Source organism: Oxyura jamaicensis, chromosome 1, assembly GCF_011077185.1.
Source record: "Oxyura jamaicensis isolate SHBP4307 breed ruddy duck chromosome 1, BPBGC_Ojam_1.0, whole genome shotgun sequence".
NCBI lineage: Eukaryota > Metazoa > Chordata > Aves > Anseriformes > Anatidae > Oxyura > Oxyura jamaicensis.
In genome coordinates, this window is record NC_048893.1 from 187182476 (window position 1) to 187254564 (window position 72089).

At 42.6% G+C, this 72089-nt stretch overlaps 1 protein-coding gene across 6 annotated transcripts; it reads right to left on the reverse strand.

The window, feature by feature from the left end:
- Positions 1–1520: 1520 nt before the first annotated feature.
- Positions 1521–48830, reverse strand: ZC3H12C (zinc finger CCCH-type containing 12C). 6 transcript variants are annotated; one of them, XM_035327002.1, is made up of 9 exons: positions 48264–48403; positions 46972–47118; positions 46136–46273; positions 27012–27778; positions 14125–14264; positions 10810–11044; positions 9683–9789; positions 4509–8502; positions 1521–4450 (listed from the first exon to the last, which is right to left on the reverse strand). In XM_035327002.1, exons 4-8 carry the CDS (start codon positions 27704–27706, stop codon positions 7103–7105), a joined length of 2577 nt encoding a protein of 858 aa, XP_035182893.1. In that variant the 5' UTR covers positions 27707–27778; positions 46136–46273; positions 46972–47118; positions 48264–48403; the 3' UTR covers positions 1521–4450; positions 4509–7102. The 6 variants fall into 6 exon arrangements, with proteins under 6 accessions (XP_035182893.1, XP_035182864.1, XP_035182845.1 ...); XM_035326973.1 differs by lacking the exon at positions 46136–46273 and having other exon boundaries at positions 48264–48404; XM_035326954.1 differs by lacking the exons at positions 46136–46273; positions 46972–47118; positions 48264–48403 and adding an exon at positions 48627–48830.
- Between the last annotated feature and the right edge of the window lie 23259 nt (positions 48831–72089).

Here is a 72089-nt window from a genome sequence, read left to right on the forward strand (position 1 = left end):
CATAGCCTGGTAACAGCTTTTCCCAGGCAGGTTTCCCAAGCCTACCTTTCGGGATGCAGACGGGCAGTGCCTCATGCGAGAGGGCACACAAAGACTTGACTGTGCCAGGGAAGCTCCTTCCGCCGGTGGGCCCAAGGGAGAGCTCGGAGCTCTGCAGGAGAGGCCTGGGGCAGTCACACAAGTGCCAGCAGTTCAGAGGCTTGAACAAAAAACCAAAAAGGCTGGATTTGGCATTCTCGATGGTGACTCGACCACTTCCCTGGGCAGCCTGTTCTAATGCCTCACAACCCTTTCAGTAAAGAAATGTCTCCTAATATCCAACCTAAACCTCCCCTGGCGCAACTTGAGGCCATTTCCCCTTGTTTTATCACTTGGTGCTGGGGAAGAAGAGCCCGACCTCCAGCTCCCCACAACTCCCTTTCAGGCAGTTGTAGAGAGCAATAAGGTCTCCCCTCAGCCTCCTCTTCTCCAGACTAAACAACCCCAGTGCCCTCAGTCACTCCTCATATGACTTGTTCCCTAGACCCTTCACTGGCTTCACTGCCCTTCTTTGGACATAAATGTCCCAGTTTCCTGCAAACATAAGACCTCTGGGTCTATTGTGTGGAGACACAAAGGAATTGATTTAGAGAACGACTTCAAACACATGGCCAAACCACCGGCCAGTGCTGCACTGTTCAAGTACATGGCCAAGGTGACCTGGCCTTGGGTCATCAGCCATCTCCTCCACCCAGTGGAAGCGAAGTCATTCACCTCCACCCAGCCCTCTGCTGACACACAGTGCTCGAGCTACAAGCTCGATTTCCTGGAAAGCATAGTTTATCACCTGGTGCGGAGCAGCTGGTAGTGAGTGCCCTGCTGAAGGAGCTGTGAACGTCCGGGACAGCCTCACCTTATCCCAGTTTCACACAATAATGAAATTAAGGTGTTCGCAGTCTAGCAGTTCAAGAAAAAAAAAAAAAATCTGTACAGGTTAAAGGCAAAACCTTGGGGAGGTTGTGAGGTTGTTCAGGAGCCAGGCAAGCACCCAAAGAGTCACTTCCCCCTGCCTTGTGTAGCATTAAAATAGCAGGGATGGGGGGAGGGGGGGGTTGAATAAATCAGGCTTTTTCATCACAAAATGTGGGTTCTGCCCAGACAGAAACATCAAAGGGACCTTTCCAGTTCCACTCCAGTGCCTGTTTGCCCCAAAAGGAGGCAAAGCCACGCGCTGCGCTCAGCCCGGGTGCAGTAACCCAGCTGATGAGCACAGCTCTGCAGAGCACCCCCATCAAGCACGTTACCAGTAGTCACAACTCACTTCGGGCAACACCACGTCATTTCTCAGGCCAACCACTGGCTCCATCTGCATCCACCGCAGCGCTGCCTGGCTCCCTGCTCCAGGGCTGGCAGGACTCTCTATGTACTCACTGCTAACTTCTATGCTGCTCAAAATTTTTATCTATAAAACAAAAACAGCCCATCAATGAGGAAAACGAATCTTTATTGTTTTCTCTAAATGCAGAATTTGAGGTACATGGTTTTTTTTTCTTTTTTTTCTATGGTTTAGACGGTGGTTTTAAGGTGTGAATTGTCACCTCACAGAAACAACACAGAACAACCAGTGAAGGAACGAAGAGCAAGTTTGACAATTGCTTTATCGTGTAGTCCAAACATGACTTTTAACTAATGTTTTTGCCAGAGCTGGCTTCAGGACAATATTAAAATCTCGCCTACTCAATACAAGTACAGAGATAATGAGGGGAAAAAGAACTACAAAACACAATTATTGCTGCTGTATCTGCATTTCTATTTCCTTGCACGATGTTCTGTAATATGCTGGTAAAACATTTCTTAAATACCAGTATAATTAAAAACATTGTTCATATAAAGTAACCAACCACCCAACCTCACTTGTTAAATGAGACTTCATCAGAGAACAACAACAACAAAAATGCTGTCTTACAAAAATGGAGAGGTTTTTAGAAGGTGTAATTGTTACACCTTTGAAACAGTGAGGACGAATATGCAGAAATGTCTGAACAGACTTGGTTTTGGGTTCAGTGTTGGCAGCAGCAGTGAGACCTCACCTCTGCACGGCAGCAGGCAGTTTCCCAGCTGTTCCTGATGTGCTCCTCAAGGCCCTGACTCCTCCAAGCACTTGCACACATGCCCACCTTTATTCGTGCCATCTCCAATTCCACCAAAACCAGCCAATGCACATACTTGTGCTGAAGTCAGGCATGTGCACAAGCACTCGGGAGACGGGGCCCTCAAATGGAAACTAAAGCTGGGCGAGGGGAGGAGACCTACTGCAGCCGATTACACTTCAGAGGTGAATGGGTAGGCAGAGGAATAAACAATTCAAGCACGCATTATGCCCATCCCTCGAGACCTGAAAATGGAAGATAGAAAATGATTTGCAGCACACTCACAGCTATTAAACAACTCAGTGTATTCGGTAGTGCCTGCATAAACAGCTGCTGTATTGCACACACACCAGCGTACTGCCTGGTAACGCGCTGCACAGAAAACCCAGCGTACAGGAGTAGGATCCACACGCGTGGAGACGGCTGACAGATCACGACATCACCAGCTCCTGGTGAAGCCTTAAGATACCCATGAAATATATGAAATGTATGCTAGAACATCTGAACGTGAAGTCTGAACACATCTTGTGTTATCTACCCAAAAGGTTAGCTGGAACAACCATTTCACACACATGATTTTGGGATTACAGGGTTAGTCTGAACAATGAACACAAACATACTGAATTCCAACAAAATTCTTAGACTGAACTTCTCTGTAAAGTATATAAACTGCATGATTTGACATTTAAAAAACCTCAGCCCTTTTGTAAGAAAAAAACAAGGCCACAGGGTTTTGTTTTGTTTTGAGTTTTAATCTGTTGTTTCAACAGCTTAAGCTCCTACGCTAAATAAAAAGTACAAACGGCACTCCACCATGGCCTTATAATGCAAGGAATAAATTAGCAAGAGTCACACTGTAAATCAAAATAAATAATTTCTAAATTATTTTTATTAAAAAATGGTCTCTTTAATTGCACAGTATTTTAATTTCTCAGTAGCAATGCAAAGTCAGTTGGGTGTTGTATTATTCTAAATGCTTTAGAGAGTACAAAAAGCATCATCTCGCTTTTTTTTTTCAAGCTTCACACGTCAAAAACGTCAAAGTTGGTCAAACCAGCAACTGATAGAACTGACAAGGGTTTTGGTAGTCTCGCGAGGTGCTGAGGCACCTCTCCCCCAGGCTCTGCGTCCTCGCTCTGTCACCCCACGGGGACAAGAGCCGCCGGCTTCCCGCTCCAAGTGAGGTACTCCGGTTTGCACTGACGGGTTTGGTATTTTTGGGAAAGTGTTCACCATTAACGCTACTACTTTCACAGCAGAAGGTCGGCAACAAGTCAGCAACAGTCCACATACTCAAAGGCTGCAAAAGTCCCCTTCAAGGGCATCCCCAGGCTGGCACTCCTCCTTTTTGGGGTGTTCCATGAACACAGCAGACTTGTGGCTCTCCCTGGAGCTGTTCTGCAGCGGAGCACCGAGTTACAGTTCAGACATACCACAGACAACAGGACACCTGAAAGGATGTGACCTTACCTCAGAGCATTAGCGGTAGTTGGCAAGTGAGTTTAAGGTATTAAAAAAACAAAAACAAAATCACAAAACAACAACATGACATTTCAGGATTTTTTTTTTTTTAAAAAGACATCTTAGTGATTAACACGGTCGCAGCCCGGGCACGTAGAGCTCAAAATCAGGTATCCACGGGGCATTTTAAGAACTCTAAATACTGGCAACACACCTAGTATACAAAACTGTTGTGGGCAGAGGCCTAATGTCAACGTGCCCTCAAAACACCGTGTATCTACACACCATTACTGAGGGAGCTATAATGGCTTGGATTTTATTTAAAAATACTGAGTTTTTGGTAAGTATCAAAACAACTCTTGAGTAGTGAAGACAAGGGTAAGGCCCTCTTTTAGTGGTGGGACAGGCCTAACTGTGCTTTATTCTCTGTAACTCCAGCACTTGCAGCAAAGACAATACCAACGAGCCACCTTTTACTGTTTAAGATGCTACGGTTCAGTTATTTGCATCAATGCAACTACAACAGGTGCAGTACTGAGCAGTACCATCGCGTTCGTGCTTAGCACCGGTATCCTCTACAGGGTGTGAAATACACAGACTGATCTCCTCGAGGGGGAGGTCACACACACCTCCTCCTTCCCTCTGCTACTCACCACAACAACTAAGGAAACGCCAAGGCCAACGCTTTGTCCCCTGTGTGTTTACTTTACCCAAGGTAAGAGCCTAAGGGAAACTAGCACATCATTGCACAACATTAAGAACCACCAAATATCTCCCGTTCTTATACTTCTAAAGCATTTTCAGTGCTTCAGTACAAAGCACAGAAGGTACGGTAAGGATTCCCCGCCACCACCACGCTCCTAGGAGCTCAATGCCGCACCACCGCACGCAGCGGCGCCAGTGCCGGCAGCTCCCGACCTGGGCACGGCGGCGCTGCTTGAAGCCTTCTGAGGCTCCTGTGACAGGGAGGAATGGTGAAACACCTCTTTTACATGCACACGCTTCTGTTCGCGCTTAAGGAATTCATCTTTTGGCAGAAGTGAATTCCTACATAAAAATGAATGTAGAAACTCATCAAAACCACAAATCTAATAACTGCAGTACTAAAACAGCTGCATCTACACTACGGTGTAGTACTTCAGTGTAATTCAATTTTAAAAAAATCTTAGAGTACAACTGAGATGAGACCCATTTACCACTCCAAACCTCAGCATTAGCGCTGTATCAACCTCTACGTTCAGACATGCTCTACGGATAGCGACCCACCAAACCAAGGGAAAACTACTGTCAGACAACTCAGGCTAGATTATGTACAGCACCTCCTGTATTGTCACAGGGACAGGCGAACGCAGATCCCACGCCAAATCAGCAGTAAAAGCTGTCTGGAACACTACTTCCTGAATTAGTTTGCTGAACATGGTTCAGATTATTGGATATGTCTATAAGCACAATGCTCTTTAGAAGCATTTACTGTATACCCAAATCCTACTCACCGCAACACATGGTGTTGCGCAAGTAGTGAAAATGTCTTCGTATTCAAAGGTGCTTGGACATCATTTTCAGGCAGCATTTTACCTTTATTTTAGTGAGTTTACACTACAAAGATTTTAGAAGGAAGAAGATGCCAATAGTTTCTTTCTTTCTTTTTCTTTTTAATATGTGAAATTGAGACAGACACCTAAATAAATATCTATTTTTACTCACCTAAGTCTATTCTATGTCTGAAAACTCTAATTTTCCGATAAGCGATAAAATGTTGCCCAAAAGACTATAGTTATACGTTTGTGTTTCTACTAAATCTACAAATCAAAATAGTTCTCAGTTAAAAAGATACAATTTGTATCAACAGTAAAAGGTACTTTCTGGTTCTTCAGGGCCTTTAAATTCCAGCAAGTGTACCACAATTATCAGCAGTGATAGTGTAAACTAGTGGTTTTTTAACACTGAAAAACATTACAATGGGTGGAAACCTAAAACTGTAGGTAACTGACTATGTCATGTTAAGTACAACTGACATCAATTGCAAGATCTATTTCTATTTTATATATATATATATATATAAAAGCTTACGAGGTGCTAGTAAAACCCATGACTTTAACCAGAAATATCCCTTACTAGTACTAAAACAGACTTGTTTTGTCTGTTTCTAAAACTACACTATTTGTGGCAAGAATCAGGCCTCCACGATGCAACAGGCCAAGGACTAACCTCAGGAACACGTACAGTCTCTTCTCTCCCCACAACCCTCCCTCCCCAACCGAAACAGAAAAGACAAAAAGTTTAAGTTATTATTTTGAGCTACAATATCATTACCATAGTGCAGTTAATAAACGTTGCATATCCTCAACACACAAACCCTTTTCAGGCCAGCCTTGATAAATAGCAAGAAAAAATTAAACAGTATCTTAAATACAAAACTTGCATTGAGATAATTAAATTCATTAAAAAACAGGTAAATATTTTATGAAAAGCGTATTTTATCCAGTACACTGGTGCAGCAATACAAAGAAAAACACATAAAACAACTAAACAGAACCCTACGATTTCAGGCCCCTTTCAACTGACCAGGAGGAGTACACAAAGCTGGATAACAGCACATGGGAATTGACACGAAGTGGCCTGTTTTTAGGAGGTACTGCGTGTTTGCAGTTTGTGGTAGGTTCAAAGGGGGCTGCAAATTCTCAACACCTTTGAAAATCAGGCAGTAAGGCTTTCCACCTTATCCATAAATTAGTAAAAAATAAAAATAATAAAAAAATTGTCCTCTGATTGCATTTGATCTTGCTAATCAACTGCATCAACAAAACATGTAACTATTTCAACAAAACAAAGAGCAATGAAAAGTGCCATACTATAAATTACTAATATATTGTTACCCATTTCACCGTTAACTGGTAACTCAATTATTCGTTTAAAAAATAAAGTCAGTGCTGTAGTAAATCTTTGTTTCCTATAAATATGATTATAGCACACACAAAAAAAGCCCACAAAAACAAACAAACAAACAAACAAGGTGTTGTAAAAAGTTCAAAAACTTGGCTTGAAAACTGTCTGCTGGAAGAAGCAAAATCCTCTCTCTGCAGGTCGTTTTGACACCAGGCAGCCCAAGGACAAACATCCAGCAAGTTAAAAAACAAAACCGAAAATCGCAACAACATGTAACAAGGATAGAAAGTGCTGCATATAAACCCCTGATGCACCAAAGATTATAACCAGAGACAACAGATTTTTTTTCATATATATATATATATATATATATTAATTTAAACTGGAACATCCTCCAGCCATGAAAATAGCCATTTAAAAATTTTCAAACTAGGACACAAAACATAGCGGGTACTCCGGATGCATGGGGCTATACATACAGACTCAATGATACAGTATTTCACATAAATGGATTACTATATAACCTCCTTGCTGAGAAGGAGATCCCAAATGCTATTGTAGCAAACCTCCCTCAGCATTAGAGCTGAGCTGAAAAACTACTGGACACCACAAAGATGCATCATCTCTCAATAACCTAGCTGAGATTTCTCTACTAAGATGGCTGCGGCGAGCTGCTGCGCGTCCGTCACGTGAGGGTTTTTTTTCATGACAATCCTCACAAGATCGGGGGGGAAGATGTTGCACAGGTTTATGTAAACCTTCTCCCTGGTGTCTTGGTGCCTCGGGGGGTCTTGAGGGATTCCACAGTAAGGTACGCGCCAGGTCTGGTCCTGCTGTTCGGGCAGGCTTTGGAAGGCAAACTGCTCGTAGCACGGCTGCGTGGGGTTACTGGGCAAGGAGTAGGTCTGACGGTAGCCGTAGGCATCGACCCCGTAACTCTGCCTGTCCCAGCTTCCAAGCCCGTCTTGGCCAGAAAAAGGCTTCCTGTGTCTCAGTGGAGAATTATCGTACAAGCGCGAGTCCGAAATGCTGTCGATTCTGGTGGACAAGAGGGCTCTCCCCAGGTGCATGGTCTTTGAGTGTGGCGAACTCTGAGATGCTGGGTAGTCGTTTGGGCAACTAGAACGAGCACCGACTGCTGGATGCTGCAGATGCACAGCCATGTACGGAATCGGAGGTTTGTGGTGATGCTTTGGTTCTTCGTGACTGTAACTCTGCACTCGTGTTAGAGGCTCGTGGTAGCTCTGTAAGAAGGGCTGAGAGTTAAGGCGGCCGTGGGGGTGCATGTGTTGGCACTTCAAGTTCTCCTCCAGCTGCGGGTCAGGCGAACTCATGTAGGAGCGGTCGCTGTAACCCACGTAGGAATCACTGCTGCCACAACTAACGCTCCCTTCACTGCTGCAGTCAGAAGCCACAGAGCTGATCCTGTAATCTGTGTCCAAGGAGAAGCGCCTTTCGGGACTACGTGGACCAGATATGCTCAGATTTGAATACGCATTCAGCATCGAGTAATACCCTACATCCACCGGAGACTCACATTTTGGATACTGGTCGTAAGGCATTGGCGTTCCGTGATTTTTGGTTGCCATCATCACTGTAGGAGGATATTGTCCCTGTGGTCTTTGATCCTGAGGTGGGAAATGAACTCCGGATGGAAGGCCGTTGGTTAAAGGTGCAGTACTTTGGGGTTTTGCAGCAGAGGAACTTGGTATGCTAACTAAGGAAGGTACAGACCTGGTTTCCAATTTGTTTTTGGTGGGAAGCTTTTCCTCCAAGTCTTGATAGACTTGAGTCCTTATACTAGGATCCGATTGCCTTTTCGGAGTGGCACGCTTAAGCTCAGAAGTGCCATCATTCTTAGTACTACAGGGAACACTATTGCTTTTTACCAGTCCTCCTTCACTTGTAGTTTTGGCAGCTGTGCTTCTAGACATGGCACGAAGCTCATCAGCTACAGATCGCTGAGGCTGATTTCCTCTTTCTGGATGATAGTATTTGCACTTGTGTCCATAGGTACATTTCTTCCCTGTTAACACAAACATGAGATTAAAAACATGCAGTAAAATCTGTTAACTGTTAAACAATGAAAATGCCTCTCATTTAAAGTTTTGCTGACAGTCTGAAAGATTGATCAGAGGGTTGGAGCACCTCTCCTATGAAGACAGACAGAGGGAGTTGGGGTTGTTCAGCCTGGAGAAGAGAAGGCTCCAGGGAGACCTTACAGTGGCCTGCCAGTACCTAAAGGGGGCTACAGGAAAGCTGGGGAGGGACTCTTTGTCAGGGGGTGCAGTGATAGGAGAAGGGCTTTAAACTAAAATAAGTTAGGTTTAGACTAGACATAAGGAAGAAATTCTTCACTCAGAGGGTGGTGAGGCCCTGGCACAGGTTGCCCAGAGAAGCCGTGGATGCCCCATCCCTGGAGGTGTTCAAGGCCAGGCTGGATGGGCACTTGGGCAACCTGGGCTGGTGGGAGGTGTCCCTGCCCATGGCAGGGGGGTTGGAATTAGATGATCTTTAAGGTCCCTTCCAACCCAAACCTTCCTGTAATTCTAAAATGATCTTGCATGTGGTTTTGTGTGACATGGTGAGATCTAGGATCTCCTTTCTTGTATCGTCAGTAAGAGAGGCAGTTGTAATGCACTGCAGCAACTGATCCAGAAACACAGACCAACACCACCAGACACATTTTGAGCTGAACATGATGCCATCTGCGTGTATGCACACACTTGGTCTATTATGCTAAGGAGATATACAAGTGGGAAACTTAACATGAAAAACATAGAGTCATAAGAGCAGCAAACGTTCAGCTCTGTCAAGATGCTGGTGTGTCCGTAAGGAAGGTGAGTAGCTAAACGTCAGGCAGCTCGATCCATTTTCTGGCAGAAAACTTAGATGTGCTATGACAAAGCTCATCATAAAATGGCTTTCTGGAGCCTGAAGAATTTAGGTGATGTTTTGGGTCGCTTGCTACCAACGATTAATAAAATTACTCCTCTAGTTCAGCTGGTATGCAGAAATGTTCTTCAGCTAGCACATGTAAAAAAAACACTATCTCCGGTGCTCAGCTTTTCAAACATTCTCAGGCTATGACAATAATGTAAGAACCTCTGTTTAAAAGTTTTATTTTTGGCAGCGTTAAAATAAAGCAGGAGTTCAGTCCCCAGTCCCAGCAGTACAGAAAGCTCATGAATAGAAAAACGAATTACCATATGGACATGGTTGCTTCTTATGTTCTGGCACAATAGGCTTCTTCCTAAGAAAATTGTCCAGACTTGGGCCATGGCGGCCAAGAGGATCATCAGGAGGCATAAATCTATAAGGCAACAAAACAGTATTACGGAAGCAAATGCCTTTTCGTATTCCTCATGCAATGATCAAGAACCTCACGACTGCATCCCACACCATCAGCTGCCACGCTAACATTTTTAAGCCTGGGTACTTTGAGAGCTGCTTTGAAAATGGCTACAGCTCTTGACGTCCCTGTCCTGCAGCGATGCAAGACCACCTTTCTGCTGCGGGTACTACCTGAGAGACCAGACATACAAACAGACTGTGTGGACACCCCTCGTCAGCTTCAGGCACCTCTAGACTGGCCCAGCTGACTGCAGCAGGGCAGGGGTGCTCACAACCCATTCCTAAACCAGTGCAACAGCAGAAACTTCCTAGAACACCACAGCTAGATTTGCAAAACTGTGCTGATTGTCAAAGGCTTTTCCATCATTATTGAGGCACTCAAATACAAGTGTCTGCTTGGCAGAGTACTGAGACCTTCCCACTACAAGAAGACACCAGTATTGATTGCAGGTGACACCTAGGCCAGGGGTATGAATTTACCAGAGATGGACCTAAGTAGATGGTTCAACTAGAGGCCTCCTGAAGTCCATTCCAACTTGGGTCACTCTATGACTTTATGATTTAGGAAACTAACCATAGGTACCCCAAAATGCTGGCTCAGTACATCAAGAAAATTGAAATTCTATATTGTAGCATACATACAATATAGCATTTGCATTGGCATACACCAGAAGAGGCAATTAATTTTACAATATAAAGATATAAACATATTGCCATAAAAAGGTATGGCAAAAACAAACAAACAAACAAAACAAAACAAAAAGTTCAAGTACTTTTATTCAGAACACCAAATCTATGACAAACTATTCCTTCTATTTTCCTGCAAGTACTTAATGATTTGTGTGGAAGATAAATTCATACAAGTCTTCACACTGTCCTTTCCCTGGTTATTTTACTTAGTTATTTAGTTAGTTTAGTTTAGTTTTAGTTATTTTTACTTTCCCTCAGTTATTTTACTTACAAGGATAGAATGACTTACTTGTCATTAACAAATGAATACATCAGCAAGCGTTCATCTATGAACTTCTTCCATTCAGGCTTCTCATTAGCTAGATCCCTGTAGTTGTCATTAGAAACAATGATGCCATCTGACTCAAAGGCCAGCTTCACTATGAATCGGTCATCGTAGCATACCACCCTTCTCCCTTGCACTCGGCGGGACGGTGTGAACACAAGGATCTTCTCTTTTTCTAATTTACGCAAGATCTCTTGATCTACAAGGAATACGAATCAAAGGTCAAAAAATAAAAAGAAAGTAAAGAAAAAGATGTTTGTTTCACCTCTGGAGACATCAGATTTTAGGAAGAAAACCCAAGCATTTAGGAGTAACCATGTCTTAAAAGGCTACAGCCCTGCAGAAGATGTCTGACATGTGATACTTGAAGTTACAGGCAGCAAACAACCAGCAGTACCTTCAAAACCAAACCAAAGCAAATCAAAACCTTCCGCTACACAGCATTTCTCTAAGAGCAACACAGGAGACCTTGTTCACTTTGCTGTGGTTAAAAGAAACACCAAAACCAAAACTCCTGTGAAAAACCCCTCTGCTTGAGAAAAGGGAAAAAAGTCTTAAATCTTACTCAGTGTCAGTGACTGGGAAGGTTACACCCAGCTACAGCCAAAGGTTTTCTGTAACTGAGCTCTGTGGTAATGATACAACTCTTCCATCCTTCTGTGGTACCCCATCAGCAAGAAACATCTTTTGCAACAACTTCAGTAGCTTAAATTAATGGAACTGCCTCGTTAAAGTCTCTCCCTGTCATGAGCAGGGTACTCCTACTACCCTTAACGACTAGAAAACTTATGTTTTGTATAAACACTCAGGCTCTTCACAAATTTCAATAATATCTGCTAAAAAGACTTCTTATGTCATCTTGTAACCATAAAAAAGCAACAGATTTTTATTTTTATTTTTTTTACTGCCGGTATTGGTTCAGAACTTATCTTTCATTGAAGAATTTTCAATTTTATGAATAAAGTCATACCAAACCCAAAAAGGTTTCTCTTCATCCTGCTAAGTAAGTGTTTAACATTTGATGTAATTCCTTCTTGTCCAACACAGTCCTTCAGTCACCCCTCCAGAAGCATTCGTTTTTTCTCTTTGTTGAACCTGGAGGCCCTGAGGAGCTCAGGCTACCAAGGAGCTGACCTGGACTACGACTCTGGGTGTAGCCCCAGCACACCTAGTGCAGGGGCACCCCTGCCTTCTGCTGTTTCTGCTAGCTATCACTCTCCTCAGAGCAGACAAGCTACTAAAGGAAAATAAGCAGAAAGCTATGCAACACCTATAACTGCAGAAGACACCTGCATGCTGAATATGAGTCATGGCTTTTAATAATGGTTTAAATCTCAAATAACTCAGCTGTTTTGTAGCACAAGAAACTCGACAGGCAACATGTTCCATCCAGAAAAAAAAGACTCCAATACAGCACTAATATTACAAATTAGCAATGTATCTCAGGCAAGCATTTATCTGCTTGCTAGAAAAAAACACAAGATTAGAAATTATGCCTTTTTGTAGGCATTTTTCTCCCTGTGTGGTAGATGATCAGTGAGAGTATGATGGAAAGTGATTTTTCCCCATTAGGGAAGAACAAAAAATCTGTCAAGTCTAGATGAATGGCAGGTAGTAATAAGAAAAATGCAGTTGATACATAGTCCAAGAAGTTTCTTATAAATATGGACAGTCTAGATCCATTAGTTAGTCATTTGAGACTTTTTCAAAATTCCAGATGGCCATGTATTTCAGATACATATCTCCAGAAATGGAGTGTCAGCACACTGTATTTCACAAGACTGTTGGCCAACAGTTTCCCTGCATCCTGATAAAACTTCTGTTTTACAGAAGACACAATAAACTGCTTTGGTTTTCCTCCCATTTTCAGGGTCCATGATGACACGCAGGAAATTATTTTTTCATGGTAGACAAGTGGTCAACTCTAAGACTTCCTATTTGCTTGAAACTCCTTTCAGGGCTTCTAGCGCTAGCCACAGCTCCAGCAGATGTTGTATTTCAATTCCAAATAGTCAACTCGTTATTGCTTAGCCAATGCTCTTCTCATACCTCAAACACTAGTACAGTGAAACAACTTGATCAAGACCAGCTCTTAAGAAAGGCAATACATCTTCTTTCTCGGGGTGTGGTTTTCTGTATCATCTTTGCAGTAGTCTATAGCAAACATTAACCTGGCTACCTTCAAGACAAAGGCTCCAAACTACCTCTGTTGAGGGGATGATAACAGCTTTCCAAGTGCTTTCTTGTGCTAACACTGCATGCTCTTGTAGCAATAGGGCAAACGAAATGAAGAGTTGTAGAGACCTTTCCAGCTCCTCAGAAATGCGTGTGCAAATGAAAGCATGCCTTCATATTCTTTTAGATGTCATAGCTACTATTCTCATAAGCTTCCCTTCCTTTGCACCAGGGAAGGTTCAGGTTGGAAGTGAGGAGACATTTCTTCTCAGAAAGAGCAGTCAGGCATTGGGACGGGTTGCCCAGGGAGGTGGTGGAGTCCCTGGAGGTGTTTAAGGAAAGGTTGGATGTGGTGCTTATGGACATGGGTTAGTGGGTGACATTAGTGGTTGGGGATGGTTGGACCAAATGATCTTGGAGGTCTTTTCCAGCCTTAGTGATTCTATAATTCTATGTTTAAAATTAAACAAACAAACAAACAAAAAAAGCCCTAGTTCTCCTCTGCTTCAACTTTAGAGCAGAAGGGGGACAACTCTCCATACTCCATACAGAACAAAGATGTTGGATAAAGAAGTAAATGCCTCTACTTCTTTTTTTTTTTTTTTTTTTTTAAATAAGCACATTTAAAACAGACATTTTCAAAAGCTTTCTCACTTGTTAACAGTAATGTTCAAAAGGGGAACTGTTCCCTTTCTGCCAGGATCACTCCTCACCCCCGGCGCAGGGCAGAGTGACTCACCGCAGGTGACTGGCAGACAGACCAGGCTGGCAGACTGCTCACCACAAGAACCATCACTTGGTGAATCACTGCTTTCAAACCTTTGCTGCCAATGCTACATGGGCGTAACAGGTTTAAAAAATGGCAGTAATGTTCTTGAAGAAATAAGTAGCAATATTAAGGGAAAAGTTATAAGGCGAGCAGAAAGGGAGGACTTGGTGATAACATTACTTTGCCTTTTTCCTTCCTGAAGATTGCAATCAAGTTGCAACACCAAAGATACTTTCTATTATAGCCTTTCATTTTTTATGATCTATTCATTTGTGCAACAGCATTCATGTTGTACAAAGCATCAAATAAACCAGTGAAGGCACAACAGAGCTTACCTGTGATGAGAGCATCAGGTCTTGACTGTTCTTTCCTCCATGCTGGCACAAACACTGTAACATCCTTATGGCCTCTTTCCAAAAACCAGTCTACTGCCAACTTGATCCCTCGACAAGAAAATACTTCTTTATTCCCGTGGCTGAAACACACATTAAAATTCCTTGTTATATGACTTTGCTTTTCTGTGAGAGCACAAGGAACACAGCGAAACACAGATCTCCCCATCCAAAATCATGTTATCCACTTGCTCCAGGGTTTCTAGAGGCAACTGGGGGTCAGTCTGAGCCTTGCCCAAACACTGCTATCACTTGCAAAATGATATGGCAGAGGGACAACAAATCTGCTGAATATTTTTAATGTCTCTACACAGATTAGACAAACAGGAAAAATACAAGCACAGATGTTAAAAATCCTCACAGCCCAACCAAAAATCTGGAGTATAACAACCCCCATAGAGATTTGGTAATGGAAGGCTGAAATACCCCATGAAAGAATGCAACTTTTTGAGGAAATGCCGGCAATGAACACGGAGCCCCTGTGTGTGCGGCAGCCTGAAGGGCCAGCAGAGCCCCAGCACAGGAGCTCAGCAAACTCCTGTCTGAGCAGAGGAAGAGGAGGACTCCTAACCCCAGGGGGTGGCAGAAGCTCTGCAAGACAGATTAAACAAACTGGAGACTCAAATCAACAAGAGAAAACCAAGAATTTGCTTAGTGCTGCACTTAGGCAGGTGCAATTAATTGTGTGTTTAAAAAAACATGGATAGACACAAGTTCAGCAGAATATGATCAGAGACAAGCAAAACAAAAACGTGCGTCCATTGTGCAATAACTGTCTGAGGTAAGGCAAGGGATGCAATTATTTCATTTTCTAAAGGCAGATGAGTCCTCAGCTGACTTCCACATCCAATTTCAGGCACCGCATATTATGAAAGATAGAGAGAAACTGGACAGAATCCAAAAGAAAGCTAAATGAAACCTATGGGGAAAGGCTGGAAGAACTTCATGTAGTTAATCTGAAAAAAAAATGTCTTAATACTTTGGATGCAACTGAAACATAAGACAGCAACCATCCATTGGGCCTCCATGGAAAAGTTCTAGTCCCAGGGAGGCCACAGGGGTGGCCTCTGTGAGGAGGGGTCAGAGGCTCTCTGTGCTGGATACAGCTGATACCAGCTTGCTGCCCAATAGGCCTGTCAGAGAAGCTGCTGGTACCTCTGTGAAAATACACTTAAGAAAGGGCAAAACCATGGCACAGTCTGAGGAGAAGGTAATGAGGGACCCCCAAAGTCAGAGGAAGAGGAGGTGGGAGAGTAGGTACCTCCCTCAGAGGGACGGCAGCCCACAGATGGGGCACGTTGTAGCAGGTACACCCCCAGAGGGACTGCAGCCCATGGAGGGCCTGTGCTAGAGTGAGGGAAGAAAAGCTTGAAAAGGAAGGAACAGCACACAGAAACAGATGTTTCCATCTGTTGGTGCCCTCCCCTGCGCTGCTCATGGCCTCATGGAAGGGACTGAACGTAACCTGGGGAGGAGAGGTGTCTGCAGTGAGAGTGGGCATAAGGAAGCAGGGAGGAGAGGTGGCTGAAGTGAAGTGAGTGTGGAAAAGGGAAAAGATAGACTTTTTCCCTCATGTATTTTAACGTCCTTTTTGTTTTCCAATATCTGAATCAGTAATTAGATAATTATTAAGTGGTCATAAACTAAAATAAATTCCCCAAGTTGGGACTTTTCTGACTGCAACCATACTTGGTCAGTCATTTCCCTGTCATTATTTTGAGTTTTCTTGCTGCTGTTCCTCCTGTGTTCTCCCCTGTCCTGCTGTGGGGTGGTGGTGAGCAAGCAGCTGGCTGGGTACTTGGCTGCCAGCTGGGGTCAACCCACCCCAGTCCCACTGGGTAGGGACAGAAAAGTCACCATAATGTGTGTATGGAACAGCTAAGCAATGCACTAAAAAAACCTTTCTAATCAATTAACAGGACAATCTGCCTAGGGGTGTTTTGAGATCTCCTCACAGGACGCTTTTAGGGACAAGCCAGATGGCTCCTCTGGGGCTGGTCCAGGCTCTGTCCCCCCACACACAAGGAGGCTGGCAATTTTTCTAAGGTCTCTCTCAACCCCACAGGTCTGCGTAGCAGAAGAAACACACGGGCACAACAGCAAGCCGCTAGCTTTCGCCTGACAGGCTTGTTGCATACACCGCATCACCTGCTTTCCCAGAAAGGCAAGAGACAATTCATTCACCGAGGAGCGGTTTGTGACGGGGACAATATGACGACACACCTAAAAGTTCTTCCTACTTTCAAGTTGCTAAGTAAATAAAAGGTAAATAAAGTTGCTAAGTGAATAAAAACACTAGAAAATTATTTTTAAACTTTTTTGTTGTTGTTGTTAGAACCATTCTAAAGTATCTGCAATTTCTTCCTTTCTAAACCACAGCACCGCCCTATGTTCCTTGATAGTTTGAGGAAACTTGAGTTACTGCGCACTGGATGAAGCGCTACAGGAATAGTGAGGAAAAAAATAGAAACTGTGTTCAGATTCCAGAAGCCTGCACAGGATGTGGCCTACACCTTCATGTGTGTCTAGGGGATGAGAAATGACGAATCGTGGCTAACACCTCTCACAAAGCACCATCAGAGCAGGAGCTGTGTTGAAGGTCACAGGCCCCACAAAAGAAGAACAAAACCAAAAAATCAGAAAAAAAAAAAAAAGGACAACCACATTTCTGTTTTAAGGAAGTAATTGCATTATTTCCTCTCCAATGATGCTGGAAACAGGACCTGGGAACGTAAATCAAGATATTGCGATTGCTGCAGACTGCCACAATCAAAGTTTGCGGGTTTTAGCTGGCACAAGGAACTCTCTAAGGATTGCTTAAGTCCATCTCCTTGCCTACAGGGCTACCCTAGGAAGACTGTAGGGCGCAAGAGATTTATGTACCTTCATATAGCCTGTTTAGCTATATGGGTAGAGACCTCTGCAATAGTACATTCCTTGCTTTGTACATTACTGTAATGTAATACACTATTACATTGTAATAACACAGTAATAATAAACTACTTACAATTTTTTTTTAGGCATCACTTTATATCATACAATTATTCTTGCATTTGTTCAGCTGAAAGAGCAGTATGTGTGTATTTTGTAACTTCCCAGGAATGGGAAAACCAAACCATGCACAGATGCATCACATTTAAAATGCACACATATGCACAGAAAAAAAATGGCCACGAGTATTTCCAGCTATGGTAAATGTAATTACACCCCCCTGTGATAACACTTATGCAGGACTCCTGGGCGTGTACAGTGGGCAGGCCAAGCAACACGTTTTGATTTTTGCTGAGTGGTGCAGGGTTTCTTCCCTGCATGCATCAGTCAGCCTCCCTTGTGGAGCCTGATACAAGAAGTTACTGCTCCTGCTATCAGCAGATCGTGTGCAACCATGCACATATTGCAATCCATTCTAAAACAGTCAGGAAGGGTTTCTTCCAGCTACTAAATTCCAGTGAAATCACCATATTGATATTACTCCAAACAATCTCCGTAGTTTCAAATGGATAAAACCACTTTTCATTCCTTACAGTGAACCAGCGTTTTGTAGGAGTACATTTCAGTAACAGTATGAACAGTATGTTTCTCCCCATAAACCGGATAAATCACTTCTGGAACGAAATCCTGGCCTCTCTGAAACAAATGAAAATTCTTTCCTGCTGCTCTCCGCTGGGTTGGAATTCAAGCCACGCTGCTCAAGGCAAAGCAAGGATCAGGCAGTTCAGCTCCTTAGCTTTCTCTTGCCTAACACAGACCATTGAAATATTCTCACCCAGAACATAAATTTGAAATATACTTACACTCTACATAACAGAAATGGGAAATATATTGCAATACATACAAGCTTTTCAGCATTGCTGAGCAAGTAGATTTACAGCTCATATAAGTCCTCACGTTTTTTCTCCCTCTCTCCTCAAAGGCATGCCTAATCTAGCATCTGAATTGATAAAATTTCCAAAAAAAAAAAAAAAGAATTAGTGAAAAAGTCTGAAAAATGTGATTAAAATTTGTTCTTTTCTTCTATTTTGTGGTTATGCAGATTTGTGCTTCATCAGCTTTATGATATATCATGATGAAAAGACTGAAATCACGCTTCTTCCACTTCCTTCCTTCTGATTATTTGTAAAGAGGAGAAATATTTGTATTTCTTTGTCAAGAAGCCTTTTTTAAAAAAAAAAAAACAAAAAAAAACCACTCTTCCAAATATTACAAATATTTGGAAGCTCTAAGTAGTCAGGATAACGGAAGTAGCAAATTAGTGTATTCTGCTTTGTTTCTGTTTGCCAACTGTATTTAAACTACTGCTCCAAGTTAAAAGAAAATAAAGAATATTCCTGAAGAAGTATCTATTACTCTTTCATACCATGCATGAATGATTTTTTTGTTGTTGTTACTACCTTTATGTTTGGCCTGTCGATAAATGTGGTTTAGAAAAAAAAAAGCTAGTAGTACTGCACCAGACACTTCTGAGCAAAATCAGTGAAGCATTGTCTAGGCTGACAGAGTTGGTAGAAAAGTGGTAAAATATCTTATGAGATCATTTTCATTTTCTCTGTTACCTTCTTAGCCCCCAGATTAGATTTTCAAGTGATTAAGTCATAGAAAGGAGTTACGGTATATTCCTAAAACACTGACTACTAACAATAGTTGCAAGGCTTCTGCCATGCTCTAATGCAATATTCAACTCAAAATTTGGCTCAGATTTTGAAAGCTGCAGAATACATACTAATGACATTAGAGCTGAAAGCTGTAATTAGGTCTGTGGCAATGCATATACAGGCTTTTATCTAAGTGAATTCTGTACACAACAAGATACTTCACAGGTAAGAATATATTTATTAAAAACCAAGAACAACAAAATTAAAATGTTGATCAGTCTAGTACATTTAGAAGTGATTTTCTTAAATTTAGAGGATTTTCTTCCATCATGTCATAGGGGGAAAGCAGTTCACAAGAGAGATTTTTCTAACCGGAATGAGTGACTCATTAGCCTGGCAGGCTGGTTTTATCGCTAACCTCATCCCTCTTCACCCTCCCTTTTATTATTATTTTAATTTTTGTTATAAAGCTCAACCAATTTCCTGACCAGGGTAATAATTTGTTCCAAAGCATTTCTCAGTAACCAGAGCCTTCCATCCTGCTCCTTATCTACACATTTTGATGCAGATGTGAAGTGGATAAAACAATTTACAATTTTTTTTTCCCATTAGTTCAAATGACTCCAACGCCTTGAGGTCTTTGAGAGAAAATGGCCATGTATCAAAAACCTGTATCAAAACACCACTTCAGCTGCAGGACTGTCAGTGGTGGGGCACTCTCAGGAGCATGGCAAGTCTTGGCACCAGCCAGACACGCATGCGGGTGCGTGACCGAACCAGTCACACACTCAGCAGTCAGAGTTCAAAACAGACAAAGAGAAGTTACACTCAGAGCTGCCAGTAACAGGCTCCCATCCACATGATCGTTACTTGTTGGAAAAATATTTTTATCTATTGCTTAAAGCGGCTTCTCAAAATAATTTAAGAAACAAGTCAGACCACAGAGAAAAGGCTGCTTTAGTCCCACGTTAGTGCCGGTGCCACTGAGGGATGAACGTCTCAACCAGTGCTCTTGTGGCTACTGAGCTCAGCAGCAGACAGTCTGAGAAGAGGCTAATGCAGCTGAATTGTTAGTTAATTATCACAATGCATAAGCAATATAATTGCTAGATGGAAACTACATCTGGCATAGAGGAGACAAAACCAATCATCCTTTGACACTGCACAAAGATTTGCAGCTGTGGAAAAACTACATAGACTAGGTATCAGCAAAACTTTTACTAGGGTCAAATGACCTGCATCGTGATTAGCACATGTGGACAAGACTCAGATACCTAAACAGAGATGTCCAGTGCTGGCTGAGACACCTCGGGGTATCCCACACATCCTCCAGCTGAATGCCCCTCCTGAACATCATTGGCACTGTCATACCTGCCAGGTATGGATGATACCACCTGATACCACCAAGCGCCTAGACCATCCAGCTGGAGGCAAGACTGGGTACGAAAGCTGTAAGAAAACTGTAAAAATTCTGCCTTTCTTAAGTGCGAGCGCATTTAACTAAAAAACAAGGTCAGCATCTTCCTCTCCCAGAGAAATGTTAGGTATGCAATAGATACCTCAGGTGGCACTGTCCTTGTGCAAGGACAGACCACCAATACAGGCCAGGGTTTTCCAAAAGGGGAAGCTGAAGTTCAATGCCTACATCATCTTGGAATCCTAAGGGCAAAGGTTTCAGAAAAATCTCAGAATACTCAGAATAAGATTCATTGATTTCAACCAGCAAACCCACAAGACACATGATCAAAACTTCAGTTCTTTCTCCTATGTAATTCTGAAAGTGGTTGAATAAAAATTCTAATACAGCCAATTACAAGCTTATACAGCCTTGTCTTCATGTTGCTTTCACTATAAGCACGGCAACAATGATCAGACTTTCTTGTCTGTATGTTTTCAGCACAAAGTTTTATGTACATTTACGTAAAACCTGTAACTCATTCTCCCTGTCAGTGAAGGCACCCACAGCTGCCTTGTAAAGGTAATAAATATGGGACAGAAGCACATAAATAACGCAGTGAAAGTTTTTGCAATTGTCTTTGTAACTAACATCACTGTTCCTTACTGTGTACTCTTGCTGGCAAAAGGCTGACTTTGATTCCAGCAAAGAAAAGCATCACAGCAGTAACTAATTTCAGGCAATTTTCAGAGTTTCAACCTTATCCTTGAAAAGGACACGCAAAGGAAAAGGACTGTGTCAAATATGCTGCAGCTTATTTTCTCTCTTCAGAAAGAGCTCTCTGAACCTCCGCAGTAAAGCCTTAAAAAGAAGGGGAAAAACCCCTCAAACCCTTGTCTCTGCCGCCTCGTGGAGAAACAGAACCTTCTCCCCTCCATTCCAAACAAAGCAGTCTGGGATACACAAAAAGCAGGTCTAGGACAGAGAGCAAGCACAGGCGTGAAGAGCTGATGATCTGTAGTTGCTAGATGGGCAAAGATCACCTTCTTTTGCCTAGTTCTGTTATGTAAATTGAAAATTTAGGTTAGCTTAAAGGTTCAGATTGGGATACAGAACTACTGTGGACTGAAATGCGTTATCTGTACAGTATCTGCTGTGCAGTTTGCACTAAGTAAGGTGCTGAGTGAATTTCTATATAGCGGACAAATGCTTTTCTTACTCTTGTGGACTAAGGCTCTAAATTACAATTTTGCATTACAATGCATAAAACTTTAACACTATTCTGCAGCACAGTCAGATCTACACAACTCTCTGCAATGCCAGTGTACATCACTGCACAGGTACAGTATGAGTGAATCCCAGGTCTCTACCCTGCAGCCCAGCTTCACTCTCAATTGTAGTAAATGTACAGCAGGTGCTCTACACCTGCTCTGAGGGATTATCCAATCTACTCTTCGCTCTAATTTTAAATTTAGGTACACGTACATACAAGTCAGTCTAATTTTTAAGATTTTTCTGAGAAAAGAGTGTGTGTGTGTGTGTGTTAGGCATAAGTGCGTAGTCAACTTTCCTCATCTGGAAGAGGACTAGGTCAACACTGTGAAAGGCAGAATAATTAAAGAACGGATCTGAAGCATCCAAAATAAAAATTTGTGCAAAAAAGCACAAAGCACAAAGACACCTTTCTGCTGTTCAGTTGAAAGAGGGGGGGAGGTTGCTTTGTTTTTATACTTTAACTGATTCACATCCTTTAGTCAATATTGGACCATTAAAATATGAAATACACAAGATGCATCTTACCAACTGTTCTCGGTATAAGGCAAGAATGTTAAGCAATGCCACCTCAAAGTATAAGAAAGATTTTCCAAGCATTAATGAAAGACAGGAAGCCCACTACAGTAAGAGAGGTTTAGCAAGCTTGCTAAAGCAGCTTGTCTGGAACAGCCACCAGACTAGACCGGCACCTAAACCAGCCAGAGTAAGTTATTCTGGCTCAAGCCTGGATCTATGCTGCCCTTTATCCTCAAGGGACTCACAAATCTACCCACCATCACTTGGCTTTACGCAACCTGTTACACAAATATGAACTTCCAGTCACATAATCAGACGAGTCCTTCCTCCTTTGTTTCAGACCTAGCTGTTTGCCCAACCACCAAGGCATCTGGTTTCATTTACAGGTCTAATGGAAAAAATAACCCTAATTTAGAAGAAAAAAAGTCAGAAGGGAAGCTGAATCAACTCAGCTTGCAGCTGTGCTGTCACTAGGTAAGATGCAGGGAGGGAAGCATCACTTTCAGGCTCACCTCTCACTGACAGGAAGCCACCGTGTCCCTCCCTGGACATGTTGTGAAACCACATCCCTAGACATGAAATGGAGACAGGGCAGCACGCAGCCGCTGATGCTTCCAGAAGAGGACAGCTGTCTCACCTCACTTGTATTATTGGGCATTGCTCACCTCAACCTTCACCAGAATACCTCCCTCCCACCCCCTTGCACCGAATTGATCCCTTAAAGGAAAACAAGTTCTTATTTAATTATAATAGTAAATCATTATGTACTTGTCTTATGACAACAGAGGGACAGGAATATAACTCAGTCTACCCATTCTTGTGAGAACATACAAGAAAATGTCCAAGACTAGCTATAGTCTTGCTTTTCCTGCTTGCAGCTCCAAAGTGGGCTAGTTGGCAACAGCTTGGAAAAGCAAAGAGGGAAGAAAAACAATAGACTGTGCCAGTTCATAGGTGTTAGGTACTCGTAACACCCTGGACATACAGAGATATAGAAATTTGAATAAGATTGTCTGAACTGCAAGAGAACTCCTGTATCTTATGTGCAAACCAACAGCATTCAAAGCAGTGGGAAAAAGCTGAACTCCTTCCTTTTAAGTATTTAAAGTACTTATTTACTATTACCTATTTTCTCGAAGGGGAGAGGACATATCCTGCAGGTAAACAGCTGGTTGCATAGCTGGTATCAGCAACAGGTGTGCACGTTTTTATTATTATTATTTTATTATTTTTAACCAACATAGGACCCTCCTAAATAATCAAGGACTGATCCTTAACTAAAGATGGAATCTGCTTGGCCAAGCAGAACAAACACATCTTTGCTAGCTGGCTGAACAAAGCAGAACAAAAACATCTTTGCCATCAGGCCAACTAGAACCTCAAGGCGTGAGCAACACAGAAGTTTCCAGAGTGCATTGATGATAACTTCTTAACACTGATGACTGAGGAACCAACAAAGAACCAACAAGGGAGCCTTGCTGGACCTCATACTTACAAACAAGAACTGGTGAGGGATGTGAGGGTCAGGGGCAGCCTTGGCTGCAGTGACCTGAGTAGTGTTCAGGGCCTTTAAAGAAAGGGCAATGGGAAAAGCAGGATCACAACCCTGGACTTCAGCAGAGCAGACTCTACCCTGTTTAAAAGAATCCCATGGGATATGGCCCTGCAGAGAAGAGGCAGGTACCTTGTGACAAATGATGTGAAAGATCTGAAGGTACTTTAGTTTCTTTAACTTGGTCTTTACTGGTAAGATTTGCCTTCAGGAATCCTGGGTCCAAGGAAAGTTTGGAGCAAAGAAGGCTTCTCCTTGGCAGAGGTAGGGAACACTTCAGCTGGACATTCCCAGACCACTGGGTCCTGACAGAATGCACTCAAGAGTGCTGGCTGATGACACTGTGAGGCCACTCTTGGTAACCTCTGAAAGGTCATGGTGAATGTGGATGTTCCTGAGGACTGGTAGGAAAATGGGCCAACAACCTCAGCAAGTTCAACACATGTAAATGCCAATCCTGCAGCTGGAGAGGAATAACCCCAGACATCAGTACAGACTGGGGGCCACCAAGTGGAAAGCAACTCTGAAGACAATGACTCTGGGGGTTCTGGTGTGCACCGAGCTGGCCATGAGCCTGCAATGTGCCTCTGTAGCAAGGAAGATCAAGAGTCCTTGGCTGCATTCAGGAAAAGCGTTGCCAGCAGGTTGAGGGAGGTGATCCTTCTTCTCTGCTCAGTCCTTGTGAGACACATCTGGTGTGCTGGGTTCAGTGCTGGGCTCCCCCATATAAGAATAGATATGAACATACTGGAGCAAGCCCAGTGAATGGCAACACAGATAATTAAGGGACTGGAGCATCTGTCACACCATGAGAGGCTGACAGAGCTGGGACTGGTGAACAGAAGGCTCAGGGAGATCTTATCCATATGTATAAATACCTTATAGGGAGAGAATAAAGAAGACTGAAACAGACTTCTCAGTGGCGTCCAGTGACACAACAAGAGGTAATGAGCACTAACAAAAACACAAGAAATTTGTTGAAACATAAAAAAAGAAAAAACAACTTCCTTATAGTGAGGGCATTGAAACACCAGCCCAGAGAACACATGGAATCTCCATCCTTAAACACATTTAAAACCCAACTGGACATGGCCTAGAATTGACACTGCTCTGTGCAGGGGGACTGGACTAGGAAATCTCAAGAAGTCCCTTCCAAACTCAGTGATTCTATCATATAAAGTTGGTGAAAAATAAGTAAAGAGCTGTTAATTAGGTTTTTAGATATGGGCTAAATCAGTTAATATAATAGTTTTTCTATTTTAAGGCCCTGTAGCATGCATAGCATGGACTCACATTTGGCCCATTTTATGTAGGCAGTCATGGAAGTAAGTGAGACTAGGAAGTCATCCTTATTACTTAAGGTAATAACTGAATAAACATCAGGGAAAAGTGACTGATCTGGAGCTACTGGAATCTGTTGGGTGCAGTTAATGGGAGTAGCTGCACCTAAGTTCAGGCATCACATTTGAGCAATGTGAACTAGCACGTAAGTGTTTTGGATTTCTGTAAAAGGCAGTTCAAATACATTTTAGCATCAGAATAGTGTTTGTTCAACTGGACAAAACTCCTTTACAAGTCAAGTTGAACAAGACTATGAATGACTCATCAAGTAGAAAAAAAATACAAATACCCCATTTATAAAGAAGCACTGTAGAATCACAGAATATCCTGAGTTAGAGGGGTCCCACAAGGACCATTGAATCCAACTCCTGGTTCCACACAGGAGCACCCAAGAATCAGACCAGACATCTGTGAGCGTTGTCCAAAAGCGTCTTGAACTTCAGCAGGCTTGGTGCCATGGCCACTGCCCAGGGGTTTGTCCCAGTGCCTGACCACCCTCTGGGTGCAGAACCTTTTCCTAACACCCAGCCTGACCCTCCCCTGTCCCGGCTCCATGCCGTTCCCTCGGGTCCTGTCACTGTCCCCAGAGAGCAGAGCTCAGCGCCTGCCCCTCCGCTCCCCTTGTGAGGGAGCTGCAGGCCGCCATGAGGCCTCCCCTCAGCCTGCTCTGCTCTGGGCTGAACAAACCAAGGACCGCAGCTGCTCCTCATGTATCTTGCCTTCTAGACTCTTCACCATCTTTGTAGACCTCCTTTGGATACTTTCTAATAGTTTTATGTCCTTCTTATATTGTGGTGCCCAAAACAGCATGCAGTACTTGAGGGTGAGGCTGCACCAGTGCAAGCAGAGTGGGACAATCCCTTCCCTCGACGGGCTGGCAGTGCCGTCCTTGATGGATCTGAATACGGTTGCCCCCCGGCTACCAGGACACACTGCAGGCTCATTCAACTTGCTGTTGACCAAAACACCCAGATCCCTCTTGTCCCCCAGCCTGTACATACAGACAGGGTTGCTTCATCCCATGCACAGAATCCATCTCTTGCTCTTGTTAAACCTCACATTGTTGGTGATTGCCCAGTTCTCTCATTTGTCAAGATCTCTCTGCAGGGCCTCTCTACCTTCAATGGATTCAACAGTTCCTGCCAATTTAGTACCATCTGCAAACTTACTCAAAACGTCTTCAGGTCCTGCATCCAAGTCATTTATGAAAACATTAAAGAGAACTGGCCCTAAAATGGAGCCCTGGGGAACCCCACTAGTGGCCTATAGCCTTTATCCCAGAAAAGTCTTGCACCAATTTTTATTGCTACATTAATATAACCACATCAATTCATTAGGAGACTAAAAATGCCCTTTAAACTATGCTGCCAGTAATCAGATAATCTCTATGAATTACCTAATTAGTTACTAATCAATTTGTCACTTAATCATTTACATAGCTGTAAAAACCATCTCTGAGCATCTCTCTGCCATTTCCTTCTCTCTAATCACTGAGGAAACATGAGCATCCTGCCTCCCCCCAGACAAGTTTCTTGCTGTGCAGCTAGACAAGTGGGGTCAGAATGGGTGAATGCTGCAGGTAGAAGCATCAGCCACAGGCATGTAAGTGAAAGTCTAGAGATACAATTATCTCAGGATTTAACAACAGTGAAGTCCAGCTCCAAATCTGATAACCAACTCTCAGATTTTACAGATAGATCACTTATCACATGAACCTACCGAGGAAAAGTATCCCTTAAACCACTCCCTTCTAAGTCACTTACTGTTTTATAATCTTAAAGAATCTTTGCTTTGACCTCTTGTATGTAAACGGATATAGCAATTACTTGTAGCAATGGTGCCTAATAAGGATGTTTTTAAGTATATCAAAAGTTAATTAACTATTAGACTGGCAGTGGGAAGGAGAGATTTGATAGCTGTGTACACATGGAGATTGACATAATTAACCTACAGTTATTTTAACAGCAAGTACAAACCACTGAACTCTTACAGACCTCTAGCCTGATTACAAGATCAGCATACTGTGTGGTTGAGGAAGAAGCTTGCAGGAGAACCTGCATACAGTTTTAGGCAATTATACAGAACATCAGTGCTTGAATTGGACAAAGTAATTCTGTTTCCATTTAAAGACAAAAGCAAAAGCTTCATGGTCACATACCTCATTGCAACATTGCTGCCATCAATAACTATTGGCCTCAGGTTGTCACCATCCTCCGTCACATCCTCCTGCAGCGGAGATTCTGACCTCTGAGACTCTATGGAAGACGCTTCACGCATTACACTAGTGTTAGCATTAGTTACAGACTGATCAGTCTCAGTTTTATTCCCAAGTTTGACAAGTTCTCCCAAAATATCGTTTATTAAAGCATCAGTACCAAGTTTATTTAGTACAAGTTGAACCTGCTCTTCAGAGTAACCCAACTTAAGTGCAAACTCCAGTTTGGTTTGATATTCTTTCACCACATCAGGGGGCTTTTTGACTTCCTTCGGTACTATCTGAGCCTCTTCTATCCTAAAGTCTTGCAAGATTTCATTTCTTTTTAGAATATGAGGCTCTAAGCAAGGAGATCGGCACAGCTGTCGATGAGTCTTAGGCAATAAATGTGATTCTGATGCAGAATTATTCAGTTTCTCTGAATCATTATCGGAATTTGTGCTTTCTTCAGAGTCACAACTGGAGCTTCCTGAAGTCTCTTCAGATGCCTCCTTGTCTACATCTTCTTTCCTAGAATTAACCTTATCCATCGTTGGCTTCTCCGCCATCGACCAAGGTACAATTGCATTTATTTGTGTGCCAGTGCTCCCCACATAAAGATGGCCTAAGTCATGCCCCAGGTGATCCTTCAAGCCCATGAAGCTGCTGCATGTACTTGACTCCACTTTGCTGTTTTTCTTGTATTCCTGAATATAAAGTGTTCCGTATTCCTGAAGAGAGAACAAAAATGTTGCAACTGGTTACACATCTTACTTGTTTTGTATTTTGTTCCTGCTTCCTTGGCACTGCACTTATTCTCTCCCAGAAATGAAATATCACTTATTTTTTAAACATGAAAAGCTTCCTTGAGAACAAACAACAACAAAAATTAATAAGGAATAAACGTAGGTAAGACGACTAACAACTGTTTTCCAAATGTATGAAATGCTTTTACTTAATCATTTCTAGAAATATGAAATAATAGGAAAGTTTATATAGTTTATGAAACTAAATAGTTTATGAAAGAATAGGAAACCAAATGCTACAAATTTGTTTACTGTAACTCAGAACTCAAGACCTAAAGGTACCCAGGTATTTCTTCTAACTTTAGACAATACTGCAACAATAGAAGAAAAATGCAGCTATAAAATACAAGTACTAGATAAACCTTTTACACTAAGTAGCTTAGATTCTCTGTTGAACAGACATTAGCATAATACTAGATTAGGCTTATTCAGCAAATATAAGATGCTATCATAAACAAAAGTTATTAGTAGCATAAAAATAAGAAAAACTTACTGCCCCTAGAATATACTATTGGTTAAACTAAATACACTCAAACTATGTTTGAACTCCTTCATAAAGTGGTAGTTAAGTGAAGAAAGGCTGATTGCTCTCAGAGTACTGCATTACTAATATATACAGGACGTAGAGGCATGGATTGATCTAATGGCCAATAAAGCCAATGGAAATCCTTGCATTGATCACACCAGGCTATTCATCAAGCCAATAAGGCAACGAAATTAAATGCTATTTTTAACTCCTTGATTTGACTTGTGCAAGCCTTTTGCTGGATCAAACTAAATATATAGAACGAAGTCACATAGGAAGAATGGAAAAAGTTGCAGTTTTCTGGACTTTGTGCACTTGCTGCACCCGTTTTTTCTGGAGGAATTTTGTATAATGGCAGTTATACAGAAGTTAGCTACCCACTTCATCACAAAGACTACTTTCCACAACTTCTACTTCTAAAGACAGCTTGCTACCTCTTTCCCGTATTTTGTTATTTTAGATGGGAACTTTTACTAACTGCTTTAATTAGAAAAGTGAAATACTTCTCATAAATGACAATGGTCAATATGAAGCAATTGTACTGCAAGGTTATGATAAAATAATAATAAAAAAAACACCAAGGGAAGACTATGAAACTAAGAGTTCTTTCACACTTCCATCTTACAAGGCAGTATATAAGAGTAAGACGTAGACGCAAAGGATTTCACTTGAACTTGACAAATACAGTACAGACACAAACTTCATCAAGGAGGTTGTACTGAAAAAAAACACTATGCTAAGCAGAATCCCTTGATCTACACTAATACAAGTTACAGATACATCCCACAAAGAGCCAACATCTCTGACAGCAAGTAAGTTAACTCCCCCGTTCCCTTACAGGAGAGCATTTAAGAATAACCCAGTGTTTTTTAAATACAGTGTATGTTCCTCTTCTAGGGATAAAGATCTGGGTGCACACGAGCAATTCATCCAGACTGGTCTTAAGACTAAAGGGAATCAAGCAAGAAAACTGGCCCCTGATTTAATCACAGTGCATCCCGTAGGCACTTAATGCTAAGATATCATCGCTAGGGTGAAGATTTTATTAAGTGAATAAAAAAAAGTTTACCTGAGAGTTTTTAGTTAAAATACATTTTTAAAAAAATCATTAGAAGCATTTTTGAATCCAGTGCCATAATCCAGTTAAGACTGACCACTAAAAATATTCTACTTTGAAGCTTTATTTTGATCTGACTATTGAAAGGGAGTAAGGCCATACCATTCTCCCAAACAGCTTATCAAGGAACATTACATTCCCTTAACTTGAAGTTTTAGTATTTCAAGCCATTGCACAGATTAAACGCAACAAGAATTTAAGAGATGAACCTTTCCACCCCGTGATTTACTAACTAATGTAATGCACTCGATAGCAGTGCTAGCAAACCACAGCGATATCCCAATAAAAGGATACAGTTAGAAAACCCAACGCTGTGGCCTTCATAGAACTGACCCCCCTCCCCAAAAAACAACAACAACAACAAAAAACTCAAACAAGAAAAACCTATTGGAAGCAAGGCTGCTAAGCAACAAGCCCTTAGTTGCTAGGATGCACTCCTTTAACATACCATCATGAATACTAGTGCGGCAAAAGAATAATTTGGTATGAACAAAAGCCCATGAAAAAGAGTGGGACTTAAGTGCGTCTGGTTTCCCCTCTGAGAACAATGCAGCTGCCAAACCAATCTGGAAGGCCCGACATCATTGTTCCCCAGCCGCAATCTGCTCTGACTCGAGGAAGTCCAGTTAATGGGCAACACTGAAAAGTTGAGCTGGCTCATGTACCGCCGCCGCAGAATGCGCTGGGATAATGGGCCGCTGCCTAAATCCGTGTACTGTGAAATGTCATTTTAGCATTGAGCTAGAAGGAGAGAGAGGCTGGGTTTTGTTTTTCCTTTTCCCCTCCCCTTGGATATGTGGGGGGGATGAGGTTGGATATTAACAGCATGGCATAAAGAAATCTTGAAGTGCCTCGATCACTAGGAGGATTTTGTTTGCTTAGTGTTAAAATAATACTTAAGTCGTTTTCCAATTCCTTCTTCACTGAAATTTGAGTGCCTCACAGCAACTACAGTCATAACACCCTCCAGTGTGATTAAAAAACCTCATTGGCATATGAATATATCTGAAGATCAGACCTAATACGAAGCATAGTGGAGATGATTTGCACATCAACTACATACAAAAAGTGACCACAAGTTGAGCTTTGTGCATTGTTGGGAATGTATATATCACCCCCCTAGCACGCATCTGCTTTAAGTCTCGTCAGCCTCTCAAGGGTAGTTAAGACGAGGCATCTATTGCAAATCCTAAACTGAAGATTTCTGAAATAGTTGTGCTTAATAAGCAGTATGCTATTCCTGGCATTTGGCCTATACCCTGCATGCAAACTGTACTTGTTTTCAGGCCAATTTTTGCAACATCTGTGAACTTTGCACACTGTATTTGTGGTCAGCAGCATCTCTCAGAAATGCTGGACTTGGGAGCTCCCAAGGTGATGTCCCTTACAAGAGCCTTTGATTAGAACCATGAAAATCAGACGCCCCTGTTAAATGCTGCTGGAGTTGATTATTTTATCTTGACCTAGTTAGTGAAGAGCAATATGCCAGAATCTATTTATTTGGAATTCAAATTCATTCAAACGCTAGTGTACCTACATATAGGACAATGAAGGTTAAAAAAAAAAAAAAAAACAAAAAAAAAAACAGAAAAGGTTGCATTTATTCAAGGAGTAACATCAGATACGAAGAACTCCTTACATTCTTTATTTACATGGAACTCTCATTATGCACATAAGGTTTTGAAGTATGCTTACTGATACAATGCAACATAGATAACAAAAACATCCACTATGAGTTCTTACTTGACTGAGTGCCAAACAAGCAAACAAAATTAGCCAGAACATTATTGTCAAGAAAAGTCTGCAACTTTTGGTTACGCTCACAGCTGAGTCACATAACTTACTTTTATGTGTAAAGAAAAAAAATTGTCCAAATTGGGGGTTATCAATTTCATTATACTTACAATAATGTAACTTTTAAGAACAAAATACTGCCTGTTTGAAACTAGATCATCTCATGCTAGGTTCACTGATAATGGCCCACAATATTGTATTATTGAGTCCCTTATGAAGTATAAGTGTAATATGTTGGATGAGCACTGTGCTACTATATCGTAGAATTGCATTCCTTTTTCATTTCCATTTTCATCCGCTATTCTCCACTAACTGTTAACAACAATCAACTCATTAATTCACAGAATACTTCTATTTCTCAGAGCAATGTGGGCAAAGAGATCATCTAATCTTTTAATGCATATTCTGAATATTATCCACTTACAGTTGAACATAAGAAAAGTAGTTTAATGCAAATTTTGTTCGTAGAGGAAAATAACAAGGAGCAAATAGCACGTCTTGCGGCAAAGTACCAGAAATTGTGTATTCTCAAAAGAATTCAAGAGTTTCTGAAGATATATTCTACAGTGAAATAGATCATCTTGTTTTCACACAGGAAGTTTTTTTTTTTAAATCTTCTAAAAAGAAAATGGGAAATATTGAAATCACCGTTTCTGGAAACACTGTAATCACTCGTCACAAAGAAGTGCATAGCTGATCAGAAAAGAAAAAATGAATGTATGTTACTCAGATCGTAAAGATACTGCAACAATGCAAATAAAATAATGAATATGTAATAAATACCTACTGCTGTAGTTTCTATGTATTTAATTACCATTGTATTTCAGCGAGTGCTGTTGTCTGCATCATTCTATCCAACAAAGGAAGGATGTCCCATTGAACAGATTGGTTAATGCTCTGGGGCAACAGATGTCTACTGGAACTGCAGGAGACCAGCAACTGGTGGCCTGCCCATCTTCTGAAAACTTTCAATAGACTCATGCATATGTTCACACAATAGGGCATGTGGTAGAAATGCAAACCTCTTTTTAACCCTTTTATATGCTCTCTTTCCTTCCCAACTCATATATGAAGGTCTTTGTTTTTTTGTTTTGTTTTTTCTTTACAGGATCCTTGGAACACAGGCTCATGGAGTATATAGTGCTTGTTCTTCAGCCTAACATCTGAACTCAAAACATAAGACAGAACAGATTAGAAACTTTATAAAAATAACTATGCTAGATCTGACACATTTATGAATAGCTTTCAAAGCACAAAAGCTTTGAATGGAACACGTTCCCACCTGAGAATATCCTAATGCTCCCACAATACAGTATCTCCGCACAGCCCACAGTGGAGCTCTTCCTATTTTCACAACCGAAAACTTTACCCATTGTATGGTACAAAATAAAAGTTTTCTTTCTTCTCTTAAAAGCGTTTTCTACCTCTCAGAAATTAAAATAAGTAATAGCCTACTTGCAAAAGGAATATCAATATCCGTAGCTCAAGGTTGAAACCTTCCCCTCTCCTCAAGGGGCTAGAAGAAAATTTGTTCTACTGATGGGTACTGCCTACCATTTTCAGGTTCTTGGAAATGCACCGTTTCTGGTGCTTTTAAAAGTTCCTTAACAGAATGCACTGAGCTGGAAGATGACTCTTTAATATACTTAGTCTTCAGATAGATTTTTCTTTTTTTTTTTTTTAAGAGATACCAAAAGTGTGCAAACCTCAGCTGACCCATACGCTAGCTACGTTGTCAGAGCACAAACTGACCTGCTGGAACATCAGAAAGGTGAAGCGCCCCATTTCTGCGGAGAGAAGCCCGTATACTTACGTTCGCTGGAAAACACACAGACATTGGTTTCTTGTAGCTGTTCCAGAAGCAACTCCTTAACACGATTTCAGCTGCAGACTTCAGGCAAGCAAGCAGAACAATGAATGGATGAACAGATGGACCCGCAATGTCTTTGCTTAACCTATTACTGAGCGGAAGGGGAGCCAATCACAACCCGCAGAGCTCACAATTAGTTGGCCAGGCAGATGCAAGGCAACCTCCCCACCCTGCATCAGGTTTGGAGGTTTCTAAGATAAGCAAGTTGATGTCATTCGCAGGGTCTGCCCCGGGCAGCATGTGTATTAACGAGGGGTATGCAGCAACAATAGGCCATACAAAAGAGACTAGCAGGCAGCTGCTGTATGAGAGCCAGAGTCATTAGGGAGCAGGCTGCCAACAAGAAACACCTGGCTTGGGCAGACTTCGGCTTCTCCTCATTGTTTCTAATTCATGAAACAAAGAAAGGAATTATTTTTTAAGTGGTAAAAGTTGTGAGTTCCTATGAAATTAAAAAAAAATAATAATAACTCCCGAGGAATATAATCTCTTCTATCATGGAATTAAAAGTTCTTTTTAAGGAATAATATTGAGGAGAAATAAATCCATCAGTAGCTATGTGCGTTCCCCTTGTTAGCAAAATTAATCATATTGGTACATTGTGCAAGGAGGTATGAAAGGAGCCCACACTAAGCACGGAAATGTATTCAGAAACCGCTTTCTGAGTTTCCTGACACTTTTGTGCATCAGTCAATAAGTGTAATAAATTTGCATTTATACGCAGTTATAACAGTACTTGTGGGTATATTTCAGTTTCAGCAGAAGGCAAAACTGATTGAACTAAACTCACATAATATTAATATGTGCAATAACATATTTTTATGCAATGGCAGTGAAACATTAGGGCACTTGATAGAAAGACAAGAAGCACCCTTTTGTTCTGGCACCACTCCTGTTTGTTTGTAACAGAACTTCTCTCCCTGTTATTTCACAGGCCTGTTCTAGATGTCAAGATCTTCCTGCTTCTTTGCAGTGATGAAATATTTGAACAAAAGTCAGGAGCTAGGCAACAGCCAGCTTCTCTTTTTTATTTTGATTGAGGTAAGCCACACAGAAACCCAAACCCAAACTCCAGTCCTGCTCCCTGCACTGCCCAACATTTCCAACCCAACAGGCAGTTGCTGTAACAGCAGCAAGGTTTGATGTTTGATTAAAAAAAGCAGAGTCATACGGCCTTTCGAATAAGAAGCTGCCACAGCTGGTAACTTTAGCGCAGGCAGCTCAGTGCAGAGAAGCACGCAGCCTTGAGGAGATTCTACGTTTGCAAATATTCACCTGAATGACTGCTAGAAAAGCAAATCTACTGAACTTCAGCATCTGCACGTGGCTGAAAGCACTACTGAAAAGCACTGCCACAGGGTCAGCTGTCCTCCTCTGCTTGGGAAGACAGGCGACCTGCCGGGAAACTTCAGCTGTGATTTAGAAGAAGTAATGAACGTGAACAGGTTTGTTAGACCTCTCTGGGTGATTTCCCAGAGCTTTAGATGGATATTAGTGATTCAAGATAGTAAATGAAACCACACGTCATCACGCTACTGCCTGATGACTCTACCATACGTCCAGATAGGAAACTGAAAATCAGAACCCCCAAGTTTAGTTCCTCTGCACTGTCCACTAAACACTCCCGAGAACAACAGCCAGCACCACTATTTTGGGGCTTTTGAGTCGGCGGCAGGAGGAGACTCCTCACTAATTTCTGCCACCGTGAACACAAAGACTGAGGGAAAGCTACCCACGAGCACAGTGGGAAGCCTGATCTCCAGCACTGGATTAAGCCTCTTTGCAAACAGCGAATAAAAGCAGTGATCTGAAAAAGCTAATCAGTCCCTGCTGTGGTATTTAGACTACCTCAGTCGCCGGTATTGGATAACGTTAAGCATGTTAAAACTTCTGTAGGCAAAATAAGAAGCCAGTCCAGCTCCCCTATGCCCAAGAACTGCCCTTGAAAGCAAGCAGGATCACTTGGCTAGTCATTAGTTTAGTATCTCCCTGATTAGAGCCAGGCACTTCTTCCGTGATACCAGAAATGCCTGTTTTGGCAGAGGGCACATAAGACACCATTTACATACAAACTGAGAACTTCCCAGCACAGAAGTGGTGTACTTATGGCTCCACACACACAATTAGGAGAAGAATATGATCTGGCTTGAAAACCTACCTTAAAAAGAAGGGTGTAAGTTCTGCACGTTTACTTGCTAAGATGGGTCCCCTCAATGTCTTCTGCAGTAGCAGTAAGTATAACAAAAACAAACAAAAAACACACAGAACAAACAAAAAACCCTACACCACCAAACAACTTTCCATACTCCAACTGCGTGTCTTCTGGGCACCAGGTCTGAACGTCGGCTGCTGATAAATCTTCATGCTAACGCCACGCTGCAGCCCTGACTGTGACTAAACTCAGAACAATCTCAAGACTTGTGTTATATTGTTTCATTTGCATAAAGTATTCTAGCAAGCTGCAGTTGCATGAATTAAGAACACATTTTTTGCATGATGTCAGTTACGTAAAACAGCTGCCTGTACTTCAAGAATTTTCTCAGCTCGCCCCTGAAAGAAGTTGTGCTGTCGAAGGTTTACAAAATGTCAGATCATCCTATTAAATCATGTTTGCAATGACAGCAAAGCATTCATATTAAGGTTTTAACCAGTACACTAGGCTTCCTACTGGGACTGAGGAGGTCAACAAAGAAACCTCAGTAAGAAACAATGTGGATCTCCTGTCACATCTGTGACGGGCTACAATAGAATCACTCGAAAGTACACAGTGCAAATGAACAAAGAGAGCTCTACTTCTTTGCTAAGACCTGCAAATCCAATAACTTGACTAGCTCAGCAACCTCCTATTACCTCATTTAAAATACAAAGAGTCACGAAGTTAAACCCCGTCACCAAAATACAGCATATGGCAGCACTTCAAACTTCTGACCTTTCAAGATGGAGAAGCTCCAAACACCTACTTTTCGTGGCTCCCACAGATCCCGCATTGCATACAGCGCTCATCGCGTCTCTAACGCCACTTGACTGAGCAGCGGGCTGGCCCAACGTCGTGAACTGGCTGGAAGTGGGGGGATAACCCGGACTCAGAGGCAGGAGGAGACTTGAGGAGGGTGCAGACAGGCGTAGGATGCTGTAGGGGTGCAGCCTGGGGTGAGCCCCTCAGCTGGGCAAGGGGTGGGAAGGGAAGCATCCCCTCCTTGGGAGGATCTGAGGGACCACAGCAGACAGAGCTGGAGCAGCTGGGAAATCCGGACTGCCTAGGCCAGCGGTATTCAGGAAGCACTACTGTAAGGGAAGACGGGGGGACAAAAAGAAGAACTAAAAGAGCTGCTACTTTCATACAAACCTTGACATTTCAAACGCAAAGACAAAGCCTTTTAAAAAGAAATGATTGTATGCAAGCATACAGAGTGGTCATTCTGTAACTCCAGGGCTATGGCTGCAGCAATTAGATGATTTGCCCACCAAAGCATTTCATTATCTTTTATTGTAGAACTTTATGCTCAATCTACAGAAATAACTGATGTATTTGCAAGAATAGACTGAATGAGTTAAATCAAGCACATACCATTGCGTTTACGAAAGAGAGACAAAGGTTGTATACCAAGACAAAGCTCACTGCCGCGCCATTGCAAAATATCATACATTCACTATTGTACTTGGAAGCTACAAGGGAAATGCTTATATTCCAAACGATGAGGTGGAAATAGGTGTTCAAGACCAGGTTGGACGAGGCCCTGGGCAACCTGATCTAGTGGGTGGCATCCCTGCCCATGGCAGGGGGCTGGAACTGGATAGTCTGTAAGGTCCCTTCCAGCCCGAGCCATCCTATGATACGATGCTATGAAATACAGCAGAAATTCCTCTTCACTAGTCAGTATCTTGAGCGATGCCAAGTATCTCAAGCTCAGCACTCAGAGAAGTACGCTTAGTTTGGAGAAATGGTTAAGGGGTACTCTAGACGCTATCTGCACGTGGTCACAAAATCAAACAAAAAAACCACCACCACTCTTACAGCCACGCAGAAGAGAGAACTAACCAACCAATAAAAACTCCCTAGAATTCAGAAACACAACCAATGTTACGATAAAGATGAGTAATGCTTTGCCAAGAGAAAATAGCTACCCTTCAAAAAATATGTTTAAAGTATCAATTGCATTTTAAAGTGCAATGTGATTTCTCCATAGGAATATAAATAAAACCACTTTCAAATGCAAAAAACAGAGTGGCAAAGAGTTACTTCAATTTTGGAAAGACAACTAAAGATGCCTGTAGTTATCCTTAAATTTTAAGGAGGCAGAGATGCACTTTCCACCAGGCCATCATCTTAAAAGGTCAACAAGTTCCCAGGGTAGGTCTATTAGATCACCAGTATTGACAGCATGCAAGACTTGAGCAAGCTGTTGCAACATTCATCACATCCTCTAATATGTTTTAAAGAGAAGAGGAAAAAGTTAAGCTTTTTCTTTTCCAGAAGTAGCAATTATTTCTTTGCTGACCACGCATATGAACAGCTGCAGTCTTTCCTCATCTGTGCATAGACAAAGGCTGTGACCACAGGCTGTTTGCCATGAGATGACATGGTGCCCACACGCAGCTGCCCCCAGCTACAGTCTGCCTGCTTAAGGAGGCCGACAGGCTGAAGCCTGACCAGCCAACTGTGCAGAAAGCACAGGGCAGAAACAGTGCAGTCACCCTTCAGCATCACGCTGAGCAACTCCTGAAATGAAGTACATTTCCTCGTGCCAAGAGTTTCATTCTGACAGTGAATAGTTTTGATGATGTGACAAAGAAAACAAACAAACAAACCAGCACAATTAACTAGAAGATAATGGAAACGTAGTTGCCTCAGCACCACAACTTCAGATATCCATTGCAGGTGGGGATCCATAAGCAGTGCTTCTTCCAAGGAACCACGGGATCACAGGATGGCTAAGGTTGGCAGGGACCTCTGGGCCCATCTGGTGCCACCCCTGCTGAAGCAGGGACACCCAGAGCAGGCTGCCCAGGACCACATCCAGGCGCCTTTTGGAGATCCCCAAGGAGGAGACCCCACAGCCTCTCTGGGCAGCCTGTCCCAGGGCTCCGTCACCCGCCCAGCACAGAAGTGCTGCCTGGTACTCAGAGGGAGCCTCCTGGGTGCCCGGCTATGCCCATGGCCTCCTGTCCTGGCACTGGGCACCACTGAGCAGAGCCTGGCTCCGTCCTCTCTGTACCCTCCCTTCAGGGATTTCAGGACATGGATGAGATCCCCCTGAGCCTCCTCTTCTCTGGGCTGAGCAGCCCCAGCTCTCCCAGCCTCTGCTCACAGCAGAGATGCTCTAGCGCCTTCATCATCTGGTGGCCCTGTGCTGGGCTCTCTCCAGTGTGCCCAGGTCCCTCTGGTCCTGGGGAGCCCAGAACTGGACCCAGCACTCAAGGTGTGGCCCCACCAGTGCTGAGAGGGAAGGATCATGTCCCTTAATTTGCTGATTCAACTTTGCCTGGTACAGCCCAGAATACCATTTGCCTTCTTTGCAGCAAGGGCACGTTGCTGGCTCAAGGGTTTCCCCATGTTTAAGCAGATGCTCCAACCGAAGCATGGTTAAAATCAGGCACAAACAACCAAATTACACAACCACATCTGCACAAATAAACCAGTGCATGCACACAGAGGGGACATAGCCACAGAAGTCCTACTTCCAAGAAGAATAAGTCAGGTGACCAGAAATTCTTTGTGTTTTGGGGAAACAGACACACAAGAGCACTCTAAACTGTATCAGGAAAATGTTCTTTACGGCATGCAAATGTAATTTCACCATTTCCACTGTTTGGCCACTCAAGGTTTAATTTCACAACCATGTCTATGCCTGTAGAAGATCCTTTCACTCCCTGTTCAAATACAGCCATGAGTAAGACACACCAACCCTGTGGACCTTCCTTTAGGATAGTTCCCTCAGTTACAGTCTCCCGAGGGAGGGGATTTTTTTTCCCTCTTAAAAATGCAAATATCATGGAAAAATACAACAGCTGCCACTAGTGCTGAGGGTAAGTTTAAAAGCTTTCTTTAGAAATGCATTGTAATCTAGTATCTTGTATTTATTTCTGCTCTTTTTGGTGATGCAAGAGCCTACAATACGTTGTTATTAAGAAAATCACCCAGATTAAAAATCCTTAAAAAAAAAAAAAAGGACAGAAAAATCACCTGCCAGTGGTTATTGAATTCCAGTCTGTAGCCACGTAAGGGTCTATCCTATTTTTACACAGCTTGCTAAAGAAAACCAAGAAAAGCAGCTTCCAACCTGCGCCTTCCAGCTCTACCAGTAAGTTTTTCCTTCTGATTGCAAACAATCTCAAAAGCCCGTCATGCACAAGAGTGGCTGCTGACCAATGCTCTCATCGACACCAGGGCAGCGCGGAACATGCAGATTCCTGCCACAAACTATATGACGACAATTAGCTTAAGATCATTGCCAGAGGACATTGTTTCATTCCTTCCTTATTTTTATTTATTTACTCATGAATCGAGGCAGAGACACTGACATACAAATCGCTCTAGAGACAAAAAAAGGAGTTTCCGGTGATACACATTGGATTTGATCTCTTCCCACTTCCAGCATGAGTCACGCTGTCTGGGTGCTTTCTGAACATGAAAATCTGAACTGTCTAATTAACTTTCCTTGTGACAATATTGGGCGGCCAGACAATGCCTACAACTGTACAAAGTGTACGCCGTCATGCTTAGCAAAGTACTTTTATTCAAATTTGTTCTGTCAGAAGAAAATCCGCTAACAAAACTAACATGGTTAAGTGGGGAAAAAAAAAAAGAGTACTGTCTTCATTTAAATACAAATTTAAGAGACTTCACTAGTCAACCTAACATCTTTTATCTGTGCCACGCTATTATTAAGAGTTTGAAAGGAGCGTCGGAGGAAAATAGGCTTCTCAAACTGTCTAGCGACACAGGCAGGTTGTGTTTCAGGTCATGCTGCTGGCAACAGAGCTCCTTAATCTCCAGGGTTCCTGGACGGAGTTCAAGGTGTTGGTTGGACTCTGTGTAGCCCTAAATGGCTTCACAGGGCTATGCTTATTTGAGAGACAATTCCTGTGCCTGTACCATACTGCTGCAGTTGTCATTTTGGACTGGAGCCTTCTCCGAGGGAGCTGCCAGCAGCGGATTTTCTGCAAGACTTTCAACTTTATAATTCGCTCTCTACAGGGATGAAAAAGCCAAAAAAAGTATGTTAAGGTTCAAATTTTTACTCAGATTTTTAAAGTAAAGAATTAAGAAAGAGACAGCAAATGCAGTTTGTTGAGGCACTCTTGGTATATAATTCTTTCCTACTTTCTGGGGAATCTTTTAATAGCACTGACAAGCAGTAACAATAGCCAGATCATATAGTAAGTAGGTTACTGTAGCTGCAAATCCAAGTTCAAAAATAAAGGGAAAATAGCTACCCAGAGGTGATTTCATTACCTGTCATCTAGGTACGGGTTTTCTTCAGATTGCTGTATCCCAGAACCCAGGAGAACCCACCGGGAAGTCCACACACTAAGCTACTGACACCAGGCTTAAAAATCCTAATTTTACATATTAATAAAACAGTTTGGCCACTTTTGTTTAATAACCTAATATATCAGAAAGAGACAAACCATCTGGTAGTGATTTTATATAATCTGAAGACCTACAAAGAACTGCAGACTCATTTCGTTCTAAGCTCAGAAGGTTGCAACTTTTAAATTAGAAATGAACATTGCAGACCAGATTTCCTCTATGTTTAGTCCCCACTTTATCATTTTATTTTTAAAGTTGGAAAGCGAACCAGATTTTTGTCCTGTGAATGAATACCTGCACATATTCCTTCACTAAAGTTAATACATTTTGATTGTTTCTGGCTCTCAGAGCTCACATTTTCCTTGCCTGAGTTCCACCTTCATACACTGAGTGATGCTGCATTTAGAATTAAATAATTTAGTTTGGAAGGGATCTCCAGCGGTCAGCTAGTTCAACAAATCTCAAGAAACTCAAAGCAAGGGCAACTACAGCAGGTCACTCGGCACCTTTTCCAGTCAAGCTTCCAGGCAATTTCCAAGGCTGTAGATTCCACAGCCTCCCTAAGCACCTACCCAAGCGTTTAAACGCTCTCACGGGGAGAACATATTTCTTTATGGCCAGCAAGAATTTCTCCACTGTGACTTGTGACGGCTGGCTGTTGTCCTTCTGGTCCATACCTCTACTTGGAGCATTTCTGTCTTCTCCACACCCTCAGGTTATATAGCTGACGAGAGCCATAAGATTCCCCTGAGCCTTCTCTTACCAAGGCCAAAGAAATTTGTGTTTCCCAGCCTCTCCTCGTACGTGACGTACTTCAGCCCTCTGCACAACCTGGGAGCTGCCCTCTGGAGTTGCTCCAGTCAGTCCACATCTCCTGTCCTTCAGAGACCAAACCGGGGCACGGCGCTCCACGGGCGATCTCCTGAGTGCCAAAAAGAGGCGAACAATCACCCTGCGCATCTGCTGGCTGTAGTCTTGCTAATGCAGCACGCTTGGCCTTATTTCCTATTTCTGCAACATCATCTTGTGCTTATCAGGTGGTGAGGCTTCACTTTCCACAAAAGCCTTCCACGTCAGCAAATGAACTGAACCCTACTCACATCTGCATCTGCTTCCAGTGCTCCCCCACGCACACCGATGAGTGTGTCCAAGCTGCACACGAGCCATCCAGACTGCTTTCTGTATGTAGACTGCAGAAAGATCAGCGTTAAGATGATGACACTTGTTCTCTCATGAATGAGTTTGCTTACCTGAGGTCTCTCTTGTACACATGAACAGGCAACCGATTTTAATGTGCTACCCTCTGAACCCTAGCAAGGGGTTCTCATCAGCAGAGAAACGAAGCCAGAGCCACCTGTGCGCATCTGTACCGCCTTGATGGAATTAAAAACTCCAGAGCTTGGTGTTTCATGCAGTTCCACGTGAGCTACAGACTGCTACCACGGCCTCATGAAACTTTAGATCTGCCAGTTTTATGGAACAAATCAGACGGAGGCCCATCACCAAACGCTGAACAGAACCTTATGGAAAGGCCACACACGGGACTAACAAAACCAAAGTGCAATTATTCTGAGTCTTGGAAAAAGGCTGGCTGCATAACCCCTCAATGCAAACACACACTCAATTTCTGTGAGGAACTGCAGTTAATTTCTCGTAAGTTATCAGGCAAGGGAAGCTTACCAAGTTCCACTCCTAACACAAGGGATGGCCCACTCTGAGAAGACGACAGAGGTCAGAAGAAACAGCCTAACTTTGAATGCATTTTGGAATTAAGATCAAGCTGCAGCTAATGGGCACCACACTCCTGAGCCACACAGCCTCTTGCTGGAACCAGATGAAAGCTTTGCCAATGCACGCACGCTATCAGATGTTATTTTCCAAGCAGTGGCTACCATAAAAAGCTATTAACAGACAACTGATCAAGTGGCTAGGGAAACAACAGCTGAAGCAGAAAACTCTGATTTTAATCTTACAGCGGCAAGCGCAGGCTGTAGCTCAGCAACAACTTCAAGAAGCCCAGACTGCAACCCTACTGCGACAGCTCCAGAAACAGCAGCGAGTCCAACTCACAGCTCAGCTGGCAGCCCGGCAAGGGGAGCAGCAACAATCCCAGAGCAGCTGCTATAGGGACTCACGAACCCAGGTGCACTGCCCTGGGCGTTTGTAAATCACAGCCCTTCCCCAGCCAGAAGAAACCATTTCCAGAGGTGCATCTGGCAAGACAAACTGTATGTATTGGAATTATTGCTGAAGGAGAAATTATCTCAGGTTTTTAACTCGGTTGAGCATTTTAAGCTGGGAGGGCCCAAGGGGATGTCGCTACATGTAGTCTATGAGGCTCTCAGACCCTCCACTTTGATGAAGTGGAGATCTCCGTGAAAGTGCTGATGGCTCTTTACCAGGGAAATGTCTGTCACCAAGGATGAGGCTACGCTTCGATGCTTGGTGCAGGAAGGAGTACGTAACCCAGTGGGTCAAATAACTTCGCAGATGACGAAGGGTTCGGGAGCCCTTTCCCAGACAGGGCACCAGTTATAACGGCAACTAGGAAAGCAGAGAGACAAGGGTTTAAAGATACCAGCTACTTGTACAAACAGAAGCTTGCAGAACAGAAAGAAGCTAGGAAAGTAGTTTCTATTAACAGAATTGCAATCTGTCCCTTCTCCAGCCAGTCTTAGCCAAAACCACCAAATTTAATTAGTCCTAAGATAAAAGGACTAAGTGACAGCAGAGCGGTAATTTTCAACTCATCGCAAAATTTCGAAGTTTCACGGCATTTTACTTCAAGAACTGATTCATTGATTTCTCAACTTAACACATCACTTTTTATAGCTCATATGGGAGGATGGCTCACAGAAATGGTCTTTTAGGAACTAGCATGACAGTTTTAGTCAATTACTAAAGCACTCAAGGATTTCAGACTCTTGCCAGCCTCGGAGCTTTAGCTACTTGCAGCAAGCAGACTGCTTTTCAGGTATTTGCAGTAACTTGTGTCACATGTGCTGTTGAACACCTCCAGCTTCACTAACTTCCCCAATCTTTGGCACCACTCTGCAACTTTCAACCACCTCCTAAGACATTCCTTTCATACCAAAAGAAATTGCTGTATTTCTTCTTCTGGGAGGATTACTAATGACCATTAAATTCTCCTTCACTCCCGACCACTTAATGTCTTGCTTTGTCTCTTCCTCACTTTTCCCTGCTGTTCTCAAAATACCAACTTCCACATAAGTAAAATCCCTCTTCCTGAGCATACCTTTACTTTTCTCTCTATCCAGACTCAATAAAACTATTTTATGAGAATGCATTTTTACTTTGTACAATCTTGCTCAAGTTTTATGCCGACTTATCCTAAAAGAACTCAGACCCAAACCACTTTGGGTTAAAAACAAAGGTACTGGGAACTGTATTTCCTGAGCATGTATGATGTTTCTGCATTTAGAGGACAAGGGACCCTGGGGATGGTCTAGCATTCTGTTCTGCATCTACATCTACCTACATGTATACATAAAGACACCTCCCCGCCCAGGGAGGAGGATGACGAATGTGAAATCTTCAAGTGTTACACTGGTACCATAAATCAAGAAAAAACAACCTCAACGCAGCCAGGCACTCAGGAGAGGTAGTCTGGAGCGTGACTGTGTGGTGAGCCTGGCAGAAGGAATCCTGCAGTTGCAGAGGGTGAGCTGCTTTTCTCCCTGGGGCAAACTTCAGAAAGGTTCTTGTCTGGACCTTTCCAGTTGGGACTACAGATGCACAAGTCTGAAAATTCAAGAAATCTTCCAAAACATTCTCATTCTGCAGCTGTGATACAAGAGTGAATAGAGGCGGAGTTTACCAAAAAGCTAAAGCAACTCCTTAACTGTGGAGCACAATAGCTTTGCAGAGTGGCAAAGTGTCAAGTGTCAAGTCCAGCTCTTCATGCTAAGCAAAATACAGTTTGAATTTTTGGTAGCGCAAGCTCAGCCTTTTTACACAAGAAACGTGATACAGCCTGAAGCAATCAATCCCAGAACAGGTAAAAAAGGGAAATGCCTAGTGCATCTAAGCAGAAAGCCCCAAGGTTATGAAAACCTTCATCAGTTTCTGCTCATCAATAAACAACATGGCACAGAACATGCTTTCTGACAGAGCCTCAAGATGCTATATAACAGTACTTAAAGATGCAGAGCTTTAAGGGGGAAAACATCCATATGGTATTTTCACCCTCTAACCCTGCTGAGCTGCCTATTCCACAAGATATGTAGTGGAAAAACATGGAGAGAGGGAAAAAAAATAACAGGAGAAAAGGAGGAGGGGGAAGAGAAGGAAAATTTGAGAGATGCCTCGTAACTCTAGCAGGAAGGCAATTATGAGCAGATTACAATTGATTTTCTATCTGCGTGCTAACTGGAAATGACCGGGGGGTAAGAAAAATGACTCCACTTCTTGTTACACCATCTTACCTCTGCTTTTCTTATACACTACTTTCAACATCCAATTTAATAACTAAAAAGAAGTGTCAATTCTTTCAAGCATAAAAAAAAGAGGCTTGTTCAATTAACGGGTTACTCACTTCAAACATATGGCAGTGGTAGTACATTCACTGTAAATATTTAGCATGCTTGAAGACGGGAGGCATTTTAAACAGAACTACGCAGTACACAGTAAGAAATATAACACATAACTATACAATAACTTCAGTCCAAGGACAGAAACATCTCTGTCTTTTCACAGAAACAGCTCGCTACAGTCTGTGAACAACATCTGTTTCTTCTGGTACCTCAGATATAGTTTCCAGTATCACAAGACACAAAAAAAGAAGTGTAACCACCTTCATCACTAATAAGGCCACTGGCCAGCTGCCATGGCAACAAACACTACGGAAATGAGTGAAGGAGGAAATATCTCCTGAATAACAACAACAAAAAAACCCACCCCTATCCACTACTTCCTAGCTACACGTGGGACATTGCTTCACCGAACAGCAAAAGCAGCAGAATAATATTTACAGAACAGGAAAAGGTAGGTTTTATGCCATAACCTGACATATCGCATTTCCAACCTTCCCTTTGATTACTGTAACTCTCTACCCCCACCTCTTTTACTATTGTCATTCTTTTTCAAGTAGCTCAGCTTTCAAGAATTAATTAAAATACAGGCTGAGATCCATGGTTAGTAGCTGAGGCTAGAAAATTCAGATTAGGATCTGTCATAATTAAAAAAGAAAAGCATAAGCAGTGAAAAATCTACACAGACTTGAAGTACTGAAGGTAGGTTTGTTTTTTTCTTACTATTATTATTTTTTCAGAAGTATTCATTCAAGCCACAAGTCACAGATTTGATGCAGAGAATACTGAACAAGATTTTATAACTTCATTAATGTAAGAAATCAACCTAAATGACATGTGCCCTTTCTTTTTTTTAATCTGTAGCCATTTCTGAATACAACAAAAACTGACCTGAGCCAAGCAAGTTCCTCATTTCACTTCAAGTTGACTTTGAACTCTTCTGTTTCAGCTTGCTTAAAGGGTATTTTCAGTTGCATGTACGATAGGTAAGATATCAGTGAAGAAAATCTTGTAAGGTTTTTCACTTACCTATGTAAAATTAAACAGCAAATGGTTTAATCAAATATTGAGCTGAGTCTCCAGTCTTTTCAAGTCTCATCAACTGCTAGCCTAGTTTCCTTCAAAGAAATAAACAGCTCTGGAATGCCAATAACATTTTCAACAGTTGGTACAATCCAGAAAAGCGAGCAGTGAAATCACTCCAGTGGACTGTTACTCAGCTCAGTGTTCAGCTTAAAATGCACAATATACACAGATGAGTCAAGTCTAGATAATCCTTCATGCTCTGTCTGGTTGAACGTATAGGGCTTGTTTTTAAATTGCACACCTTAAATAAACTCCACTTTTCTTTGCATGTATATCAGAAGACCACAATTCTTTAAACCTTTTCAAGTTGGAGATGCCTAAAATTTGGGGGAAGGGGGGGAGGAGTTCTGTCTACCAGGACCTCATAAATTATAACTGCTTTTCTAAAAGGATCAAAAATGGTAATGTTTATTGTACAACCACTGAGTAACTGCTGTCTTATAGGTGTCTAGTGTAGTAGTAACAGTGAAACAGGCACATTGGACTGACACCATAAACACGACAAGGTTTATAGGCAGGTGAGATGCCTTGATTGGTTCAGCTATCTCCACTAGAAAAAAAAAGTTTTTGATTTCTCAACACTAATAATTCTAATTAATGAAAAAGAAGGGGAAGGGAGAAGGAAGAGGAATCACATTTACCTGTAAAAGTAATGTAAGCATACTAAAATAGCTGTGAACTTGTTTTGCACTGAGATAACAAATTCTCTTCAAAATGACAGCATGCTTGAATTTTGATCGGCTCACTACCTTACACTTTGCTGAGGTGGAATCTCATCTCAGAGCATCCTCACACAGAACAAAAAAAAAAAAAAAAAAAGAAAAAAAAAGGTTTGTTAAGCTTTACCTAATGCTGTCCCAGAAGAAGGGTTATAGTAAGCTCATTGGAGTGCTCTACGGGCACATGCCAGGTGGCAAAGAGGAAGCATCCCGGCACTGTGCAAACCCAGACATGAATGGTTTATTTTCTTTCCAGATCAAAAGACTGTACACCTAGTGCTTTCTTAAGCACATTGTTAATTGTTTTACATGAAGATTCCCAGTTATGAACTACTGCTCCACTTTGCAAACACGGACCAAGGGGACAGGACACAGAACTTTAACACTTCCCCTCGTGGAGAAGACCCGATATTCAGCAGGATGGCTTGACTTGCTGAAGCCAACTTTCAGCAACAATATCTGACGTGGGCTACCTGGCCTTACCACAACCACCAAGCCTCGGCCAGGCACAGGACTGCCAGACGGGACCGGCTGCCGTCCGTGGGCGCTGCACAAACACAGCAGCAGAGTTTCCTCGCCGGAGGGCATTATAAAATAACGTCACGGTGCCACAAATGCAACTGTACATGCCCGACGTTACTCATACCTGTCTGCAGAATCAAGTCCAAAACACACAGGTGAATGGAAATTATTATTATTATTTTTTCTAAAGAGAAACTGCACCTGGAAAGGCTCGGCTGGACCTGGAAATGATTCTGGCGGTGCTCTCTGAGGTGGCTGCCTACCACGGGTTTGGCTACACGACCTGCACAGCCCACGAGCAGGGAGTAAAACCCCCGCTGCCCTGACTTATTAAAAATAATAATAAAAAAGGGGAACGGCTGGGCGGGCAGAGGACCCGAACCAACTTTCTAATTCCCTCCGGGGCTCCCAGCACCCGCACCTCCGAGTGCCCGCCGCGCGGGGCAGGGGCACCCCGGGACCCCCGGGCCGGCACCGCGAGGCCCCGGGGCCGACGGACGGCGCCGTCTCCTACCTCCACCGAGCTGCTCCTCCTCCTCCTCCTGCTTCTCTGCCGCCCCGGCGACCTCGGGGAGGCGCCGGGGGCAGGGCCGTGTTTACCCGCACGCCGGCCCGGCCCCGGCAATGGGCGGCCCCGGGGCCGCCGCTGCCGCCATGGCCGCCGCCGCCCGCCCCGTCCCCCCGGCACCCACCTGGCCGCCATGCGGGGCGGAGGGCGGCCCGCCCCGCCAAGGTCGCCGCCACCTCGCCCGCCGCCACCGCCCGCCTCATGGCCTCAGCCCGCCTGGCCCCCGAGCCCAGCCACCGCCTCTTCCTCTTCCTCCCCCTCCTCCTTCTCCTCCTCCTCCTGCCGGGCGGCACCTGCCGGTGAGGGACCGGGCGGTGGGTGCCGTGGTGCCGCCCCCACACGTTACCCCAGTGCTGGAGGGGAGGCTCCGTGATGAACCCCCCCGGCCATGGCAGCGGCACGGCCTGGGCTTGCGGTCCTCCAGGCCCGCCCGGCTGCCATCGGCGAGGTGCTGGCAGACAGCTTTGCGACCGGAGTGTGCTCGTACCTCACTGTCCTTGTCTTTACAGGTGGAGGAGCAGAGGTGGGAGAGCTCTTTGGCAAGGACCGCAGACGGAGTCTGTGGCAGAGTTGGTAGAAAGCTCGATTTCTGTCCCATGTTCTAAATAGGAGGTGTTTCCTCCCACCCCGCTGTTACTTGTGTGGAGATGAAGTAATCCATCTACCTCGCACCATCCTACTGTGCCTTCTGTGTTCGTGCAGACGTGGCTGCGCGCCAGGAAGGTGGTTAGAAGATATGAATGAAGCGCTGATGTTGTGGTTGTGGCTTGCTAGCTGACTGAGCGTATACACGATATGACATAAAGCCATCGCTACTCACAGGCGCAAAGTGTGTATGTAATCGTTAGTCACTCACAGAATCACAGAATCACCTAGGTTGGAAGAGACCTCCAAGATCACCCAGTCCAACCTCTGACCTAACGCTAACAAATCTTCCACTAAACCATGTCCCTAAGCTCTACATCTAAACGTCTTCTAAAGACCTCCAGAGATGGTGACTCAACCACTTCCCTGGGCAGCCCACTCCAATGCCTACTTGTATCCTACTACTGAAGTTTGTAAAGAATTCTTTAGGTACCCAGCAGAAAATGGACTAAATTTCTGAATTTTGCATGTAATGAATTCTTTGCAGAAATACCAGCCTGAAAGGCCACTCTGCAGGTTTCATTTTTCCTGTAAAACGTGATAGATTTACTTAGACAGAACATTCTAGAGAAACAGTGCCATGTCACTTTCCTGTATATATTTCAATAAAGCTTCCCTCATAGAGCTGACAGAGTCTGTAAGCAGGATGGCATGATTTTGTCTGTTCTATTATTCAGCACAATATTTGCTCAGTTTCTCTGTATCTCATCCCCAGGTTGCTTGAGCATGATTTGGAAGGTTCAGCTTGGTGCAAGAGGCTGACTGTGGTTTACTACTTGGCTGGGCAGAAAGAGTTTGAGACCTCTACTAAAAAAAAGACAATGCTTGTACCCTTAGTCCCAGACATGCTGATGCTGTTTGAGAAATGTCAGAGTGGTGTCCAAATGCAGCTAAGAATATTAATTTAGAAGAGGAAATTAATGAAAGCAAGACTAAAGAATTAAGACACTTGCAGTTCCACTTTGCTGCTTATTATGGAAGGCTTTGCTGGTGATTGAGGAGTGTATGAGTCAGTTAAAAGCACTGCGGCACTGAAGAAAATGATTCGCAATTATCAGAAGAAGAGAGAGAGACTGGAATTGATTTTGAAACTACTTAAAGTCACAAGAGAGTTTCACATTAACTTTTTTCCTTAGTAAACTCTAGTTCCCAGTGAGTTTGTCTAAAGGATCTTTTTGACCTCATCTCCTGTTTCAGATTATGTAAACCTCCAGTACCTTTGTAACTGATTAAAATGTGCTCGTTGTAAGCATGAGTTAAGTTTGCTCAAACGTGAGTTTAAATGAAATGAGCTGCTTGATGTCACTGGATTGCTTATTGGCAAAAACCCATTTCCTCTCTATTGACTTAAGTAGCAAGTTGCTTCCAAATTAAAATAGAAGTGTGGGAGTCAGAATCCAAGATTTTTCTGTCCCATGATCACAACCCCCAAATATAGCAGCAGTACCTGGAAGGGAACGTTGTAGGAGTTAAAAGTCTTCCTCTTGGTAGGACAGTCAGGTGCTGGGAATTCATACGCCTCCAGAACTTCCCATGCCTCTCTTCTCCCTCTGAGTTTGTTTCCCCATTACACACGTTCGCTGTTCTTCCCACACCACTGTTTTTCAGGTTTTGCTGAAACTCAGGACTTCAGTAGCTCGTCCGGGACTTTCACATGTTGCACAACCCTTTCCTGGTACGTAAACGGAGGAAAAAGTTGTTATTAATAACTGACAATGCACTCGTGAGCATAATCAGTGCTTAAAAAAGAAGAGGGAAAACAGGACCAGCTGCCCCGTGCTGGAACCAGAATCTTTTTCATTTCCAGAATCTGTACTTACATCACTATAATGTAACAATACAGAATCAGAAGAATTTATAAACAGTACATTTTCTCTGAAACCATCTGTCCTCCTGTACATGTTAACTCTAATTTCCCTTCCCTTCTTTATGAATCTCTATTAATTCAGGTTGGCTTTAGCAACTTTGCATCACAGCTGCTTTTTTTTTTTTTTTTCTTTTAATTAAAAAGTGCATATTAATATTTTCAAAGTTTGTTTACTTTCTCAATTGTGCTGTGCATTTATTCTGCCATTTCTGCTCCCCCTGTACTAGCTACAGCTTTTTTCCATGACTTGAATATTTTCTGCCTGTTGGATAGAAAATGCCTCTTTTATTACTGCAGTTGTCCAACAAGCTGCCCTGTAAGTGAACCTACTCACCCCCTTGTCCTGGGAAACCTGTGTTACGTGCCTTCCTCCACGCCAGTCCATTTCTTTCAGTTACTCCCTGCTCAAAACTCTCTTGATCCAGCTTGTTCTCATCAGATGTGCCAGAGCAGATAATGGATTTCAACACAGTGATTGTTAGTGCTTGTTGCTTTTATTTGATAACTGCTGCTTTACTTTCAGATCCTAAATGGTAAGTCTATTTCCTGCTGGCCACCTGCTTCAATATTTTGAGTACCTTTTGCAAGTAGACCCTCATCCTTTCCTTTTTTTTTTTTTTTTCTTCACTGAAACGCAATTGTGCTCCCTGGTTCCAAACTGGCATCCTTAAAACATCTAGAAGATTTGTCAGCTCTTGCTTTAGCCTCCCACTGTCATTATTTTTCATTTTCAGCCACCACATTTTGTCCACTTAACTTCTTCATCTCAGATCCTTGTGCTGCTTCTGCCATGATTTGCGTAGAAAAGCCTACATACTTGCTATGACAAAGCTGCTACGACAATGTACATTTTGTTAATTTATGTTACCACAGCAACTGAGTCATGCAAAGATGTAATGTCACGTTGTTTGATACTGCACCTTGGTATGCTCATAAAAAGCTAGGGAAACGGGGTCTGTGCAGAGCTGCTATGGAACTGGGGCTGAAATAGTTAGAAAACCATACCTACAGAGTAGGTGTCAAGGGTTTGTGTCAAAATGGATGCACCACATAAGATCCTCTAGGAATCTAGATTTGGTTCTGTTCAGTTCTGGGAGGAATTACAGACATGCTGGAGGAAGGGGTTAGGGTCTTGACAAATACAAAACTGGTCTAAAAAACAAGGCATACCTTGTGAGGGGCGACAAAAGCAAGCTGCTTAACTTAGGCAGGTATTAAAAACTGCACCAACTCAGGAAGAAGAACTGGTGAAAAAGTAACCATTCAGAAATAAATCTGAACTCTACTGTAAGCCACAAGCTTAACATAAATCAGCAATGTGCTTTTGTGGCAAAAATAGTAAACATCCCAGGAAGAAGTACGTGCAGACCCATGCTCAGTATTGGTAGGACATCAGCGGAAGGGCTAGTTTTGTGCACCATAGCCCAGGAAGGATGGGAGCCAACAGGAGACAGTGCAGGTGGCAACAAGAACAAGCAGAGGGCTGGGAAGACGAAAGGAGCTGGAGCTGTTGGACTAAATAAAAGAGGGCAGGGGAAAGACATGCTAAGAGACGTCATGTACTTAAAAGGCCATTGCAAAGAGGAAGGGAATAATCTATTCTTGGTAGGTAGAGTAAGATGTAATGGACCTAAATTGCATCAGGGAGGAAAAGCTTTTTTAATGGTAACATTAGTGAAGCACAGCTTTACATGCGGAGGGTGTAGTAGCGTCTCCATTACTAGATGTCTTTAAGGATGTGCTGGACAAGTAGTAAGTACTATTGATCTGGCATTGGAATTAGAGGATGGATTAGGTGACTAATCCAAGTCCATCGCAGAGGTATTTTTCTGTGATCATGCGTACTCTTAGGCTCCTCATTAATCACCATTCATTTATCCAGTCCCATTGTACATTCTGTTTTCTTTTCAAGTAGGATCCCCAGTCATTTCTGTGCCCATTGGAAGGCAAAAAATGTTTTGTTCCATTTTTCGCTTAAATATAGTCAAAGACCCAAGCTTTTCTCATTTTCTTGGCAGCCTGCAAGAGACACGGGTTGGTGACTTGTACTGCAGTAAGCTGCTGAGGTAACTGATAATTTTGTGTGAGTCAAACATGCAATAAAAATTATTTAGATGACTGTTTCAGTCTATTCAAACACGTTCCACATAAACCCTACATAATGTTAACATAAATCTGATATTCTTTGGACATATACTAGATAAAATCACTCCATTTGTAAAACGTTACTTGTATTCCAGACCTAACTCATGCACACTCTCCTAAATTCCCCTGTTTTCTCTGCCAGGAGCTCATAGGAATTTTTAATGGGAACTGTGATGTGTTATTTATTTTCTAGGTAACATTTTCTTTTAAATTTTAAATTAAAACTGAATTACGATTCAAAAATGTAGTTTAATACCCACTTATGCATTTCAATTTAATGTAAATAGCTTATACCAAGAACAATGGCCATTTGTTTACTTATTAGATCTGATCAACAGACAGCACGCATGGTAGGTTTTCTATTTTCTGACCATGCTATCTAGTCTAAGTAGATCTTACTTGCTGCGACAGCCTTAAATCAGCATGTCTGCGAGTGTAGACCCATGCACATTTTGGGCACCCTGGAATAAAAATGCTATTGCAGTAAATGCCAATGCTGAATACATCACTTGTGTAGATTTAAAGACAATGTCCATTAAGAGATTAAACCTACATTTTCTCCCATTAAAGGCAACTTTGGAAAATTGGACAGTCATTTTATCCTTTCAAAGAACGGAGATTTTCTTTCTGTACTTTTTCCCTGTTGAAGATTAAAAGAGTGCTTTTCTGCACAGAATATGTATTGCCCATTTCTTTTACCTGCACAGGTCCGTGTACTTGCACCTGTGCTGACCACCATATTTGTAGTAATGTGGAAAAAGAAGCAGGGAACAAAGGGGCAAAAATTCATGATACTATTTTTTTTCAAGGTCATAAAAACTAAAATCCAGTGATGAAGAACTATTGACCTCATGTGAGGCAAAGGACATTGGGGTTATAATGAACATGTCAGTGTTCAACAGTGGCTGAAAGAAATCGGTATTAAAAAAGAATAAAAACCAGAAAGCATCATTATGCCACTGTCCACGTGTATGGTGCTCCAGGTTTTTGGATGCTGTAAGCAGTTCTCACCTCTGTATCTCAAAACAGACAGTAGGAGCAGGGAAAAGTGACGTGGATGGTCAGGGATGTGGAGCAGCTTCTCCACGAGGTGTGACTGAACTCTTCAGCCTGCACAGGACACGCAGCCAGGTGAGGGTATGAGAGAGACCTGTGAACCACGGATGGCATGAAAAACATCAATAGTGCATAACTATTTGTTGTCCCTCTTAATATAGGAATTAGGGAGCATCAGATGAAATTGTCAGATGTCAGGTTTCAGAGTAACTGAAGGAGAAATTCCCTGCAACTACCAATGTTTTCCAAAAAAAAAAAAAAAAAAAAAAAAAAAAGCAGAGTCATTCATGGAATAAAAATCCCTCTAGAGCTATTGAAAACCGAGGAGCAGAGATCTGTGTTTCAGCAAGTCCCTAAGACAGCTCTGAGCCGTAAGCTCCCTGCTGGAGCTTTTTATGTTTGTTTGGTTCTTGTGCTTGGCAGAGGACTTCCTCAGCTGGCTGCTGCCAGAGAAAGATACGGGGCTGGGCTAAGACCCGTGTCCCAGCACGAACATTCATCCTTTAATGTTTATTAGCCTGTTTACTGGGAAAGCTCTGAAACACTTTGACTTGTCCAGGGCTCTGCTCCTGCAGCCTTACAGCACTGTGGGAGACAGTGAGACTGGGAGGTGATCAAAAGGATAAGCAGGAGGCAGAAATCTGCCTTTGACGAGTCAGCATATTTTTTTTTTAGTTAAAAAAAAAAAAAAAAAAAAAAAAGAAAAAAGACTGCCTCATACATCTGTGGACGCAGACAAGCGTGGCCTGCATTATCACCTTCCCCCTCATCGTGAAAAAAGCAATCAAAACCCTGAGGCTTTTTGAAGCCACAAGATGTGTCAGTAACGCTGGGGTGGGGGAGCCAGAGAAGTAATTCCCTGGCTGTGCCTGCGGGAGAGTGAATCGAGCAAATGCAAGGTCCTTCCTGCAGCTGGGAGCCATCGCTTGGGGGATCCCTGAAGTGGGTCAGGGCAGGTCAGAGGCGCGGGCTGCGAAAATTCCACAGCACCAGCAGGAAGGAGAATTACTCACTGTCAGCATATCCAGGGGCATGATTGAAAACCGAGGGGAATCTTCTTCCTAGCAGAGAACAGGAAAGCAGGAATCTGACGTTCGGAAAATGCTGACGGGCTTTCGCTTAGCAGGATGTGTGTATGTTGGCTTCTGGAGCCCGGAAAGGACAGGAGGCACCTTGAGCTTGTTGGAAAGCTGTGAGGCATGGCATAGCCATGGGAACATCGGTGCTGGGGGGTAGTTCCTCATTCCAAAGGTCCCCTTTAGGCTGGGGAGAGTGCTGGGAGAAGGTGGTGAAGAAACCCAGTGTATGGGGTTTGTCCTTCCTTTAGGAAGGGCTTTATTACCCCTTATATTCATCTGTTACTTTTAATGGATAAGGCAAAGAAGGAAGATGGGAGAGTGAAATACCTTCATCCCATTTATTTACATTTGGGTGTCTGTGTTTTGAAGCAATGCAAATTTGAACAAAAATAGTTGCTATAGTATTTAAAGTTTGGAGTCAAAATCCTTAAAAAATGGAGCACTTTTAGATGGAAAAGTTTTACAGAACTTTCATTATGTAAAATGATTTGAGTTTCCATCTTTATTTGTTTTTTTTGATTCCATGGTTAAGAGAAAAAAAAAAAAAAAAGAAAAAAGGAAAAAGAAAAACACTGAAATTTCCTTTAGTCTACCTTAAAATATTTTAAACGCCAAAATTTAAAATGGACAACTGCTTGAGTGATAATGTTCAGATAGTCCAAAGTCAACTAGAATTTCCAGTGAACCTAAACCTGACTGTTCCTATAAATTCTGGCTAGGACTGGGCTCTCATGTCAAGGAGGATCATGCACCAACATCCAGATTCTGTGAAAATAATGCTACACTTTGGTTCTCATGTGCAGGAAACTCAAGTGCCCAAACCAGAAGAGGGCTGTGTCTTGCTCCAGCAGCTGGTCCTTTGATTTGTTTAATTGTGGTATTAATATTTTGGGGCATACTGGAACCGTGGCTTTCCTCTGGGGTAAACATTGCTTAAGGGAGGTGGGGAGAGGAGATTCACCTGTCACAAAACTAGGAATGTTTTCTGAAAAGTGTGTAACAAATTTGAAACTTGGTATCTTTGAAAAAAAATCAAATCAAAGTGTCCCAGTGAATTTGTAAGTAAAATTTGTCTATTGGTAAATTTAACAGATGGCAAAAACTGGCAGAGTGCTGCAGAGGAAAAACTTTTCTGTCCTTCTGCAGCCTCTTAGTCATCTTCTGTGGTTTCACCTGACAGTATTTTTTACTGTAAGTTTTATAGCTCAGTACTGTAGCTGGTTGGTGTTTTTACAAGTTGAAGCGATACAATTTTGTTTCCTTTGTTTTGCTAAATTCTGATCTTACTGACGCAAAAGAAGAGTCAATGCTAGCGTTTTCTTTCCTGATATTTTTTTCATGTATATTTCTGCTTCACGATGGCTCAGGGTTGAACACGGCAGAACAGCTTCCACAGGCAAACAAAATGGCTTTTGGTTGCAGTGAGAATTCATTTTTTTTTTTTTTTTCAGGAACTATGCAATTTGACCAAAAGCTGCTAAGTACATGACGTTACCATTTTCTTAGTGGTTTTGCCTATTGTTAATGAGACACTGGTAATATCTTCTCTCCTCATAGTTGCTGTTCTTTATGCATCATCTCCTGAGAGATAAGAATCTCTACTTTCTTTCTTCTTTCCACTTAAATAAATGTTCTGTCCATTATTTTTTTTTTTGAAAAAAGTTCTGAAAGCAAGCAAGCACTGAACCATCTCCATATTTATATATTTATTCATTGCATTTGAGATGATAATAGCACGATAGTTGCAACTGAGCATCCAGGTTCTCGGATCCTCCTCTGGGTTATGTTCACTCTCATTTCTCTTTGTAACAGGTTTTGAGCTAATGGAACATTTTCCAATGTATATGGATTGCTCAGGAGGCAATAACAGCTTTATACATTCACCTTTTTAATGCCCCAGACTTTGGGGTCTATTACCCACATCCTTGGCCATTTTGTACATCCTTATGTGCAGAATCATAGAAATCACAGAAAATAGGATGAGAAGAGACATCATTTGTCCACCCGTTTATACTCCACAGCAAGATTGTCTCCACCTAAATTAGTTCTAAATGTGTTTGTCCTACCTCTTCCTGAGAATACCTGCTGGTGGAGATTCCATACACTCTACAGGCAAAATGCTCCAGCACTTACTTGTTTGTACTATTAGAACCATTTCCCTGGGAAAGTTTCAAATACTCAGCATGTGTAGAGGTCTACAGGTATATATCTACAAATACTGTAAGTTTTTAAGTTTCTGCTGGAAGTGGAGATCCAGAGCTTGAGTCAGTTGTCTACAGTATGGTGTTTAGAGATGAGCTGGACAAACTGCCCCTAAAGTCTAACCTATATCCAAAGCTGTTTCTCTCTGTCTCATCTACAGGACGTGTATGGTGAACAGTTTATTCCTTTCCTGTTTGTCACGCCCTTTACCCTTATTTTATATTTGTCATGTAATCTCTCATGTTCTATTGGTGAAACAAGCCCACTGTTTCCTTTAGCATTGTTTGTTCTTAAATCATCCTTTTTGTTCCTCTTTGGGCTCCTTCCATTTGGTTCATGTAGTTCTTATAATAAGGAACTTGAAACTAAGCATGCGGTAGAAGAGAGACTACATGGCATTAAATGTATGCTGTGGGAACCCCAACTTATCTTTTAGGACAGTGAATGGGGAATTTAAGCAGAGGAAAAGCCCTCTTCCATTACATCACCACTGGAGCAAAAAATTGCATCACACCTCACACAGCTGTGTGCTGTAAAACTTGGCACTGGATGTCAGGGAGCCACAGTGCCTGCACAGAGAGCATCAAAATCAGCAAACACCACATCAGCAAAAGCGTGCTGGTGGATTCTTGATGGTACACACAATGCTTTGAAACAAGGTTAACAAAAATAAGATGCCAAAAGTGCTGTTAAGAAACTTACTAGACTGCTAGTTTAAGAAGGTATTGCCTTCATTCTTGATGTGGTGGAGTAAATTTTCAAGTTCATGGGTGGCGGAGGAATATTGAGAGGATTTTTACATATATCTAAAAAGCAAGTGGATCTAAAAATGTACTCCATTGTAGCTCAGTGTTCAGAAATATTACTCTTTTCAGTTCTATTTTTATAAACTGCTTAAATGCTTTATAATAGTTCCAAAAAAAAAATCCTTATTACTATCATACATCTTATGGGGGATAATTGTTTCTGAATCTTCCAATTGTTCATGTGTCAATCTGTAAGAAACTCAGAACATTTTTTTAATAAAAACGGAACAAACTTCAAGAGGGGAGAGCTGTCTGAGGCCAAAGGTAATATAAAGAAAATGCAAATGACCAAACTGATATCAGGGGTGTGGGAGAATGCATGAGTGTCTGCAAACAGTGCTTGTGTTTGTGGTAATCCATACCACCTTGATTATTCCTTGATTTTATTAGTGTTATGATACTACTAATAACCATAGTTCACATGTAACATGAGACAATTCTTCTGCTTCTTCCAAATATTTGATTATTATTTGTTATTTGTGTTAATGATATGCCACAAGCTTATTAGTGTGAGATCAAGGACTTGCCGTCTTAGGTGTTGACAAACACAAAATGCAGAGAGGATCTGTCCCCTTCATACCTCCTAATTTAGAACAGGTAAAGATAGATGGGTGCCACAGTCAGAGACATGTGATCTGAACAACCATGGATTTTGGAGATCTGAAATGAGATATTTCAAGATTTATATCTAGACAATCCCATTTTTTTTCTCGTTTGAAAGTGACTTTTCTACTGAAACTGGATGGTGAGAAAACAAAATCATCGAAACTGAAGCGAAATCTCTTTTTAAACCCAAATCATTTCATCTTTTTAAAACTGACACAAAGACTTCTTATCCTGATTTGGAGTGGAGATTATTTTTCAGTTCTTTAAACTTTTCTCCAGGAGTCAAAACTATTTCCTATCTGCCTCTTCCCTATCAGACAGAAGGCTCTTTAGGTCTGATGGCCCAGCCTGTACTAGCACAACGATGCATACCGTAAACCATACAGTTCTTTTTCGTGAACATTGAGGTGTTTTCTAGCCAATTTCTCTGATTTTGACTTCTTCCAAGTAATAATTAATAGCAATTCTAAGTATGCCACCAGTGCCTTTCAAAATTTAGGATTAGCCATATTGTAGGTGGTCTGTGACAAATGACAGCTTTTCTCTGAAAGCAGTGAGAGGCAATGCTTTGAACAAACTAAAACCATGGTGCACTGCTTAGCATTTGAGAGCCAGAATGTGGAAAAGGCCCTGACACTGGTTCCCTTTTTCTGTCGTGAAATGTCAGGTTAATTTTAGTTACTGCTGTTGCTTTTACTTGGTGTTTGTTCTGTTTGTAGTCGGTCTGAATTTGCTTTAGCATTTCAGGCTGTTGAACCCAAGGCAGAGTGGCATCAAGCAGGTTTGGTTCTGTGTTATTAGAAGGTTTGTTACTGTTTAGACACACTGTTGTTGGGTGAAATCTTACCATCTATTAAAAAGCCACAGGGTGCGAAGATTAGCACATTCAAGAGGCATAATGATTTCCAATCTGATTTTTTAGTATGCCCCACTGAAAATTAGCTTGCTTGATTGCTATGTAAGTGACAATGTGCAATTTGCAAAATTACTTATGCAAAACACGTTATGAAAGAGTGGCATCTTAGGTGGAGGTTAAAAGGCAGCTCAGGAGTCCTTTCCTAGCCCAAATATACTTGGACTGTGCTAGACCTACCCTAAAAAGGGTGATGAATCATGTAAATGTCTTGAACTCCCCCCAGATATTCCTGTATTTCATCATCTACACACCACATTAACTACAATATTTTGTGACCGCCATCCTGGTTCAATTAAAAATAAAGTTGCCATTTTTTATTACAGTCCAAAATGAATTTAGAAGATCTGGAAGAAGGTACACAGTGCAGGATGGATAGTGGCCCCTCTGTCAGCAGTCACGTGTGGATTTTCAGTAAATGAGGACTTTTGGTGGTGCTTCAGCCCTCACAGGTGTCAGGTAAGAACAATTTACACTTGTCTATAAACATGTACAGCACAGGGAAGACTCTTCTGCCTCACTGCTTGTGGCAAATGGAAATGAAGGCCATTGTTCTGGGAACTGCTGAGGGCCCACAGCGCTGGCTGTGCCAAAGGCCTCCGGGGCGATACGCATTCAGTGTGGGCCGCAACATGGTCTGACTAACAAGCGTAGCCTCAGCTCCCAAGGGTGGTGGAGTTCAGTGAACTGCTGTGTGAAAATGCCTGAAAGAACTCTTCAGATCGTGGTGGAGGTTCCACCAGAAACACCCACACTGTGTCCTAAAGAGATGCGTGTTGGTAACAAAACATTAGCGCAATTATGGACGCAGCAGGAGTTAGGGAGGTGCCACGCATCAGGGCCACGTATCTGCCTTTGGTACCAGAACACTCATGATCCTGCTTTTAATGAAATCCTGGCCAGTTTGGGACAAGCCTCTATCGCAAAATCCTCAAGATCCAGCTCTTGAAGATGAGGCCAGGCTTGACTTGATGGGGTCTGCTGGGTAGGAACTATGCTATCAATCCCTTAGCCTATGGTGGTATGTAATAAGTGCAGAATCTGCTTCCTTTGACTGCAGTTTTTGTTGCTGAGTGATTGAGTTTGGATGGATTTGTCATACTATAGGCAGCTCTATCTTTGTGTTTGCTGAGAGGATGAATGCAGAGTCACTTTCCTCCTGGGACAGATGGAAGAAATAGTGAGCTTGGTGTCACAGATCCACATGATGCTACAGGCTCCTTATACTTGAGGATGGCAGGAGCCTCTCAATTGCATCATTAACTTATTTGATTTCAGCTCATGTCCATTAGCAGTGTTTGGCTCTGCTAACTGTCCTGTGTTCTGAGTTCTGGCATTCAGGGGCTCTGCATGAGATTGGTACTCATATCCTTGAGACTGGTGCTTTGTATCCTTGGGTAGTTGCACTTTCCTGGGAGTTTGGTTGGCAAGGAACTGAACTGTGCTGGCTTGTTGGGCAGAGGAATGGGTTTCTACTTTGGAAAGCCAAATCTTCAGGCTGCTTCTTAGAGCTATCACCTGTTAGAGGCAGAGTGGTGTGTTCCTGGGGCAATCTAATGCCATGTTAGAATGAACTGAGGGAGTCCTGGGAAGAAATCACAAGGCTTTCATCTTTGTCTTCTCTAGATCTTACACAGAACAGAATCAGTTATTCTTATATCTACTGTTTTTTAGTAGGTAGTAGTGAGATTTTCACTCAAGAAACAGTCACTCTCTTATCAGTCTGGCCATGAATTTAATCTTACCTCTTTCTGCAAGAGATATTGCTACCCAAAGAGAACATTGCAGTTTGGGCTCGGCTTACTGGTCTTGTTAACAGCTTATAAGCATCTTGCCAAAATATTAGCATAATGTGTACCACTGGCTCTAGGCATATTGCTGCACGAACCACGCCTCTTTGTTCACTTCTCTAAATGTGCTGCTGAAGGCTACGGTTGCAGGAGGATGATACTCAAGTGATGGTTTGCATAAGGTTAAGTTTCATCCAGTTATCTGAAAGAGCAAGCCTGAATGAAACTTGCTCTTCTTGCCTCATTTTTTGTTAATACATTTTCAAGATCATCTGCTAGCATTACTGCGTGTATATTTGCATCAGGCTTAATCAGTATGATTAATCTGCTATTTTTGCACAGGCGACAAGCTTCTATATTAGGAAAATGCCAGGTCCTTGCCTTAGATGTCACAACAGCTTTCTCGGTATCAGTCCTTATTTTGAGGGTTAGACAAAATTTTATTTAAATTATGTCATACCCTGGGGTTTACCCACTTTTTATTTGAGAGCAGATGAATGCTTATTTCTTTAATGTAATTTATTGTTTGGCTGGCTGAGAGTTATGTTTCCAGAAGAAGGCTGAAGTTTAAAGCATCACGTAAAAATGCAGACTTCTGTTTGATTGCTTCTGATCCAACTAGGGCAGAAATTTGTAAGATACCTGGCTTAGCTGTCTCTAACTGGATTGAGAACATGGCTTCACTCAGGTTCATAGTAGCATCTCTGAGCTGGTTTAAAACTAAATCACTTAAGTACCTCTAGTGCTTTCCATGTACATGATGCCCTGTACAAGGGGTGAAAGCTGATGGTTTGATTTTGGGGAAACTCTAGTGGCTCAGAGAGTTTCCCTGCTGTTCTGCTGCATGCCACTGAGACTCCTGTGTTTCTCAGCACACTGCTGGATACCTGGACTCTCTACTAGAGCTCCAAGGAGTTCGAAGGGGAATTGGTCTTCTTCAGGATCAATACTAATTCTGGTATATTCTTGCCTCTACTTTTCCAGCTACCCTAAAATCACTCATAGTATTATGAACATTATTAGTATGGATACTATTTTTTTTCCAAGTAAAAATAAAATTTTAAAAAACTAACCGTATTGCATGAAAGCAGATGGAAGAAAGTCATCTCTGTGTTTAAGGTCAAATACATAGAAATACATCAGGTCCTTTCTTCTTCCTTGAGACACAAAGCTCCCAGGTGCTTTGATGAATCTCACCCTTGAGTTTTCCTGTCTTGAAATGAACTCTGATTTAAGATCAAACTTCTGCTTATGTCCCCATTTTTCTCCAGAAACCTTCAAGGAAGATTTCAAGGAAGCCCTCAAGGGAACCTCCATAATGCTCTGTGTGGTCTTTTGGAGTACAGTTTAAAATTCATTACAGAGCCCTTCATAAAGTAGCCCATGAAAATGACATTTTATATAAACATTTGAGTATCACTTCTGAGACAGAATGTTTACATTTATAAAAGAGTGAAAAATATAAGTGATTACTCATGCTTCACTGAGAATAGTTTTGAAGGTAACAAAGTGAACCTGGGAGCCATAATGTATTGGTGGTAAATGTCTTCTCTTGTTTGCTGTGCTCCCTCAGGTCTGGCTTTCTGACACTTGGGATACCACGATGTGTGCCAGAAAGCTGATAAAAACTCAATTACTTCTGTGCTGTTGGTAAGTCCTCTGATCACTGTACGTGAAATAGCATTTTACGCTGAGTAGATGCCATTGCAAAATCTTGGCTTTGGAGGTGCTTGGTTCGTCTGAAAGCAGCTTCAGGGTGCAGCCTCAGGGCGTTGTTTCTCTTGCAGCAAAGCTGGGGTGAAGGGTTCACACCCTCCTGTGCCTCCTGCCGCTCATCCCTGGCCTGATGGCACTCTTACTTCACTGCTCTGTTGGCGGAGATGCGTAGGAAACGAGCCTTTTGGGAGGTTTTATTTTAATTCTGTTATTACAAGCCACAATAACTCCAGCTGGTGCTGGAGTAAGGATATCTTACGTGTGCTCATGTATTTTTAAGAGCTCCAGCTAATGCTTGCGGGAAGTTTATATTTATATATACATATATAAAAATAAAAATATAAAAATAAACACTCTGCATATTTATCTCTGAACGCCTTGTTTTATTCAGTGAGTAACAATCAAATCAAATGAACTATGTTTTAAATGTCTTTTTTTTTTTTTTTTGGTGGACCCCAACATCCGTGAAATGTCAAAGAGGGTGGCATTACTTACCCGTACTGTGCGATGTTCTGCACCTGTTGTTTGTGCTATTTCTTCCTTTTCATTCTCAGGAAGTAGAGAACAAACATTTAAAATAATTCATTTGTCCTGCCAGATTTTCTCTCCCTTTGATGAACATAATTTCATCAGAAAAGATTTCAATAGAGGTTTATTCTTCCCCTCTGGTTGGTGGTTTTGTGCCAGGCTTTATGAAATGCTGATCAGTTTCTCTGTACAGAGAAAGCTTTCGACGATGGTATCAACTTGGAAAGAAATGATGGCTGGTCACAGAGGTTACACTCTCTCTGGGAGTTATGGGAAGAGCCCTGTTCACTTCAACTGCAACAGCTAATGGGTTTTACATTAAACTAAAACAAAGGTATGGCACGCTTCTCTTCTTGCACTTACAGTAACTTGCAAACCAGCCAAGGCTGTGTTTCTGTAAGGTCTGAACCTGCACTCATTGCAGAAAACCATTCCTATAGCCCAGCATCATGTGGCTCACAGGACGTGCTGATTTTGGATAATGTCTGCAGGCCTTATTCTCAACTGCTGCCACTTTTGGTGGCATTGCCACCTGTGGGCGACCACTGTGGACTCACAGCAGTGTAAATGCCAGTGGAGTTGGTGGTGAACATCTCCCAGAAAGCTCTCCAGAGATGGACCCAGGACATCCTGGGGGGATTTCAGAAGTGGGATTTCTCCAGTTTTGCCACTACTGGTTGCTGTGACTAATCTCTGAGGCATCCTTTGGAGTATCAAATGGGACCCCTTAGAGGCCCTTTGTGGCTGAGGGAGGTGATGGTAGTACAGCCCTGGGCCTACAGGCAGTCTGGATGAGGCCACTCAGTTGTATTGGATAGAGGCCATCTACATGGATGGAAGCTGTACCGTGCCAGGTGGTCAGATAAGGGTCCCCAAGCTGTTTTATATACTTGCACAGATGTGGTATAATGGATAGCCTAATGGGCCTCACTATCTATATTTTAGTTATTCCTCCAGCACCTGGATTTATAAAAATTTTCCTACATCACGGAAGTGCTTTGAGAATAAATACATTGAGAAAAGGCCATGAGATGCTCAGAAAATGTGGCTACCAGGACTACTTACGCACTACTGATCACATTGGAGCACTCTGAAGAATCTCTGCTGTTTTTTTTTTTTTTCCTACTTTAAAGTTTTTGCATGCTCAGTGTAGAGGACAGTCAGAAAGCTCAAAGAAGTAAATGCATATAATAAGCCATCATCCCCAAAGCTAATGATAAGAGAAAAAAACAAAACAAAACAAAAAAACAGTGCCATCAAGGACATGTATCACTATATCGCAAAGAACGTGAATGTTTTAATTGCAGAACTGCAGTTGGGAGTGAGCAAGTCTCCTGTTGTTCCAACCTGGTGTTCCTCTTTTTTCCCCTTTTTGACACAGGGAAAAATCATTTGCAATCCTCTCTTTAAAAAAGTGGCAGCATGCTGCTGTCTGGAAAGCAGTTTTCCCTCTGCTCTCCTCCCTCCCAAGGGCTCGTGTTGGTCTCTCTTGCAGTGCTTTTAGCATATAGCTGGACTGGAAGCGCAGCACGCGCTGCTCCATCCCTGCTGTCCCTTGTTGTACAGACACAGACCAAACTGCGATGTGCTGTGTGCTGGAGCCCTTACAGCTTCATTATTATAACTCATTAGGTCTTAATCAGCTCAAAACAACACTTGATTGTGCCAAGTGACAATGCTTCATGACTCTTCCACTCTGTATTGTCCCTCCTTCCCACAGTGTTTGGTTCAAGGGCAGTGTCCTGTCAAAGCCCTTGTGACATCCGCCTGAGCTTCCTGAGCCCCTGCTGATCCCGAGGCAGCGATGTGCAATGGAAGCTGTCCTCAGCTGGAGGTTATCCTGGACTCGTGAGGTCCTGTGGCTTCATTCCCGTAGCCAGGCTGCACATCTGGGACACCCTTCTGCAACAAAAAGGATGACCAGAGGTCGAGCCATCTTCATGTCTCAGCACCCAAGCCTAGAGAAGTCCCTGCCGTGACATCAAGCTGCTTCCCCTCCTGGTTGAGTAAGGAGGTTCTGGGAAAGTCATGAAGGTGGTGGCCTGACTGCTAGAGGTGGCTGTGTCTCTGAAGGACATGGGCAAAGCAGCCAGTTTCAGGTCTTCCAGCCTTTTTCTCCATCTGCTTCTATGCTTCCCTTCAGCTTCCTCAAGGTCAAAGGCAGTACCACGGTCTGACAGAGGAATATTTTAAGCCCTGAATATCCTGGAACATGTTTACAGTGTGAGCAGCTCTCACACGCTAGCAGCTAAATAAATACCAACCTAGCTGCAGAGTCACAAACACAGACAGCCCTTCCAAGCTGAGCTTTTAGTTAAGAATCAGAGTTCCCAAAATATCCATCTAACTTGTCCCACGGGTCACCCCAGCAATCTACTGTATTAAACAGAGCAGGAATTACTTTCTCTTCCAAGTGAAAGTATGTGGCAGGTGTCAGCATCCTTTCCAAGGTAGAAGGCCAAGCTGAATGTTTCTTTTCTGAATTAAAGGTCAAATGTGCCAGTGGAGAACTGCAGGAGCCAGAGCAAGATGCCGCTAATCAGATATCTGAAGCATCTTGGCTCAGGGTGAAGCGTGGACTGTGGGCAGCAGAGATCTGAAGCCCTTCTCTCTCACAGCCTGCAAGATGTCACAGCCCCAAGCTCCAGCTCAGGGAGAAGGACAGGGAGGATGTTCACAAAATAACCAGATACAGCTGTTTAGTAGATATGACTCAGACCACCTCCCTCACTCCAAAGGAAAAAAATAAATACATCAGTGCTGTTTTCTTTTAAAGACTTATCTATTTTTGTTTCTGGCCCTCCCTCCCCTGTCCTTGGACAAGTCATAGCATCATAGAAAGGTTTGGGTTGGAAGGGACCTTAAAGCCCACCCAGTTCCAACTCCCCTGCCGTGGGCAGGGACACCTCCCACCAGCCCAGGTTGCTCAAAGTCCCATCCTGCCTGGCCTTGAACACCTCCAGGGATGGGGCATCCACAGCTTCTCTGGGCAGCCTGTGCCAGGGCCTCACCACCCTCTGAGTGAAGAATTTGTTCCCAACACCTAACCTAAATCTCCCCTCCTTTAGTTCAAAACCATTCCCCCACGTCCTGTCAGTGTACTCCCTGACAAAGAGTCCCTCCCCAGCTTTCCTGTAGGCCCCTTTAGGTACTGGAAGGCCGCTGTAAGGTCTCCATGCTTTGTCCCACCACAGCAAGAGTTAGAAATGGGATCGATCTGCATTGAAGGCCAAGCTCCTCACTTGACCATGGTGCCCTGTGCTTGGAGCTAGAAGTTGGCAGGAGCTGAGGAGACACCGTGGCACCAAAACAGGGACCTCAGCCCAAAGTGTGTGTAGAGAGCCTACTTCCACACCTTTGGGAAGCTGGAGATCAGAGGAAAATAATGAAAGCAGGCAGTGAAGTTTATTTCAGTAGACTCAGGGGAACAGGGCTGAGGATTTGGGACTCCACAACCTATTCTGAAGCTCTGTGCAAATCCAAGGAGGCATTAAGGAGCACCAAGGTGCTTGTGATATCTCCTCCTTCCTGACTCACTAGCAGGAGTGCCTGTGGCAAGTACTCACCTTCCTTTTAAAATTTGTCCAGATTTAGGATTTTTTTTTTTTTTTTTTTTTTTTTTCCTGAGAGTAATTAAAATGCACAGGAAAATATATTTTCACTTAAGTCTTTGCTGATGAATGCTGTCAGCCTGTTGCAGACATTTTGGCATGTCTATGTCCAGATTACATCTGCTGTCAGTTGGTGTCCTGCATGAACTTGCTCTAAGTCTGGAGCTGAAAAACCTTTCAGATAAACTAGATGAATTTAGGAGAATGCAGTGACCTGAATGGGAGACTGGTGACTGGGGTCGATGCTGTCAGGAAGTTTCTTTTTCACTGACTCTGCCAGTGAATAAAACCAGTGCTCATCACTTATTTTCTGCAAAACAATTCTCCTAAATACGTATAAAATTGGGATATAAAATCAATTTTAAAAAAATTGTACTATCATTTCTTATGTCTTTAAGGTTATTTGGCCAAGAGGATTGTGAAGAAAAAAAGAAAAAAAAAAAAAAAAAAAAAGAAGAAGAAAATGAAAATGGGTGAGCACTAAAAATGAAATAATAATAATCATCCTTAATGATAATCTTTTTTTTTTTTTTTTTTTTTTTTTTTTTTTTGAAAACGTAGCCTTTCTGTTAGCTGAGCTCCTCTCCTGGCTCTACCTTCATTTAACACTTGTGAATGTTCCTGCGGTCTTTACTTGTGGTGATGCACAGATCCAATTTGTAGAAACAGTAGGCAAGAGTGGGGAAATTTAGTCTGAACACTTTGTCTTTGAAATTATGGGCACAACATTAATAACATAGCTAAAACCTTAATTAATGGCATTTTCAATCCCTCTTCTGAACCAGACCTATTGGAATCTCTGGTGTGCTCTCCAAATGCAAGTGTTGTCCTGTTCTTGTTGCTGTCCTGTTGTTGTCCTGTTCAGTCACCTCAAATACCAGCAGCTTTGCCTCAGCAGCGATGCCTTGGGGCACAATTCTTCATGCTCCTTGCACTGACTCAGTACCCTGCGCTGGGAGACCAACCTTCTCCTTTCTTTCCTCAAAGCCCTCGAGGGCGAAGAACAATTTGCTGGTACCAGTTCTGCTTTTTTATGGATGTAGAAAATATTCTATTTCTTTCTAGAGATGTACTTTTACCTTTCATGCCCTTTTTCTTGTTAGCTAAAGAGATATTGCGAGAGTTTCTTATTCCCTCTTTGGATTTTTCCACATAATTAGTAAGAAATGGCAATTGCAGTGTTCACCATGTACTTGCACAGTGGGTAAATCACATCTGAACACTGAAAAATGTAGTGTCATTTCCCATACATAATGAACAATATCATATCACCTACAGAGTGGCAATCTGTAAAGCATTGGATGCAGAAGGAGAATTTAGTGCTTGTTGTCCTCTCTTCACTTCCAAGGCCTAAAAAATATAAAATTGTAATCCACCATGATGTATAGGGCCTCTTTTTTATTTCACAGAATGCTTCCGCAGGGGCTGGAGAGGGCTGAAAATGTGTCCATCAAACAGCCTCAGCAGTGACAGCGGTAGCAGCCCAGCCATGGTGCTTGCCTTGTGCTGCCCGGTTGCCCTTCATCTCAGCCTACTGGCTGGCACTGGCAGATTTTGGGATGCAGATAAATCCCCATCAGTAGTGGAACTGGGATCAGAAGCCCAGTCATTTATAAAATTACTGCATCTTGAGAGGACTGAGATAAATGGGCATCTCAGAGGATAAGAAGTCCTCAACCAAATCCCTTATGCATTCCAGGAAACCCACTGAAGTTTTTGGTGAGACAAAGCAGAGAAACACTGCCCTGTTTGCTCACACCACAAGCTAATCAGGTAGAGCTGAGGACTCAAAGTATAGGAAGTTCATTAACTGCTGTAAAAAATCCTGGTCCCCACACTGAGCAGCGTTCCTTAAACAAAGCCACAATTCAATTGCTGCTACACCACACAACGTTTCCTCATTCAGCTGGTATGCAAGGGCATGTCTTGTGTGGCAGCAGTGAAACGGGATGCAAAGGCAAAAAAAAAAAAAAAAAAAAAAAAAAAAAAAAAGCAGTCTTTTACTGTTATCTATCTGACAGCTCTAATAACACTAATTTAATAAATGATTCAGTATTTTTTCAGGTGGCAGTAAAAAGCCAGTTCCTCACTGTTAGGAGGACGAGACTTGTATCCCAGATGTCCAGTATGCAGTACAAGTGCTACGTGCAACATCCTTAGCATAAAAACTGAGTTTAACTCTCCAAGACAGATTCTGACTCAGTAAGAGTGCAAATGTCTGAACCCATGTCCTTCAAGAACAAGGAAATGACTCTAGTGGACTTGCAGATACAGATAAGGCTCACATACAGATTAGTGAACCCAACTTCCATCTCTGTAGAAGTCAGTGACATTGCTGAATATTTACAGGGGTATAGCAGAACAGGAAATCCAGCAGGTTGTTTGCAGCTTCTCAAGTCTGCACACACTCTGCCTGGTCACTGTGGAAATATATATATGTGGAAATCAGTGCAACAGAGCTTGCTTCCTACTCATGGCTTTCATCGTAAATTGACTGTAATATTTCACAGCTTTCAGCCAAAGTAAAGTTTCAGACCTTTATTGAAGAAACCGCTTAAACAATTACTTGTTAGGTCACATGAAAGAGCAGAGGAAACCAACTGTGATCTGTTTTAAATGGAAAGAAAATCAGCATCGTTTCAAACAGGTGTTTTTCCTAGCAGTGTCACAGAGGACATGCTGTACCCTTGACTTCTAGGTGGGAACCCAGGGTGATGTTGGACATATTGGCCCCTTTTCTTATGCCAGTTTCCTGCACCTGATAATTATAGTTGAAATCTGAGAATTATAGATGAAAAGTAAAACAGGGCTGGATGGTTCCTTACAGGTCACCTAGTTGTCCCAGGGAAAAAAAAACAGTAATTTTTTTTCCTGGTTCTGATTTTTTGTTTAAATGCGTTTCAACACAGGAGGTTGGGAAAGAAGGCAGAACTTTTCATCTTGGTTTGGCTAATTCACAGTAAACTCCCCAGCTGTACTACCTGGAAGCTGTTACCATGCTTCTCGTCTGCCCAGATAATACAAAACAGTTGGATGCACCACTTGCGTGTCCCCCTGTAGCAGATACAAGCCTGATCCAGCCACCCAAAGTTTGAAATAGAAAGAAAAGGTAGCTCTTGGGGGTGGTAATACAAGCATAAAGAAATTTAGTTTTTGTAGCTGTCAAATGGACTCTGTCCCCCTGCAGCCAGCTTACGAAGATGTGCAAGCCAGAAATTGTATTACTTATAGGAGAGTGTTACAGGTGGAACAGATTAACTGAGATCATGGCCACATCTTTTTAAAATTCAGTAGCACACCTACATTTCAAATGGTATTTTCTTCCTGATTTCTCTCAGCTTAATTTCACCAGGGCTAAATTCCTGTTTTCAGATTGATTTGCACAGATGAATTATCTGGCAGAATGTAATACAGTCTCATGAAAGAATCAGATTTCTGTAGCTGGTTGCCATAATTCACAGCATATTTAAGGCAGTAAAATTTTGCAGCAGAGAGAAAATAGAGAAGAAAAGATGGGAAGTAGAAGAAACAATGCCAAGGTCACCTCAAGATCATTGAAGCCACAGGAAAGAAATGAATTGATTTCTACAGCCTTTGGGCTGGGACCACAGGAGTCTCAGTTATGAGAGCCCCCAGGCATCAGGGTGAGTTTGTCTGGCTTTGCAGCATGGCAAGCAAGAGGCAGATGCCTTTCAGGTGAGACTGGGATGGGTGGTGAAGGCTGATGTGGCAGCTCAGGGGAGGGCAGGTAACACCACGGGAAGTTTGCCTCAGAGCCCTTTGTGTGAGAGCTGCAAACACTGCCAACTTTTCCTGGTATTCCCTGCACCTGTGAAGAGTAGAAAACACAATTTCTCCAGGCCTTTTGGACCCATTAGTATTGTGAAGCCCTTTGGAAACCATCCTGACTGTTTTCTTGATGGTTGAAACAGCCTTTGCTATTTTGTGCAGTCGTATGGGACTACAGGGTAAAGGCATACCAGAACTGCTTTCAAATTGTTAAGACTTAAGCAGACATTGAAGATGTAAATGCATGCTTAAATGTGTCCCACATAAAAATACTTTCCTGAACTGGGCCATTAGTAATGGGACGGATAACATAACAGGAAGACACGGATCACACAACGGTAACACTGGAACAGAGGGCTACAAGCTCTTCAGGAGAGACAGGCAGGGAAGGAGGGGTGGGGGTGTGGCCCTCTGTGTTAAGGAAGGGGTTATTGTGAGGAGATATCTCTGAGAAACATCCATGGGTGAGTTGAGAGCCTTTGGATAACAGTAAAGGACAGCTTGTGGTTGGGGTCTACTACAGGCTGCCTGATCAAGGGGAGCCTGTTGACGAGGCCTTCTGGCTTCAGCTACAAGAAGCATCATGCTCACACACTCTCATCCTGGACTTCAACCACCCAGATGTCTGCTGGAAAAAGCCACACAGCAGGCTGTGAGAAATCCAGGAGACTCCTAGAGTACGTTGAGGATAACTTCTTGGTCCAGGTATTAGACAAACCAACCAGAGAAGAAGTGTTTCTGGGCCCGGTGCTCACCAATGTGGATGAACTCATTAAAGAGGTCAGGACTGGAGGCAGCCTGCGCTGCAGTGACCGTGCCCTGGATGAGTTTGTGATTTTGAGGAATAGGGGCCTGGCAAAGAACAAAGTCAGGACCCTAAACTTCTGAAGAGCAAACTTCCAGCTTTTTAATGACCTAGTGGATGACATCCCCTGGAGCTCTGTCCTTAGGGACAAAGGAGCTGAACAGAGCTGGCAGCTCTTTAAGGGTGTTTGCCTTAGAGCGCAAGAAATCTCCATCCCCCTGTGTAAGAAAGAGGGCAGGGAGGGCAGACAAGCGGGATGGCTGAGCCAGGACCTGCTGGTCAGACTGAGGCACAAGAAGGAGACACACAGGCAGTGGAAGCAGGGACATGTGGCCTGGGAAGAGCACAGGAATGCAGTATGGATATGCAGGGACAGGATAAGGAAAGCCAAG

Excerpts from the sequence above, each read along its gene's own strand:
- ZC3H12C (XM_035326954.1), bottom strand. The coding sequence starts at position 48,737 with ATGGGACAGAAATCGAGCTTTCTACCAACTCTGCCACAGACTCCGTCT. Across the intron at positions 27,779-48,626 it reads GTAAAGACAAGGACAGTGAG|GAATACGGAACACTTTATAT; the intron begins GTACGAGCACAC and ends TTCTCTCTTCAG. Across the intron at positions 8,503-9,682 it reads GAAGCAACCATGTCCATATG|GGAAGAAATGTACCTATGGA; the intron begins GTAATTCGTTTT and ends TTGTGTTAACAG.